Consider the following 72,089-nt stretch of genomic DNA (forward strand, 5'->3'; position numbering starts at 1 on the left):
TCTAAAATTTCTTTCACGATTTCTTCGTATCATTTCACTTCTAGACATAAAGAACTGATGAAGCCTAGTGGCGGCGTAATGCAGTGATGGTGCCATGATTGAATTAAAACTTTTACAATTAAAAAAATTTGAACTGGTTGTCTGATTTTTCCTTTAAGCTTAATTGCTGTGTGCTCTTTAACTTTTCAGTTTCATTTGTTTTGTAAGTGACACAATTAACCAACCAGAAGATTGCAATCGTTACTGTCATGAATAAGCGTTCGTGCTGAGTAGGTGTGGAAAGTTTCGGTCCACAGTGGAGCAGAGGATAGATCGAGATTGGGGAAGACGGTGCTCGAGGCGAGGGGAGGAATGAATTTTTGTTGTTACTTGAAGGACAAGTCTAACTTCATATACATTGTGGATTGAGTGAATGCAACAATATTAGTAGGACACATCAGTGACAGTATGGGGAAAGTCGGACAATCCGTTCAAAAGTTGATTTTTAAAAAAAAAATTAAGTATAATATGCGCATTTACTGCTGGATGAGAAGACTACTAAAGTGTATTGAGTAAATACTCAATCGTGAGTAATACACGCCATTAAAACCAAAACAACAACAACAACAAGTCACATGAACACAACAATGTAAGAAAAATAAAAAGAGGATTTCACAAAACTTTACTTTTTGAATAAAGTGCACATTTCTTCGACTTGTTACTGACATATGTTAAAGGTAATATTATTCTCCCTGCCTTCTGAAAGAGAGAAGGCGAGTGTTCTTTCGTTACGCTAACAAAGTGAAAACGTGTTTATTTCTTTTTATTTTTTCTTTATATCGTTGTACACATGTGACATCACAAGCTGTAGTAGTCTTCTCATCCAGTCTTAACTGAGCAGAACCTTCAAAAATTCATAATTTTTGAACGGATTGTCCGATTTTCCTCAAACTCTCACTGATGTGTTCTACTAATATTGCTGCATTCACAAAACACACATGTCTATGAAGGTGTACCTCTCCTTCAATTCTGAGATGGTGGTGGTTATTTGTTTGTTTGGCCAGGCGTCCACTAGGGTGCGGACAAGACGCGGACAAGAGCCGGAAAGCAAATTTGGTATTCCGCACTCGTTCGGCAACCTGTCCGCACGTTCCGCACTCGTGCGGGGCAGGGACAGCCAGACACATCCAAGTAATTTCTTTGTGGAAAATCCTATAGTCACTTTCCTTAATAGTACCAGGGACGTGGGAAGAGACCAGGGAGGTGGGATACCCCCACCTCCCTGATAGTACATGCCGATTTACGTAGACCTGTGTCATAAAGGCAGATATATAGGCTAAGATGATAATATATCCATGGTATGTATGAGATAGAGATATCTCATTATTATATGAAATATATCTCATTATGCTTATTGTAATACGTGAGATACGAAATTATATTTCATTGTAGTTGGCTTATTACATTATTCACTCTTTTTTTTCCCCTGGCCGTAAAGCATTTTCAAACTTAAAACAACGAATTTGCTCCGCGCACCGCCGCGGCAACGAAGTAAAAGTGCGTTGCACTGTGGACTATCTTGACTTAGTTAAGTGATAGTCAACAGTGCAACGCACTTTTATTTCGCGCGTACTCATCTCGCGTTAGGACTGTAAGGACTGAAGAGATCAGCGAAACAAAAGGGACTATCAACATAGAGTGTAACGAAGTTTTCTTCTCAGGTGATGTGATGGGCAAAAGTACGCTTTATCACGTGATCAGCTCTTGATCAATCCTATAGCAAGATTCTTACTATATGAATATAATATCGAATAGCAGAAACACGCAAGCCACGAAATTTTGACATGTGACTGACTGATGATGTTGGTGTAATGATGATGGAGATTAAAGAGGGTGGGATTGGTATGATAATATCCGGGACCAGTTGAAAAGCATTGCTTAAATAAAAAGATATTGGTACTCGTAATAATCATGCGACGTCACAACTATTCTTTTCATTATCATTATCCTATTCATCAGTGTGATAACTAAGTGGTGATTCGAGCATAGGCCTACCTTTGTCGTATCATATGACAACTATGTCGGTGGTCAGTGCCTTGTCAAGCGTTTGCTTATGACGATAGTCTCCTACATTTCTTTTATATTCAGAGTTACTTAATTTGTCTTTTGGACTGCAGGTACATTATAATTCATTTGGTCATAAGTTTGCATGTACATAAAATAACACATTTTGTTGTCTCATGTAATCATGTACATTTTAGTTAATCACTTATTTTATTATGTGACGACTTTTGGATTCAAACAATACTCGATAACTTTGTTCAAGTGATTTTGTGTTCAACTTACCTATGAAAAAATAATGCAGAAATAAAATCAACCAATAAATCAAATAATCATTGTTGTTGCTATCATTACTATATTTGTTATCAACATCATCTTTGCAATTTCTGTCACATGATCTGGGGCCCGTTGTATAAAAGTTACTATTATGGTAACTTTGCCATCCAATGGTAACTTCCATGGAATTCTTGATTCTGATCATTTGGTTGTTGAGTATTGTTGCCATGGGAGTTACCATTGGATAGCAAAGTTACCATAATAGTAACTTTTATGCAACGGGCCCCTGTAGGTGAGAAACCGCACAAGTGCAAGAAATGTGGGCGTGGCTTCAAACAACTCACCCACCTGACTTACCACATGCGCACGCACTCGGACGTGAAGATGTACACCTGCGTCTACTGCGGCAAAGGGTTTAACCAGAAGGGGAACCTCCAGGCGCACATCTACCGACACACCGGTGAGCACTCGCGCCGCGTTGCTGCAGCCGCGGCTGGGCCAATGTACGTATTTATAACATCAGGCTAGAGATGCATAAAGGCTTTCATTGATAACGTTAAAACAAACATATAAAAACATAAACAAACAACACATGGCAAAAAGGAGGTAAGGGAGCACCGGGTGGACTTGACTGACCAATGCCAATGATTATGATTATGAAATAGATAAAACCACGCTTTAGGGCCTACTTAGATTTGGGAAAGGGAGGTATTCAACACGAAGGTCAAGGCAATGAATAGGATAGATTATTGTAACAGACAGACATTTAGCTTATCTGCGAGGTAATAGTACAGTCACGTTTAGACGATATTAGATATTGGTTGATGTCACGGAATTGTGAAATAGTAGACATTGTACTGAGACAGTCATGTATTGAATAGTTTAATTGTAAAGACAGAAAGAGAGAAAAAAATAAGATACAGTCGAGAAGAAAACGATAAATGAATGAAAACGGAGAAGCAAATATCTTATCAAAACTGTTGCATCTATTGTGCGCCAGTGGTCTTTGTAAACTTTGCATCTAGGCCAACTTGTAACACCGGAAAAATATTGAGCTATCACTAATTTGCAAATACTTGGCATCTTTGAACTTCGTTTCACCCGTTGAAGAAGGTTTCATTTTGCTACAACAAGCATTTCCTATAGACACCTGCCCGAGTATTCGATGCTCGGGACTCTGACTCAACGGGTTAAAGTATGACATGGGTTGCATGGGACTGCATTATATTGACGTCTCTGATTTTTCGTAAAATGACGCGCTGAAAGGGATCGCACATAATGTTTTGACAGTAACCACATATTTTTTTCACTTTCTTTTTTTGAACGCCAACGTTTTTCCTCACCCATTTGAGTATCATAATGCATCTCAGTCAGCAAAGTTCAACTATTTTTTAAAGTATTTTTGTTGTTAAATTAATGTTGTTTCTTGCCTCTCCCGGCCTACGCCTTTCTTCCACTCGTTACAGGTGAACGCCCCTACCGCTGCGAGGTCTGTGATAAGGGATTCATGCTGGCCAGCACGCTCAACACGCACCGCCGCACGCACCCCGAGAAGAAGCCGTTCGCGTGCCGGTACTGTGGCAAGGACTTCTACCAGAAGAACGCGCTCAAGGGCCACCTTCTCGCCTTTCACCCCTACACTGGCGGCGAGAGCCGCAGGCTGCCTCTTGTGAAGCCGGGAAAGTCGGTACTTAAATAGCGCTCCGGGCGACGCGAATGACTGGATGACGCAGCCTGCCCGTTAGCGACAGAACCTCTCAATTAGAACTGCCGTGCTTCGTTGGGTTTTTTGAGCATGAGTAGGCTCTCGTAATCATACAGATATCCTCAGGAACAGGAAGTATTATCATCAATAACCTTTTTTGACTCAGTGGTGAAATTAAGAATTAGTGTGAAATTTGCAAAGTCTTAAACCCCTCAAAAAGAAGTGGAAGGTGAGCATACTGCAAGTAAACAAGACGTACAGAGTGATATAGTTTCATTCTCTTCAATGCCAAACCATGCTGCATTAGCAAAAACATACAAACAAACATTCAAACAAACAAAAAAACTCAGTGGGCAGTATCTGCTGATAATAAATTGATGTCGAGGCTTTTTTTTTTTAAATCTATTGTATTAGTACTGTGCGAAAATGGTCGTTATTTATATGGAAGTGTTTAATCAACTCCAAAGCTTTAAATATTCTGTATGTACGACTGCTCTGAGTGAGTCAAGTTTGACAATCAAGCTGTATGTTATTTATTCTATAAAAGGAACGTATCTTTACGTAATTTGAATAATGTAAATACACTGTGTTTAAAATTTTTACACTTGCTATGAAAAAAAACCCGAAAATGGAACTACTAAACCAAGTCATCTTGAATTTAGCTGTAGACGTGATGTTTTATTCATATATTTTGTTGTAAATGTATTGCACGTCCGAATTCTGTAAAGAACAAAAGGGATTTATTGTTCGAGTGTGCAATAAAAAAGTTTAACATTGCCATGGTAAACTTTAAAATCAGTGACGGATTAAGAGGGGGCGCACCGGTCGCACGTCTCCTCTTTGTGTTTTGTTAAAACAAAAGAAAACAAAGAAAACAAATGGGGGAGGGGGAGGGTGCGCGCGCCCCCATCTAATTTTTATACAGGCGCCTCCCCTTTACCAGTTTACGGAATTCCTGGATCCGCCCTGAAAATGACCGTTTGTTTCTTTTACTTTTCGGTAACGTTTTATGTTTGAAGAAAGTTATTCCTATATCGTTAAGTATATTGCATTGTTTGCTGACTGTAGATGATAATGGAAAGAAAATGCCAATGATTCTCAAACAAGATATATTAAAGATACAAGACACAATTATGCTATAATTCTGAGGAGTTTTCATTTCGCATATTAAACTATACTTATTCAAAAAAAAAACAAGGTTTGGAACAACCGAAAATAGAAGAAAAACGACAAATTAAACATATATACATTTTTCTGTTGGAAATGGGAAAATGAAGGAATGAAATTGCAGATGATCTTCACATGACTCGGTTCAGATTTGAAATAACTACTAATCTTATATTAAAGTCATAGCAACAGTTACTTCGCATAGCTAATGTCGCAATTACTTTGTGTTGATATTGGAATATCATCATCTCATTCCAACTGAAAAAAGCCCCAACAAAAACACTGATAGGAAACCATGGAATGTTACATCAGTCACTTATTGACAAGGGCATACCTTTGTAATTTCAATCAACATACTGTTGCTTCTCAGCGGCAATCCAGACTGAAATAATGATTTCAGTTCTTTATTTCGAAGGTTCGATAATCCGAAAATGATATATCGTTCTATATTCCAAAAGTTCGTTCATCCAAAAAAACGGAATAAGTTTCGCCATTCCGAATGTTCGTTAGTACGGAGTTTTGTTTGTTTATTTTATGTTATTTTTGCATATTGACAAAACTACTTTCACTTTTGGACTGTTGAACCTTCGGATTAACGAACCTTATTTCAATATCGGTCAAGCGAACCTTCGGAATAATGAACCATATTTCCTTTTCGGAGTAATGAACATCTGTAGGTATATACATACAGAATTTGTATGTCTAGGATTACGAACCGTATTTCATTTTTGGATTAACGAAGCATTCGGAATAACGAACATTAACCAAAATAATCGCCAACTCCATTGATTAAATGAACAGCGGGTTCGGGAGTTTCCAAGGGTTATTGACTATGTGTCATGTGGTTTTATGTAAACAACGTACTTGTAAACTCTTGTACTAAATTACACGCTGTGAGAAAAAAAAATGTTATGACATTCACTATGAATATTGTCGATATTCTTCATTAAAGTATCCTGACTTATACCATTATCATAGTAGTGTTGTTTGTCCTTATGTAACGGTGAATTGAATGTCTATCAAATTTGTCTGACCTATGAATCATTCACCAATTTCAGTACTGATTATGATCAACATTCTTCGCTCTCAATCTAGATCACATTATAACATCTTTGCATGTGGTGCTGCCATGGTGCGTTACTATTTGAGATTGTCTTCTTTACTCAATCTGAGATTTGAAGCCGGTGTCAGAATATCTGTCAAGCGATGCATTGATTATTACAAGAGGCCACAGGGACATATGCAATTATTGTATACGGGTTTAAAATAATTACATGGTTGAAGCAGAAAACGGTGAAAATAGATATGCATCGCAAGCAAAAAGAGCAAACAAACAAACAAACAAACAGCCAAACAACCAACCAACCAAACAAACAAACGAACGAACGAAAACACGAATAAGTTCATGGCCAATACAATATTTCACAACCTGCTATCTAACCAAGGCAAATATTGCTACTAACGATCATCGCACTGACAGCTTTTGAATCGTTGCCATAGTATCCGTAATACCCTTAATATCCGTAAGACATCGTTCTGACATAATCTAATGTGTCTCGACTTCAACTGCGCGTGGTCGTCAGGTCGTTGGCAAGTTGGTTCTCCAGGCAGGAGGCTTAATGGCGGTGCGCGTTTCTTGCAAGTCGGCCTTCACTCGGATATCATCCGCCCTCTCTTGTTCAAAGTTGTATGACGAAGTGGTGCTACTTTTTACGCGAAATAGACCATACTGAAATCATAGTTCACCTGCCTCTCAGTCTTCACTCTTACAATAACGAAAAAAGAGAGAAAGAAGAAAGAAAAGACTCAACTCCGGAATGACATCGTTATTAAGAAGTTGATTCATTGTCACGTTCGGCCTTTGCAGTAAACATGGTAAAATGTCTTTGTATAGAATGATAATTTACAGGCTAGATGTTATCGTCAATGCTCTTGGTTGCCATGGAGTTGTTACTCGGGGTCACGCAACCATGACAACCGAGACCGCGACAAGACAAGCAGCAGCGCTGGCAAACGGCAACACAGCAGAAGATGAAGGCGACGTAGGCCGTCAGCGCCTCTATGCACCCGAAAACAGCAAGGAAAATTCCGAACATCATTCGCTGCTCCTGTTTTGGGAGAGGGTGGGGCGATGGTGGCGGGGAATGGGGATGGGGGTGGTTTGAATGAAGAAAGAAAAAAAAATGACAAAGTTTGTGATGAGACAGAGCTCATTAAAACGTGCGTTCTTGAAATGAAGCTTACCTCGGTATAGATATCATAGTCGTAACGTTGTTGATGACAATTATCGTTATCTCCATGAATCTTGTGAAGATTCTCTTCAATTATTCAATAAGTGACCCTCATGTTGTCAGTTGCTGTACCGTATCATGTGTCATAGGCCTACACCAACAGCAATGAGTTTCTGGGGCACCGCTTCCCCACTAATTCCAAAAAACCTAGCTTATCGGCGATAAACTTAGTTTGTTGTCCATAATCTATAAGCCTTTGTTATTCGGTGATAAACTAAGTTTTTCACTTGATAACAAAGTTTATCGATAACATTAGTTATCTGTTCCATAAACAAAGTTTTTCTCCTCAAAGTTAGTTTACCCACTGATAAACTGAGTTTTTCGGCAATAAACTAAGTCTTTCGGAATTATTGGTCAAACGGCACGCCATAGGATTTCGTGGTTGGGTCAAAGGTCAGTATGCATTTTCACTCCCATTCGCCTCCCACCCCTTGGGAAGTCATGATTTGTTTTTCCTTTATTTATTAATATCAATGACTTTGTTAATACCAGTAAGGATAACATCAATAGCAACAATAATAACAATATCATCATCATCAACATCATCAACATCATCATCGTCATCATCATCATCATCATCATCATCATCAATATTACCATTATTACCTTGTCATCCATAGTAAAGTCGCAGGCGCGGTATATGTAGATGATGCCGAGACACAGGCTGGTCGTCCCTTCCCCCAGCAGAGCCCATGTCACACCTATCGCTATCGTGTAGACCATCAACCAGAAGGAGAATAAGGACATGATGGTGTACATCAGCACCTGGAGGAGAAACGACAAACAAACAAACAGATCCATAACACCCAGACGTGAGAATTAACACTAGTAAACCTATGACTTTCATTGCCTCCACAATTCCGCTCCTAAATACTTATCACCGCTTTTGCATTCTCCCCACGGTTCAGTTAATAAACTGCGATCTGCCATGGATAGTACGGTACTCCAGATACCACGAAATAAAACTCAGGCTGGTGAGCGTAGTTTCTCATTTTATGGGCCAAAGGCATGGAATACCTTGCCATATTAAAGGGTTTACCTTGCCAAATTAAAGGGGGTGGCTAGTAACTGATCAGTGGGAATCAGTGGGAATGCTGGGGATAATTGTTCCAATCCTTGTGGGATTCATTTAAGAGTACATTATATATCTACTGTTGTGTGAAAATTATTTGCTTCAGAACGGTCTGATGTTCAAGTAATGTGCAGTTTAATGTTTCCAGGTTGGCATGCCTGTAGAGTGACGGGGCATTAAACTGCACATTACTTGAATATGAGACCGTTCTGAAGCAAATGATTTTCACACGACAATAAATACATAATGTACTCTTAAATGAATCCCACAAGAATTGGAACTATCATCCCCAGCATTCCCACTGATTCCCACTGATCAGTTACTAGCCATCCCCTTTAACTTCGTTTATCACCCTCAGTTTTGATATTCAAAAAGACTTAAATAGATAAGATTATTTTACCTCTCTACACAAGTGATTCAAGAGGGCCAGCGTCGGTAAATCGTCTTGCGCAATGATGTATGAGGCTGAAAGGATTCAAACCCGGGACCTCGTGTTCAAGATTCAAAAGCCATATCCACTATACCATGGTGTCCGGGATTCCTATTCAAGAGACAGATGTTGTGTGATTCTTTGATGTTTATGTTTCGCCGAAACGTGTTCTGTTTTAAGCAGTTTTTGTTTTGTTTTGTTTTGTTTTTGTGTTGTTGTTTTTTAGGGGGAGCTGGGGATCATTATATTATCTCGTTGACATTTTCTGCCAAAGTGAATGCTACTTGTAAAAATGCTACTAGTACTACGAAAGCTGTTAACATTCAGTTTTAGGCTCAGTTACTTACAGGGCCCCGCTTCAGATCGAATGATAGAACGCCTGCTGTACCGCAACCGAACACCTAAAGGAGGAATGAGAATATCGAAATAATGACTATACTTGTATTTACTTTTATATTCTATTCGTCAATAATCCCATGATATCTCTTTCAATGTCTCTCAATCTATGAAGCTACTACCATTGACTACACACATTGATCTATCCACATCTCTCTCTCTCTCTCTCTCTCTCTGTGCCTGTCTCTCTCTCTCTCTACACACACATACAAACACACACACTTGTGTATGCATGTTCATATGCTTTATGTTTTATCTTTAATTTGCCTTTGCACTTATCCTATCTGTCAACATCCATGTATCCCTTTTTCTATTCATCTCACATGCATCTATTTATTTATTCATATATTTATCTATCTATCTATGCATCTATCTATCCATTGTACATTATACAGCGCATTGATATATCCATTTCAGCTTCTTGTCTTCTTTTATATTCCTTCTTTATTATCCCCTAGCTGTTTCAAACAAATATATGGAGAATGTAAAAAAGACAAAAACAAACTCACAAATACTGAGATTGCCATATTGAGACAGAAGGCGTCAATGGCACCGTGGAGAACCAGCATCAAAGAGCTCATGGTTGCTATGGCAACACTCCAGACAATCTGCAGGCATCCCGTCATCCGGCCCGCCGTCCGGCTGAAGTCCTCGTAGACGATTGGAAACCACTTGGACTCGTGTGACGTCACTGTGACGTCAAATTTGTATTGGAAACCGCTCGCGTCTTCGTCGTCGAGCAGGGACAGTTCGCGCGAAGCACTCTCGTGGACGGTCCTTGACGACTCCATGGTCGACCACGCGCTTCGTTGTCTCTCGATGTCCATCATTTCCGGGTCGGGAAATTCGATGATATTTCTGGACTCGTACATCCTCGTGGAGACTGAAATACACAGTAGGCCTATGCATGTAGGCCCTATGTACAATGAATTAGATGTTTCACAAAAATTAAAAAATCATTAGAATCGTATCAAAATTTAGATTACACAATGCACGAGGCGTCATAACACTGTTTTAAAATTCAGCTAAAATAATCAAACCAAACAACATTTTTCTTATGAAGTTAACTGAGATATCATCAAACACTTACCAACTAATGTCAAATTTCCTTCTAACATGTCTAGTCTAACAGACATGCTACTAAATCACAAGGCTGAAAGGCACCGGCACTAAGTTTTCAGTGGTCATAACTTCGTATACCGCGGTCATCTAAACGTCTAAACGTGCAGTATTTCAACAACACTGTCTAGTCTATATCATCAGCATGCACGAAAATTGTCTGAAGGAGGTAAACAACACTACTTACCTTTAGCAATTATGCCATATTTGTGCTAATAATGATCACATATCCTATAACTTAATGAGCTCCTTTGTGGAGACAATATGAGCTCCCTCGTGGAGACTTGGTACATACATATATATATTCAATAATGTTTATATTTTTCTAAGATTTATAATGTCTGTTTTATGTTAAGTGCTGTCTGGGGCAAATTATTTGTATAGGGCCCCATTTTTCTCTCTCGTCTTTCTTTCTATAAAACAACAACAACATATCCTAATTTCAAGAAGACAAAAAATATATAATGGTATGTTTCGTATTTGTCCACTGGAAAAAGTACATCGTGTAAACTCTCTTCTGCAGTATACATTGTAATCATGAAAGTCTCCCTATTGGATGCACAACACAAAACTTACTGCAACGTTAATGATAATAAACCGCTTAGCCATGAAACAAAAAGTAAAACAAAATACCACCGAATTTCTCAGCTCACAGGACCAATGTATACATAATCAATCTAAGAAGGTTTTGCTAATGATTTTTTTTCTTGTCTTCCCCCTTTTAGTCATAACCGTTCAGACCTCTTTAATGTCCTTACAACATATTGTGTTTTCTACGTCACAGCATGGCAGTGTTACAGCGTAGAGCGTCCATGAGTGTTGATAACACTGCTAATGACTTAAAATGATAATGATGTCTATGAAGACCAGAACAAGAATTACTACACTATTATGAATAATGAAGGCCACAATATTTAAAGCAAAATGACTGTCTTTACCGTTAGCTGATGAGAAATGGCGGGAAGACACCAACGAAATCCAGGGAGGTGCTAGAGAAGGAGAGAAAACTACTGCTCTCCTTTGAAGTAATGCGCGGCACTGCCGAGAAGTTATGCGTTCAACTACAGGTGTTACACATGTGCTTTGACAAAAGAGAGCATCAATAATCGGGACTAGCGCTCTCACATCTAGAAATACTTGCCCCTACTGCAATTCGCTCTCTCTTTTAATGTGATGGCAACAATGAATTTGTGTACCTTGAATTGGAGCAGCGAATCAAAATGCAGTGTAAAACTGAAAATTTTAACAGCAAATAGTTTAAAAGCACGCTAGAACACGCTTTATTTTAAAGATCAAAATATACCAGATTAAAAGATAGAAAACTAACATGCGGAAATGTGCGCATTACAGAAAATTATTAGGTTTTTAAAGGGATAGTACAGTTTTGGTTGAGATGAGAATTTGGGCTTTTAAAGTTTTGCAAGATACCAGAAAACACTTATGATATAGCACAGAGCATACCATTTTAAGAGCATTTCAAAGTTTATTTGATGAAAATCGGGTTTGGAATAACTGAAACATCCAAAAACAAAATAAAACAAAGCGATCGTTCCAAAGTGTGGGTCCCACACTTTATTAGAATCGCTCTTTTTGGATATCTCAGCCATTTCCAAACCAATTTTTATCAAATAAACGTTGAATTTCTCATAGAATTGCATGCTCTTTCATATTTCGTATGAGATTTCTTATCATCTCACCTAAAAATGTTAGAAACCTGAAATTAGGTCTCAACCAGTACTGTACAGTCCCTTTAAGAGGGCCTAATTTTCATTTCATTTCTATTTGCGCATTACGAAGAAACTAGAAATACATGCTTATAATATTGAATTCTTTCCTAAACTATTCTAAATCAATTCGAGTATTTCATTTAAAATTTTACGGTGAAATAAAGCTTGTAATTCAACGGAAGGTGAAATGCACTCTTCGTCTCCGAGCTTCGTCTTGCAACTAGAGCGGTGCCGAGCATGACTTCAAAGCGTAGTGGAATGCTAGACATCCTATTGTAACGTCTTGAACCCAAACATGTGTTTGCATGAATTACGAAGAGTTGCCACTCCATCTCTGTAACACCTCCCTGGTAACACATCCCTGCTGAATTGTTATTCACGTACTCAAGCATTTAAAGCCCGGTCACACAGCGCTTTAATACGGCTTAATCACGGCCAAAACACGTCAAAAAGTGATATCCCGTGAAGCAGACGATGTTGTTCGCCTTGATGTCGAGTTTAAGACGAGCTACGGTCGATTTATAGACGTGGCAGGACGCGGGGAAAAATTGGAACGGCGTCGGACGCCGTAAAAAAGTTTTGAACTGCTCAAAATTTTATTTCGCGGACAACCACGGGCGGAACACGTGGTAAAGACGTGCAACACACGTGAAACACACGTGATAATCCGTGTTCCGGCAGTGATTAAAACTTGGAGAGACGCGGTAAGACGCGAAAGTTTAGCGGTCTGTCACGGGCAGAGCACTGTCATCTGACGCGTGTTACGCGTTGGTATCACGGGAAATAGCGTGTGTTTAGCGGCTTATCACTGACAAATGGATTTTTCTGCGTACATACACGTGGCTGTACGTGGTTTGCCGTGCTTAGGCAGTGCTTCAGCAGTGGAACAGCCGCCAACGGCCATACCCCGTACAAAGCACCGCCAAACCAAAATTGACCAAAAAATTACCACTTACGACCACGTCCACCAGATTTTCATAACTTTTTGTACGTGATTTAGACTTGGAGTGCTGTGTGACCGGGGCTTTACACAGGCCTTATTCCAACTGCTCGTGATGTTTGTGCGCCGATAGATTTCTGACCCGCTGTACATGACATCACAGATGTAGGTGCGAAGGAATATATCGATTTTTTTTTTTTCTGAATTTCTTTCGTAAAACAAAAACTCGGATTTCGGGGGTCACGCCTTCATTTCACCACGATTAAATCGACTGTTCGTACGTGGTAATAATGGCAAAAATCACAATTCATGACGAAAACAGAAGTTCCCAACATCTGGGTGTTGAAAAATGGGGTTTCTGGAATGAATGTCTGGAGCACAGTCTGGAAAACACTCCAACAGTAGTGGTATTTTATGATCAGTCTACAATATCATATATTGTGCATACATACACAAAACTCACAACAAAGACACATACATATATATATATATATATATATATATATATATATATATATATATATATATATACATATACCGGGTGTCCCAAAAAAGCGGAACGGTGGATTTTCAGTACCTTGCGGTCTAAAAGTTATATATCTTTTGACATCATTAGAAAGAGCATCTTCCGCAGAAGACTATAATACCAAAATTATCAAATTTGGTTCAGTGCTTTTTATTCTACGCCAATTTCTGAAAATGCAGTCATTGCCAAATTTCGCCGGATTTTTGCGACTTATGAGATAATAATTTGAGTGCGACACGCGATCCATACGGTGAATATTGTGTGAGCTCGGTGATCCATGTCAACAAAAGATACAGCTTTCACATTGGGCACGGGCAAGGAAAAAACCGTGTGTGTCTGTGTGTCTGTGAGTGTGTGTGCGCGCTACCAATATGAAAGCGTTATCTTTTGTTGACATGGATCAACGAGCTTACACAATTCACCGTATGGAACGCGTGTCGTACCCAAATTATTATCTCATAAGTCGCAAAAAATTGATATTGACTGCATTTACAGAAATTGGCGTGGAATAAAAAGTACCAAACCAAATTTAATGATTTTGGCATCATGGTCTTCCGCGGAAAATGCTCTTTCTAATAATGTCAAAAAATATATCACTTTTAGAACGCAAGGTACTGAAAATCCACCGTTCCGCTTTTTTTGGGACACCCGGTATATATATGTATGTATATATATATATATATATATTTATTGGTTAAGCAAGAAAAGCAATAAGCCCTCTTTCCAACCCCACCCTCTATACGAGTAGGGTCTACTATTGAAGTACAGCTTTTGTGTGGGATATTGTTTGTAAGGCATGTACGGCGCATATGGCTACACATTTAGGCCGCCAATCTTTTCCAATTTAAATTTCTTACAAACTTCATAATTTTGACCCCCTTTTTTCGTTTCAGTTGTATATTATACTAGTAATCTAAGGTCTTATGAAAATTGGGAAATGATGTTTCGCGGTGTATGAAGCCTGCTCAACATTTTTTTTTTTTTGTTTCTATTTGAAGGTGTTTTATCAAAACTTGTCTTCGGAATACAGGATCAATTTGACAATGATTTTCTTTATTTCTACAAGTCCCATAGAAGAGTTCACCCGACTGTGTTTAATATCAGAAGTAAGCTATCTACTCAGTCATCAATAGTGGGATTTCACGAAAGAAGACAACTTAATACGTTAGTGTAGGCCTTGTTCCATATCTTTTGACCTTATTTTCATTTCTTTTTATTGCACTGAAAAGTGCGGTAGGTAGATTTTATTTTAAATAACAATTATTTAAAACGTCGTGTATCGGCACGCTGCTAACTTTTATTATCTTATGTCGCTTAGACTGATGCCCCTTAAAAATATCCCCTTCTAAATGTTAATACCAATACCACAAAAATTAATTTCTGATTTTTTTTTTTAAATTAAGATTTAACATAAAAAACCCACTATGGACCTACTCCTTTCAACCGTTTAAATAGAATCCATCCAAAATTTCCATTTCCTCTCTCTTGTAAGATTACAAAAATCAGAAAGAAATTAAGTTTCTTTGTTCGTTTGTTTCATTTTCCATCTGAAAAGATGGCAGGAGAGCCAAAATTATTACATTACGAAAGATTAAAAAAAAAAAAAAATCGGTCAAGCATTTTCTGCTCTCCGTCAGCCCGTCCAGCAGGTAGTCCGTAATTAAGCAAGTTTCCTCTGGTTAAATTCCAAAGCTGACAATCTTTAGTATACGAATTCGATGTAAAATTTATTATTTCATCGGCGAGGTTGTATTGCAGCAAGGGAAAAATAGACTCACTAGATACAACGGACGACAATATATTCATGAAATTTCTGATTGAACTCCCAATGGAGATCTGGCTGAGACAGTGAGGTCCTACGTGATCAACAAAAAAAGAAAAAGAAAAAGAAAACCTAAATCATATTGTAAATATACTTCTAATATAAATAAATAAACAAATATATATATATATATATATATATATATATATATATATATGTATATATATATACATTTATATATATATATATATATATATATATATATATATATATATATATATATTTATTTATTCATTAAATATATAAAAAAATGAGCCCCACCCGTAATCGCACGAAAGCAATCATGTTCGTTACACGCGTCTAGAATTCAGAAGTGTTTTTTTTTTTTTGCTTTTTACAACAATAATGCAACGAGTTTATCAATACACAAAAACATCACCATGTGTCTGACCACGTCCTACACAGGAATTACTACGAAATTCACGATCATATGTAGAAGATATTTTGCTGAACTCAATGGCATTTCTGCACAAGCCTTCACCAAAGTCCTGGTTCAAAGTGATGAAACCAAAACAAGTCTTTTTTTCCCCTCACCAGTCCTTTGCACTAATACTCACTCGCTTCTGATGAGGATATCTTTATTACTAACGGACTATAGATAGTCCAAGCACCACAAGCTGATAATAGGATATTCTAAGACAAACAACGTCATGCATAGTTAAAGTAAAGCCGATTTATGCCAATTCCCATGTCCTCGCGTGAAAGGTATATTGAATGCATTCAATGAATGATTGTGAGTACAATGTTCCAATTATTCCTGAGCTTTAGTATAGATGTGAGATATGCTAAAATAAATTCACCAAACTGATTCCTCCGTGACATCGTACGTGTATGAAACCAGTAAAAAAGACAAAGAAAAACACATTTTCGTAATATATTTTAAATGAGCGTTTATTGTACACTAATAGTTTTCACTGTATACGTGATGTATATGTAGTGGGATCTGTTGAAATGACCTTACTAAAATTATTACATCATCAGAATGACCTTTGTATACACACTGTGCCAAAATCTATCAGCACTCATGCACTAGATGTTACGTTTTGTCTCGATACTTTTTTTTTGTGCACAAAGTCAGAATCAGTGGGTTTTTTTTGTACTGCACAGTGCTGTTTTTCTTTTAAATCACTAAATCTAAAGAGGTCTTTTTGCTATACAAATACAACAACTGCACTACACTACTATATAGCGTGGTCAACGTATAGTACACAATTGACTACATCTACTGCATAGGGCATACTTACATTTGATCTGATACGATTTGATTTAAACCTAATATATTTTCTGTATTTCATCGCTATACAATCCCAATATCATCAAACACTATGATAACATCATATTCATAATAAGGGTACTACACAGCTTAAAGGGGTCTTAAAAGGACCAAACTTTAGGTTTTTGTCAGTTTTGGGAGAGATGACGGGAAACCTCTTATGAAATATGAAAGAGCATGTCATTTCAAGTGGAATCCAAGGTTAATTTGATGAAAATCGGTTTTGAAAAGGCTGAGATACCCCAAAAGAGTGATCCTAATGAAAGATGGGACCCATCTTTTATTAGATCGCTTTGTTTTACATTGTTTTTTTGATGTTTCAGCCGTTCCAAAACCGATTTCCATCAAATAAACTTTAAAGTCCTCTTAGATTGGTATGTTTTATACTATTTCATAGGTGGTTTTTTGGTATCTCACAAAAAATGAAAAGCCCAATCCTCATCTCCACCAATGCTACACTATCTCTTCAATCATGTTAATTGGCTATTTCTTACAAATTCAATGATTTTCATTACACGTAAAGGGCCTACATGTTTTGTAACGATGATATTCAAACTCAACAGTGATTACAAAAGCGACATCATAACTTTGACCATACATTTCACTACATGCATTCCACGTATACTTAACCAATGTTAATATATGTTAATATATAATGTCAATATATTTTTACATAGCTACTGACTATACATTATACGACTACTAGTATTGACATAGATTCCATCGCATGAGGATAATGACTCCGCAAGCACTCTCTTCATCCAAGACCACGGAACTAACCAACCAACCAACAAATAATTCTAACTGTACGTTTTCGTAATTTCTGTAGGAGTACTTAACACTGCACACAATTATATATACAAAATGAGAGAGAGAGAGAGAGAGAGAGAAAGAGAGAGAGAAAGATAGGTGTTTTAACATGTATCAGTTTTTGAACTTTGAATATGACAGCTCAGTAACTATAATACACAGAAAATGGACCAGTATACAAACATCGACTGCTTGCGGCACCCTACACAAAAAAGTGTCACAAGAAACATGGGTTTTGAAAACTTGTGGAACAAGTGAGGTTTCAGAAGATCTTTGAAGCTTTTGTTATTCGAGATTTACAAAAAAGTTTTAAAATTGTATATTTATATACATTGTATTTATTTAAACTATATCATAAAGCCTTTTAGATAATAATATACAGTATAACTGAATTTCGTCTACCTCGCAGGACAGTATTATATCTGTAATGAGAGTACATTCAACAAGATTGCACAACGCCAAATTACGTATTTTCTCCACCTATACTATCAAAACTCCTTGTCATATAAAATGCATGCTGTATCACAACAGTAAAACCATGGAGTGATTCATAAAGCTGTTTTTTTTTTTAAGTTACGATGTGCTATACTTATCAGAATTGAAATAATTTAGCACAAGAACTGATCACCAGTCATTCTTAAGTAGTTCGTAACTTTAAGAACAGCTTTATGAAACACCCCAATTTGGTATATACACTGAACAATATCAACCACAATGGCTATATACAGCAGTCTAGATAAAGTTCTAGATATTTTAAATCGTTAAATCAGAAGCAAAAAACAAATCATAAAATCATAAATTAACTGAACACACTCCCAAATTTTTCTCTTCCCCTTCGTTTTAATCATTCAAAAATAGGATACGACATTGCAACTGTTTGACAAATACACATTGCGTAAATAAACACCGATTATCCAGTGTGTGTATATCGTGGGCATGCAACCATACTCGGGTTGGACTCGAACCAATGATCTCCTGATAAATCGATATGCCGGTATGAGATATGGGCGCCGTATCCATTAAGATCACTGGGTTTCCGCCCGACAGCCTGTCCTGGTTCCAATTTACTTTTGTTTTCATTATATTCTATTCATAATTTCTTTAAAAAAATACAGGGTAGGCGCATTCAGTTTGCTGTAAACTGCTTTACAGTGGCGCCCTGTATATACACAGAATAAAATAACAATACATTTGTAATAACATGATTCACACAATTACAGATCAATGACATAAACAAACAAAAGAAATAAACTTAACTACAATTCCGTTACATAATGTATACTGTATACATGTACATCGAAGATAGGGCCTTGACAATTTGGAAAAGGGGAGAGTAACCGTAAACAAAAAAGAAATGTCTTATGGGTGTGACAATGTAAAAACAAAAAAGGTCTTGTTGAATTCATGGGGAAAAATTAAAGCATGTGGATAAATCTTAAACAATTTGTTTTGAATATATTCAAAGACGACGACAGTTGTACTGCAATGGGGGGTTTGTTGAAAAGAGAGCTACCGGTGTACGAAAAAGGAACCTTTCTTTAATTCGGTTTTCGGGTAAGGTATTGATAAAGTGCAATGCTGAGAATATCGTTTTTGTATTAATCGGCCTAAAAAGAAGTAATTTAGTAACCCCCATAGTACATATCTGTAACTTATCATTATCTACTGGGATCTTCCCAAATTCTTTAAAGATTGCGAAAGTAATCCCTATTCACAAAAAAGATGATGCGTCCCAAATAAAGAATTATCGTCCAATTTCATTATTGCCCGTCATTTCCAAAATCCTTGAAAAGATTGCACATGAACGTTTGTATAAGTTTCTGGTTGATAACCACATTTTAAATCCTAACCAATTTGGTTTTCGAAAAGGTTTTTCTACAGATTTTGCAATCATTCAAAGTTGTGACAAAATTATCGATTCTATTGCGAACAAACAGCACGTGATAGGAGTTTTTATGGACCTGAGCAAGGCCTTTGATACAATAGACCATGGAATTTTATTAAAAAAGCTACATAATTATGGCATAAGAGGAATAGTTCTTTCCTGGTTCCGAGATTATTTATCCCAACGTCAGCAATACGTAGCATTTCATTCAAGTACCTCGTTTAAGTCATATATTACTTGCGGTGTACCACAGGGATCCATTTTAGGACCGCTACTTTTTCTTATATATATTAATGATATTATAAATTCCTCAACCCTTCTCACCTATGTATTATTCGCGGACGATACCAGTGTCTTCTACTCTCACAACTGTTTAAACACACTAGTGGATATACTTAATTCTGAGCTTGCAAAAATTTCTACATGGTTTAAATGCAATAAATTATCATTAAATATAGATAAAACGTGTTTTATAAACTTCAATACTTCACATTTGCAACCGATAATGCCTAATAACATTATTATTGATGGTATGCCCATTATTGGAAAAAAATCAACCAAGTTCTTAGGGGTAACCCTTGACTCCAACTTAAATTGGAATAACCACATTGATAATATAACCACATTAATATCTAAAGTCATTGGAATACTTCGGAGATTAAAATATTTTGTAACGGAAAAAGTACTCACTATGTTATACAATGCATTAATCTTACCGTATATTAATTATTGTAATGTTGTCTGGGGAAACTGTAATAAAACCAAAGTAAATGTTATTTTTCTTTTACAGAAAAAGGCAATAAGAATATGTACTAACTCACATTATTTAGAACATACTGATCCATTATTCCGTAGACTAAAAGTTCTTAAAGTTGACGATATACACAAATTTCAAACAGCAATATTTATGTTCAAATACACGCAAAATCTACTCCCACTCTTCCACAACGCATTTTCCCTTAACAGGGATGTCCATGCTTACCCCACGCGCCATCGTAATGATTTCCATTTGAATAACCCTAAACTCCTATTAGCTCAAAAATCAATTCGGCATAACGGGCCTGATATTTGGAATTCACTCCCTCTCCACATAAAACAGTGCACATCTCTCTATTCCTTTAAGGCAAATACAAAGAAATATTTCTTGGCACAATATCATACGGTACAGTAATCATTAAACATGTACCTCTTATACTCAACAACAAGGCAATATTTTGGTCCACCCCCTTTTCCCTTTCTTTTACTTTGCTGCTTGACCCTTCGCCCATATTATAACATATTCAATCATTTTCTTAGAAGTGCTGACCATCAACACTTTCGCGCTTCATCACCTGCACACGCACTCACAGGCACCACTCCTGTTTACCAAGTAATTGTATAAAACTGGATTTACACGCATTTTAACATGGCCCATCCGTATTAGTGTTCAAGTACTACAATAAAAAATGGTAATTTAACTCTGGCTGTCCGTCTGTTCAAGCACGGCTTATAACGGCGGCCCTCTGCATTATATGTATATATTATATATTGTACTGTGAATCAAGTCATTATTGGCCATATAAACATTTTGTATGTTATTTAACGTTTCATTTGTCTTTATATACAAAATATGACTTACTATGTAATATGTCAATAATTTTCAGAATTGTATTTGTGTAATTGAACCTGCCTTTGTTATTTTTGTATTCTGAAAGAAAATATGAAATGCAGAAAATAAAATCTTTTCAAACAAACAAAAAAACAAAATTAATAGTGTTTAGATAAGTATCATAGGTACCAGATGGATGAAGGATTTTGAAGGTGAATATGCAACTTTGTAACTTGATTCTTTCCTCAACAGAGAGCCAGATTGAATCTATGATTTTTCATTAAAATGAATGCTATTACCATGGTAACGCCATCATGTTCAACATTAGCAAAAGACTTTTTTTTTTTCCAAACTGCATTTCATAGCGGTCACATGTGCCGAATGTCAAACCAAGTACTCAACAAAAGTTGAGGGAGTTAGCTGAATCCGCAATATTTTTTGTGAGTTTTGCATTCAAAATATGCTGTTACCATGGCAACACATTGTTTGTCAAAGATTAAAGATAAAGTTTGCTTATCTACATACTATAGCGGAATTAAATCATAACTTTCAAGCTAATTGCTCAAAAACTGAGGGAGTAAGCTGTATGCAGAATACTTTTTTTTTTTTGTATGATATTCATTCAAAATACAATGTTACCATCACAACACATTGTTCGAAAATAACGAAAGATAAAGTTTGCATCTCTTACTCCAGTGGACACATGTGCCATATTTCAAGCCAACTAATTCAAAATTTACAAAGCTACCTGAATTTCCTGTAGTAAGCTGTTCAATACATTACGGCAAACAATGTTCAACAATGGCGAAAGATAAAGTTGAGTATCTATGTACTAAACTGGTCACATGTGCCAAATTTCAAGCGAAATTCTCAAAGACCGAGGGAATTATTAAACAAAATCCACAATGTTTATGTGAGATTTTTGGTAGAAAATATCGTTTCAATGGCAACGCATTGTTCGGCATCGATTTTTTTTTGTGCACATCTACATAATATATACTGTAGCGGTCACATGTGCCAAAATTCCACAAATAGCTCCATACTCGTGGAAAGGCAAGTCTTCTACACTACCTATCATAGCGGTCACACAATGCCAAGTTTGAGGCCAGTTACTCAATAAATGAGACAGTCGTTCGAGCACAAGTTTTGCAACCAACTAACCGCCCGACTGCCCGACCGTCCACCCATCCGACGGCCCGACCGCCCGACTGCCCTGACACCCGACCTGAGAAGTGATTTCTATAGACCGATTCAATTTCGAGGTCCTATTAACCTACTGCCGGTAGCGGCGCTACAACGGTCGCCACAGAGCGGGTTGTATCAACCCGCTCTGGGTCGCCATAACTGGGGGCCAACGGGGGCTTCCAGCGAGCTAGCTACCCAGCGAGTTGCACTTGCAGCAGCTCAGCGGCCTAGCGTACCCATCGCTCATAGTTAGCCGGCCGGCCCCCGTGGCCGCTGCGCCGGCGGCCACCGCTCTAATATTGTGATTGTTTACCTACTGTGCGAAAGTCTTTCAGCGGCTTTTCCTGCATTTCTTTTGAACAAATTCAAAGATTTAGACATATTGATACACAATGAAAACTTCAAAGGATCAGGAAAATATATTGTGATGTTGTTGAGTGCACAAATAACAGAAAAAACGGAAATTGAAGGTGCATGGCAGTGTGTGAAATTCATTCACCATTGACGCATGATAAATAGACCCATAGGTACAGCCTACATGAGAGGGAAGTGAAATACAACGGTATAAAAATGCACAGATTTCGAAACAGAGTTAGGCCTATACCTACTAGATTTTTTTTTTTAATTTTATCAATGCTATCAATGCATATTCGTAAAGTATGTTGTTCATTTTAGAAGACACGTTAAGATCAATGCTTGGTGCACTACTTTCCAAAGTTTAAAGACACTTCCAGGCTATCCTAATGACAAGCACTTTACAGTTAGCGACAACCGAAAATGATAAAGGATGTAGGGCCCAGGGATCTAGAAGTCAATAGGTCTAAGTTGTTTGTCTGGACTCTTGCCTGGAATTCTAGACAAGATCTAACGTTAGACAGATTTTACCCCGCTGAGTAAGAGCCTAGAATTAGTAGAAATGTTTAGTTAACTGAAAAGTTGCAATCTAGATAGCGGCATATCTAGCTAAAAATTCTGATTCATCATAGAGTGTCTATGTATCTAATTATATCATTTAACTTCTCAACAGTCTAGGCTTACTCGCAAGACGTCTGCCTACGCCTAGCCATATTTCTCCCCAGCGGTTTTCCTTCTCTTACACTAATGTGAATAAGCCTAGGCCTATACCGGGTGTCCCCAAAAAAGCGGAACGGTGGATTTTCAGTACCTTGCGTTCTAAAAGTGATTTTTTTTTGACATCATTAGAAAAAGCATCTTCCGTAAAAGACCATGATACCAAAATCATTAAATTTGGTTCAGTACTTTTTATTCTACGCCAATTTCTGTAAATGCAGTCATTTTCAATTTTTTGCGACTTATGAGATAATAATTTGGGTGCGACACGCGTTCCATACGGTGAATTGTGTAAGCTCGTTGATCCATGTCAACGAAAGATACAACTTTCATATTGGGAGCGCACACACACACAGACACACACACACACACACTGTTTTTTTCCTGGCCCGTGCCCAATGTGAAAACTGTATCTTTTGTTGACATGGATCACCGAGCTTATACAATATTCACCGTATGGATCGCGTGTCGCACTCAAATTATTATCTCGTAAGTCGCAAAAATCCGGCGAAATTTGACAATGACTGCATTTTCAGAAATTGGCGTAGAATAAAAAGTGCTGAACCAAATTTAATAATTTAGGTATCAATGTTTTCTGCGGAAGATGTTCTTTCTAATAATGTCAAAATATATATCATTTTTAGAACGCAAGGTACTGAAAATCCACCGTTCCGCTTTTTTTGGACACCCGGTATAAGGGGTTTTTATAATACACGCGAGTAGGCCCTACCCATGTCATCGCCAAGAAGAGTCTACAAACACTCACGGATTGTACCGATATTTACCTTGAAATTCAAGTTTTGGCTACAGCCGTATGTCACCTACCAATACGCTCATACCCGGTATAGGTTGTTTAATTTTCAGGAATTTCACTTATCACTGTTGGACCGCAGATTTTACAATAAGCGAGCGAAAAAAATGCGGTTGTAACAGAGCCAGACACGTCGACCGCTTCCAGAGATACAGTAGCTGGCCGGCTGCGCTGGCGCCGGGTGGTAAAAGCACTGGTTGCCGCTGGCACCCTTGCCACGCACGCAGGGCGCTTGCCGACCCGGCCTGGTTGGACCCCAGTTATGGCGTCGCCTTAAGAGGGCGCACTTCCATGAACAGTTGCTTGAATCGGTCTATACTCCCATACTCCCATACACACTATGGGTGGATCGGGGCTAAAGTTATAGTCTGATATGCTTTATGATCAATCGATGTTCTGTCTCCCTTCGCAAATGTGACCATCCTGCCGGAGCTAATGACTGAAGTAATGACAATGAAAACGAAGATCTTTTAACGACGACTTTTCGCAAATCATTGACTACGACTCCAAATCTATCCGCAGAATACCTCCATTTAGAGAGGTGTGAATATAAGATTGATGGGAACGGTTATCATTCAAACGCCTCAAATAATTGGGGCGAGCTTATAGTGAGCAATGCCTTCAAAAGTTCGGGAGTTTTGTTTTGTTTTATTTTATTTTGTTTTTTGTTTTTACTGCAATATATCAGGCCACGTTCTAATAATTATACATACACTATTCACTTACCTATTTACTTTGTACATTGATAATAGTAGCTCTAATCGAATCTTTTACCCTTTCTGGGAGGGACTAGTCGATTGTACCTCCTTGGTCATACTATAACAAGTTTCGCCTTTAGTATTTCTTAGATATATATATGGATGAAATGTGTCTCTTATCTGTACGTCGACGTCAAGGGAATGCTTTGACGTGTTGACTTATACTGATCTCAGTTTGAATCTCAGTTGCTTATGGATTCGCCCATTTTACTGTGCATCGTCATTTTACAGATAGAGGCTCTCCTACGACAGAGCAAAATATCAGAATGAAATGAAAAAAAAAAATGCAAAAACCAATGTTTATCTGTCTTTGCATTCAGCCTGTTGCAGTGTAAAGCTCCATGCGCATGCTCGGGTGATAGTTCCACGACACTGGATACACCCTTACGAAGCGACAAACGTGCGGCTCAGGAAGGCCGTTGTACACCACCGTGTCTTGATCCTCATTGCCAGAAAAGACCTGCAAGAAAAACAAAGCGTCGTCACATATGTAGCAACTTTTATGAAGCTAAAAACAATCACAACATATATCAATTCAATACTTCCTCGGCGTTGCCGTTGCTGTTGTGCATTGCGTTTGATATCTTGGGGGGGGGGGGGAAGGGAGGGTTAAGGTACCCATTTGAACAAATTGAGATCCTATTCCCCCAAAGCCCCCGTCACACTTTGCCGCATAGGCCCACCGTAATAGAAACGGGCGAGATTTTGCTCATCCGTTGTTGAATTCGTCAATCCGGTAGACAAAGTGTAAATTTTCCGTGTTAGTAGAGCGTGCATACACGGTCTAGCGGCCGGACAAAACGCACCTTTGACAACTGTGTACAGTGGAACGCGCTCAAAGATAATATGATAATATGAAGATAAATGTCCATCCAAAGGATAAAAAGGACATGAAACGCATTTTAACTGATATCAACGGATACCAAAATCCGACATTCGTCTTTAATGCGTTTGCCATATCCGGCAAAGTGTCACAGGGGCATAAGGGATGCAACCTGCTGAGCTTGGTGAAAATCCGTCATTGGGCATTCAAGGAGAACATGAAAGTTTAAAAAAACTTACACACGACGGACGACACACGACGAACGACACATGACGCACGACGAACGTCGGACGATGAATGACCGCAAGAGCTCCCTTTAGCCTTTGGCTCAGGCGAGCTAGAATTAAAAAGCCCCCAAATTGTCATCCCCTCCCCCCTCCCCCCCCCCACCTAAAAAAAAAAAAAAAAAAAAAAAGATATTTCACCTTCTCTGAGACGCCACTGGATGAATTTTCTGTCACCATAACAATGCCCTCTGCCTGCAATCCGCATCCAACCTTGTACTCTGTCACCCACTGTGGATTGTTCCGTCGACCTTGCGTTGCGAGTCCAACTATGCAGGTCGGATGCTCGAGATCAACCTGTGTTTAGAGTGACGGAGACATAAAACGAAATGTAACGTCAGGTCACAAGGGCCGGGGCGTACTCAAAACAAATACCACTAGTTTTATGATAACTTGTTTCTGCTTTAATTCTCTTATATGATTTATCCGGTCAACATGAAACTGTAACTTTTCTTTTACTTACTCTTAGGTCAGCGTGGAATCTCAGTGAAGTTTTCGCAATGTCGAAACTTAACGTGTGGTTTTTTACTTTTTATTGTTTAGGATTGGGGAAGCTTTGCCACTAACTACTGTGTCGATCGTCCCATTTTATGTTAGCATTATGATCATGTCATACCCAAACCGGTCAATCTAATTATCATCGCAATCTAGATTACGTCAGTTAAATATTCTGTTCCTTAGAAAAAAAATGCCCTTGCGAACAAAACTTACCATTTTCATAACTCTTGGGTACTGATTTCGATAAAATTGTACAGAGGATAGAGTTATACATAAAGAAAACAAACACTAACGAGAAAACATAGCTGAGACACAAGCAATTTATTCCTTCTATTGTTTTGCTTTGTTTTATTCTATCTATTCCAATCATATGATTTTCTTTACTTTGTTTTGTTTACTTGCCTTTTTGAGGGAATCTTTATTTATTTATTCTTTTGTTTGTTGTTCGTGTGTTTTGGTCAATTGACCAATATCAGTATTTCTCAACTTCTAACCTGGATCCATTGACCATAGCGTGTTGCACTTGTTACCCACGCAGTACTGCCGTTTAGTCTTCCTTTCTCAGGTCCAAAATTATTGTCAAACTTGCTAGACGCCGTGATGCTAGCATCCGGTATGGTTTTGCTTTCCATACCTAGTGCCTTTGCAAACACGGGTATCTCTGCAAGAAAAAAAATAAAAGGAACGCATCTGATTACCGTAAAGACTGTTAACGGCAACCTATAGACTCTGTACCAAGCAAAACACTCTGGGAAGGGATAAAGGAACAAATGGGTGAGATCAAGGAAGTCTGTGCCGATCGACATAATTATACACAGAAATATAATACGTATACAGTATGTCCCCCCCCCCCCCAAAAAAAAAAAAGAAGAAGAAGATACAAATGAATTTTCGCAATCATTACCTTCATAATGACCAAAAAAATTAGAATGCTATTTCAGGGTATGAACTATAACTTCTTCCCTACATCTTCCAGAATATCCCATTCATTTTGGTGAAGTGTGTGAAATGTGTATCGATGTGTATCCATTTGAATGAAAAAAATGCTCACAACTGACACAACTGACAGGACAACTAAGAAATGAATTCATGTGCATGATGTTACATCATTGTGTAAATAAGGTGAATACTGTATGTAAATAATTATGATACTTAATGATTATCTTAATGAAAGAAAGAATGAACAAGAAAAAGGAAACAGAAAAAAAAGAATATACGGAGAGAGCCAAAAATGAGAAGGAAATTAATGCAGCCTTCCAAAATATACTAGAAATAATCTTATATCTTGCCTTAATCATGCATTTTCACACCTTACCGATTCTTGCAAACTAAACAAAAAAGCTTCCTTTTTGATAAACTATTAATATCGTTGATTGAAAATGAAAAGAAACACGCAGTCACTCTTTCAAAAGATATACTATTGGGAAAAGGAAGCAAGTGACATCGAGTACAAATGCTACAAATGAAGAAAATATGTTTTTTTTTTTTTTTTTTTTTTGGGGGGGGGGGGCCTTTCAACACGGAAATTTGTGATGAGAAAAATGTCGGTATTCGTGCAAATCATATGGTGATGCATTTATGACAATTTCACAATTTTGATATTCCCATAGAAACTCATTATTACGTAACTTGCTTCCTCTTGCCAAATTATTATAGATTTGTACCAAACATGAAAAATCTGGCAAAAGGAAGCATGTGACAATCATATCATGACTATGTTACTTGCTTCGTTTTGCCAAAGTATTATAGATTTGCAACAAACTTAAAAAATTGGCAAAAGGAAACAAGTGACAATCATATCATGAGAATGTTATACTTGCTTCCTTTTGCCAAAGTATCATAGATTTCTAACAAACATGAAAAATGGCAAAAGGAAGCAAGTGACAATCATATCATGAGGATCTTGCTTGCTCCCTTTTGCCAAGGCATTTTAGATTGTGTGTGAATATAAAGATTTGGCAAAGGGAAACAAGTGACAATCATATCATGAGGTTTTAACTTGCTTCCTTTTGCCAATCTTTTTTTCATGCAATTTTGTGTGACTTGCTTCTTTTTGCCAACCGAATATCTCAGAAATGGGCCAAAATTGTAACTTTTGGATTTTCAGCTAAATAGAACATGCCTCAAATATGCCAAATAAATAAAAAGTCAATATCCATGATAATGTCACTTGCTTCCTTTTGCCAAAGTATAGAGGGCAGTATTGTGCGAGAACAGAATGAACGACTGCGTATTTTTTGTAGGGTGCTGTTCGTTATTCCGAAGGTTCGATATTCCGAGGGTTCGTTATTCCGAAGGTTCGTTAATCCGAAACACACAAACTCCCTATACCTAGAGATTCGTTAATCCGAACATTTGTGGCGTTATTCCAAAGGTTCGTTATTCCGAAGATTTGTTCATCCGAAAATGAAAGGACTGAAGAGCTTCCGGAATAACGAACCTTCGGAATAACGAGCTGTAACCATTTTGTAGACGTGAACACATGCAATGGACAAACTGGAAGGGAAGGGATTCCTAATAATTGTTATGCTCTACAAATATCCCTCATTTATTTGATACCACTTCAGCAAATTGGATGAGGTTTAAGGTACGGTGTAGGTAATAAGTTGCAGTTTCACACCTTGCAAATTGCATTTTGATTGATTGAATATCATTATAGCTATTATTGCAAAAAAGTCCTATTGTGTATGCAAGTTAAGATATAAGTTGTGTAATCATAATGTTACAGATGCATTGGATAATGGATGAAAATGGTGATAATTGTTGAAAACATTTATACTGTTATTTTTGTATAATGTTAATGAAATTAAATAAAAGTTGATGTACATTAAGGAATGGCATACACAGCATAAATGAAATCATTCTTTTTTTGTTTTTGTTTAGGGGAGCTTATGATTTACTGTACATGGCTCGACATTGTCATTTTCTCTAGTTGCCCGCTTGGACCACCAAATTTATTAGATACTTTACCATGGCTGGTATCCATTGCAGCTGAGGGTGATGTTGGATCTTGGTTGGGGGTGGAGGGAGGGGAGGAAGAGGGGTAAGAGGGGGGGAGAAAGGGTGGAGAAGCAGAGGAGGGGGCGAAGGGAGAGGCGGTGGGAGAAAGAGAAGAGGAGGAGGAGGGGGAAGAGGAGGGGGAGGAGGAGAGGCAGGAGGAGGGGGAGGAGGAGGGGGAGGAGGAGGGGGAGGAGGAGGGGGAGGAGGAGGGGGAGGAGGAGGGGGAGGAGGAGGGGGAGGAGGAGGGGGAGGAGGAGGGGGAGGAGGAGGGGGAGGAGGGGGAGGAGGAGGGGGAGGAGGAGGGGGAGGAGGGGACGGGGAAAGGATGAGGAGAGGGAAAAGGAGAAGAGAAAGGTGCTGAGGATGACTGTTTAAAATCGAAGGGTGTGTTTTCTTCCGTCAAGCTCGACGTGGTAGGATAGTCTTCAACCTCTTCTGTAGCGGGCCTCACGGTCATCTCTGCCAACGGGGCTGCTGTTCAGTAGGAAACACTAACCATAATAGGGTCATGACAGTTGAGAACGATGTCTACATAGGTTCACTGAAGTCATACACGATGAACAACAAACGGATATCACCATGCTAGCAAAGCGTTTACTGCATACAATTATAGTAACACTACCCTCCATGGGAAATAGTGATTACTATCAGTGCATTGACATAATTATTCTTTAAGCATTATAATCCCGTATTTACAGTCATATCTTTTTCTTCTGAGCAACAGGACCATGGTACAGTGTTAGTATTTCAATGCATTGTGAAGATTAATTGCACGCATTATTCTTTCACGAATTATCTCCTCGCGAAATTTCCTACATTTTCATACCAGCAAAAATCAACATTATCTTATACCATAAAAAAGAAAATCAGAGGTCTCTTACCCTAATATCAAGGAGTATAGGTCTTGAGGGATCATCTCCCCAAAATTTTGGTGCTTTTATCCGCCCTGACGTTAAGTAACCTGAACAGAGGGAGCATGTATTGTTGTAATGGTGATTAAGAGTCATCTTTTGACCCTGCTACTTTTATAGAAAGTCAACTCACGAACTTCGCAGCGGTGTCCGGTGAACTCCGGGGGACAGTGACAGATGGAGCCCCTAATGGTCTCTTCGCACAGTCCATGTTTGCAAGGATTCACCAGGCAGTCTCCATGTGTAGAAAAAAAATAGTAAATGAAGGGGAGAAGATGATCGAAATAACTGTTTTTTTTTTCTCGTGTCAGTCAGCCCAAGACCTTACTAAACCAAACGATTTGACTATTCATTGCCATTCTCATTATTATGTTAGTCACGACTATCTTTTATCACTATCATTACTATCAATATCATCATAATTTTATAAAAAGCTTTATCCAATGAAAATATAGCTCGCTCAGGCTCGTACTTGGAGGGGGCATGGCTTTGTCTTTGCCCGTGTGTAAGGGAGAGAGAGAGAGGGGGGGGGGGTGTGCATGATATGGAGATGGGGGCATTGTTTCCCTTTTGATTTGAGGAACTATTTTGAAACCGTCATCGATGAAAATGTGACGAGAGGGATTTTTTTTTTCATATATCTATGAAGTGACATCGATCCACAGTAGGTATCCAATGCAATTTTCTACGATGTCAACAAGGCTGTTCCTTGAACTATGGGATCAGCAGCTACCAAAGGAATACTGCCTTGTGATTCTAGTCACTACTCTCGTTCGTTTTACTATTACAATTGACATTGATTAAATCCTTTTAGTCGCTACCACTGTCATTGTATCGATTATCCATCAGTATCATTTTGCTTTCATGCATCACAGTAACGCTCCACTTTGTAGCTATTACCAGGAAAGCGGCAGATGTGGTTGGAGGATATCTTTTGAGCCCCGGCTGTGATGCTAACACCGGGGATCTCCTTCGGAAGGAGCTGCACCTGCAAGCCGTTGTACTCCTTCACTGGGCATTGCTTGATCAACGACGACGAGTGGTAGGTCAGATCATGACCAACACCACAGTGACCTTGGTCATGTTGGTCTGGGTTTGAGAAGTAAAGCATACAAGACAGATGGAGACACCCACCAAGCACGTGTAAACGCATGGAAGGTATAGACCTTTGTCACATCCACTAGTACACCATCTATGTGTAATATTATGTTTATACATATTATATTCATACAGACTGTAAATGTGAAGAGCCAATGGGTCTGCCTTTTCTTGTCAAGCAGGAAGGGAGGCTCTACCGCAACCACAATAAATGAATTATCAGATTAAGCTGAAAATCTGCACACTTACAGAAGACTTCCGGAGGATTTTCAACAAATGTAAATTATTCTAATTGATAAACAGTTTAAAAATTTATAATGATTGAAATGTGGAATAAGAATGTTTTCAAAATTAATAACAAATTGCAATGAAAATAGGATGATGACATGGCAGCCTCATCATACGAATGCATTATGAGTTGGGGCTTAAGGAAACAGAACAAAAGAAGATGACATGCAAAGATTCGACACATGTGAACTTGTCAATCAAGCGGTATTAGTTACGTTCAGACGACAAGCCCTAACCCCGCTGTTAGGAAACCTCGAGGTTAAGCTCTGTCTCCTAACTTCGACGTGCGTCCACACGACGAAGCTTAACCTCGAGGTAAGTAAACGTCGAGGTTAAACTCCGGCCCCTTTGAGTGCGTTAATTTTTGTGTCCACACGGTGCTTAACTTCGAGTGGGGACCCCCGCTTACCATAAGATATCTCATTTCATTTTATTTTGTCACGGTACCGGGCTCAGCCGGAGGCTGTTTTTCAGCCAGTCCGTGAATTAAAAATACACGTTACACAATGAATTGTACAATACAAAAGTTACATAACTGAAAATGAGTAAGAAAACAAAACAAAACGTTGCTCTTAACATCGAACTAACCTCGAGGTTAGCTAACTAAAAGTGCGTCTACACGGTCCCTAACTACAAGCTCAACCTCGTCGTCTGAACAATTGCTAGATTTCTGAAATGTTCTTATGTGAGGCTCTTATGTCTTCAACATTGTTCAGTGTAATTAGTTTAAGATTTTTCCGAGTTTTGGGTTCTCTAATCAAGAACCACAATATAATCCACAAATCTACACATGGAGATGTCGGTATAACGTACAACATGATGTGAAATTATGAAAATTGTCTGGCATGCCTCTTTAATAGCTCGTTGTATTCATCAAATTAAATTAAATTAAATTCAGTTTATTGATTTCATAAAAGCAATACAGCCAAAAAACTGTACAATAGTCAAATGCCCAGGAAACCACGAAAAAGCCAGTGGCTTGAAGATTGTGATTCCCTATACAGAAGTACTTTAAAAACAGATTGGCGTAAAAATACAAAAATGTTACATAATAACACTAGATAATGAATTAAAGACAAAGATACACGTAAAACAAACAGATTATACACAAGTACAGCACAAACAGAACGTCTTGAATGTATAATGCTCCAATATCTTGAAAAAACATAATTAATCATAAAATTCAAAAAGAAATTGTTTCAATTTCAACTTAAAAAGATTTAAACTCATAACGTACTTAGGTTAGATTGCAATGAAATCCATATTTTTCCCCTTTACTTTGCATTGAGTTCCTACATTTCATCCTAAATCGGCATAATGACAAAAAAAAAAAAAAAAAATTATGACGGGTATTAAGATTTAGACTCGTAGAATGCGTTTTGAAATAATCATGAGAAATACACAGCAATATCAAATGTACATATTTAAACATAAAAAAAATCTCCAAATTTATGAAGTTCTTCCATCGAGATGTTTTCATTGCAACTGATTGACAAATTGCCCTACATCGACGTAAATAAGCACTGAATTGATCAGTGTTTTAGTAGTAGCCATGATAAAAAATCATGGGCGTACATACTCGAGCAGGATTCGAACCCACGACCTCCTGATCACCGGACAGGCGTCATCTCCACTAGACCACCGAGCTTTCGCCCGACAGCAAGTGTTGGTTCTTAAATCCTTACAGCATGCAGCGGGTACTGCTTTGTTATTCAAATTTATGAAGTTCTTCCATCGAGATGTTTTCATTGCAACTGATTGACAAATTGCCCTACATCAACGTAAATAAGCACTGAATTGATCAGTGTTTTAGTATTAGCCATGATAAAAAATCATGGCTGCATGCTATAAGGATTTAAGAACCAACACTTGCTGTCGGGCGAAAGCTCGGTGGTCTAGTGGAGATGACGCCTGTCCGGTGATCAGGAGGTCGTGGGTTCGAATCCTGCTCGAGTATGTACGCCCATGATTTTTTTATCATGGCTACTACTAAAACACTGATCAATTCAGTGCTTATTTACGTCGATGTAGGGCAATTTGTTAATCAGTTGCAATGAAAACATCTCGATGGAAGAACTTCATAAATTTGAATAACAAAGCAGTACCCGCTGCATGCTATAAGGATTTAAGAACCAACACTTGCTGTCGGCCGAAAGCTCGGTGGTCTAGTGGAGATGACGCCTGTCCGGTGATCAGGAGGTCGTGGGTTCGAATCCGGCTCGAGTATATACGCCCATGATTTTTTATCATGGCTACTACTAAAACACTGATCAATTCAGTGCTTATTTACGTCGATGTAGGGCAATTTGTCAATCAGTTGCAAAAAAATTCTCGTTCTATAAAAGATCCTGTCTTTGAGGGATTAAGAGCCTACGTCCTTGAAAAGAGGAGTATGAGCGAAATAATGAGAGTTTGTACACGGTTGAATAGCTTTTTTCTGAAGAAAAATAAGACGATTAATGTCATGCTCAGTGTAGCTCCAGACCATACCAAGTTACAGTAAACAGTTACAGTACTAGGAAAGGCAAGACAAGGGCGTTGTGTCACATAAATATCGTTTTCCTTGGTAAAAATATCACGCAAAGCTTATAAATCATCCCAGGAGGTAGTAATGAGGTACACTGATCTTGCCATGAATGTAATTGATGTGATTTATCCAGGGTTATCTCTCATCTACAATAACCCCAAGAAAATTAATTGAATCAACTCTGGAAATAACATTACCAACTGCGTATATCATCATATCATTGTGTGGCAGCTTCATTCCGGAGGACTAAAATATCATATATTTTGTTTTACTTGCATTCATTTGTGGTCTGTTACTTTTAAACCTATCACAAACCTTTCGCAGTTCATCATTCGTCATTTTGTTCAATATTGTTTTGTAAGAATGAGAAGCAAATAGGTTTACGTCGTCCGCATACGGTATATATGCTCCCTTGTGGTACCCTACACGTTACGGGTAGAATGTCTGAGTTGGTGCCCTTAAAACTAGTATATTGACTTCGCCCACTGAGATAGCTTTCAAACCAGCGAAGGAGTACCCCTCGAATGCCGTAGTGTTCTAATTTGTGTAGAAGTAAAGTGAAAGGTTGAAAACATGGCACAATGGTTGAGCCTTGAAGTGAATAATTCTCTTAATAAATCTATAACTTAATCTATCATGTCCCAAGGAAGCTGAACATTTCAAACTTTCCGTGTTCTCAATTTCTTTGTCATCTTCAATGTCTTTTTTTTTTACGAGCACATCAACAGCATTTGGGAGCTTGAACACATCTCCCCAAAATTTCATTAACAATCTTCCAAGTTTTACAAAGGTTGGTTTCATTTCTAATGATTAAGTTTGTAAAATATGTTCGCCTTGAATCACGCATTATGCTATCTAACGTATTTCTATACTGCTGATATATCACCTAATTTTTACTAGAAGGCGCGTTGATATATAAACGAGATAATCTCTGTTTCCTGTTCATAAATTTCAGAATATCTTTCGTTAAACAAGGGTTTCTTGCAATTGTTTTCTTACATTTCACTTTTGGGACTGATTTCAACGTATAATTGTTACAAATTTTAACCACAAGTTTCGAGAAAAGCGTTATATGACATAATCATTTACATCATCACAAGAATCAACACTGTCTTGACCAGCTAGCAGAACAAAGGTCTTGGATAAGATCTGAGTAATTCAGATTATTTGCAAAGCTTTGACATTCAAAGTATCGACAGTTCTTGTCCAGTTTTATATCAGGCAAATCAAAAGTTGTGACTTGAAAAATAGGCAGGTGATCAGATATATCTGAAAATATGATACCAGGAGTAATGGACTTGTCCAAGACATTTGTAAATATGTAATCAATACATGAAAATGATGAGGATGTCACTCGGGTAGGCTTTGTTATTAAGGGGAACAGGTTATGTATATACAAACTGCTAAGAGAATCATTTGTACATGAATTAATGGAGTGCTTCGAAATATCAAAGTTAAAATCACCTGCAACGTAACACAACTTATCTCTCGCAATAGTTAATGTAGAATTCTCCAACATTCCATTGAAAGCTTGTGCATTCGAGTTGGGCGCCTTGTAAACTCTTATACACCTAGTATGATATTATTGTTTTCCATTTCGAACTCAACGAACATTGTATCTACAGATTCGTTTAAAAACGACAAGTCATCTCTCACTTGAAAAGAGGATCTCTCATCAACAAACAAGCTCCCCCACCTCTCCGATGTTCACGTGGTTTATCCACAAAGGAGCAGCCCTTCATATTATACACAGACGGTATATTGGAATTAAACCATGTTTCAGAAAAGGCATAAATTGAAAACTTGTACAGAACATTTAGACAGAAATGCACGTTTGTCTCCACATTGATTGAACTTTCTATCGAAAGTATCATTAAAGTTATAATTACAGGGATTTTCCAAACTACTGGCAGACCAACCTTCCTCTTGATTAATGCCAAATACATCAAAAGCATGAAAATCGAGTCATGAAGATCAATAATGACTCGAGTAATTGACAAACGTGTAAATTGTCCATTGAAATTTATCATCATCGAGAATTTGATTGAAAAGGTAGCTAGTTTGCAGTGAATTGGAAACAAATCAAGGAATTATAAGGTAAGGGCGAATGCATACTAGATGTACAGCAAGTTTCATGACGACGCGATCTACATATTACACAGGTAAGTTTCTTGTGAAAGGTTCTCACATAGGGTTGAGACAGATGTAACATTTCATGATAAACTACATTACACACATACACATGCACACACATTACGTAACACAAGTAATGACGGCAATGTCAATGAATAGTAACACAATCGAGCAGAGTACAGGGCACAAGAAAGACGAACGTTCGAGTTCAAAAGTTGACAAGTTCGAATAACATACATACGGGCCATGTTTGTTTAAATCATGAAGGCTGGAGAGCGGTCTCTAATTCTAACTGTAAGTTCAGAAGCATCATCCTTTCAAAAGTTATTAGAGCCGAAACATTACAGTGGGTAAAGGCTTTTGATGAATGAAAAGGGGCCTTATATAAACCATATGTTTGTTTGTTTGTTTGTTTGCTTTTATTTCTGCATTCAATCAGATGCAATTTGAATGCAAACTTCAAAAAGTACAAAGACAAAGAATAACAAGTGCAGTGAAATAAATCGATAACAATATACATAAATAGATTCACATATGTGATTGCATTGAGCAATGTAGATACACAGAAATATGAAATAAAATATACAGTATTTTTCAGTAAACAACAGAGATAATTGAATGCAGGAGACCACCATCATAAGCGATTAAGCTTGAAATGGATGGAGGCCTCGTAATTACACTTTTTTGCAAAAAGGGTAAGCAAAAACAACTGCGAAATGTCATTTCCTTTATAGGCACAATCATCAAAATCATTTAAGAGGAATTCCTCTTTTCGGAAATACGCAAAACTAAACGTTAACTAGTTAGACTCATTTAACCATATTTGGAGCCCTTTTGTAAAATCTGAAGTGCGACTTTTTTTAAAAAATTTTGCTTATAAGAATTGCTTTCCTGAATGTGGCATTGACAAATGTTTCAGACTTAAAATAAATGAATAGAGCTACGACTAAAGAGCCTTCTTCGAAGCTCAACAAAAAGGAGACACTGCATCATCAAATCAAACTCATTCCAACGACATGTCAATCTAAGTAATCTGAAACATTATAAAACGACTATACTCACTTCCACTCCTCCTCCGTGCCTGAGCAGAACCTGATGTCATTAAAAGTAATGAAAAAAAAAACCCCAAAGAAACAAGTAAGTAAACAACAATGAAGGCATTTTTGAACAAAAATGATAAAAGACATTAGTAGATCTAGTCTGGTAGAGCATGCATTTTTTTTTCTCGGAAAAATGCATAACCAGTAAGCTCACAATGATGAATGCCTGCTGTCCTTTGACTTTGAAGGGGAAAATGTAAAAAATTCGGGTCAAAGAATATCATTTTGTTCTTCGGCGTCAATTTGAGGGCGTTTCACATCGTTTCATAGAGATTTTCAAGACTTGTCATTCAGAATATTCTGTGATTGTTGTTCATAATTATGTAGGCTCATTGCTTGGGTAATACCACCAGAGCCCTGTTTCATTAAGCTGTTCACAAAGTTACGCATGATTTTACGAACGACTGGAACTTTGAATGCCAATATGTTTGTGTGCCCTTCCCCCTTTAGTTTTTAACAAAGTAACTATTTCATCTGCATCAGGGCAAAAATACACTCTCAACCGAAAACGTGTGTAAACATGTAAAAATAACCGTAATTATCTGCAAATTTAAACGTCAGTTATTACAATTATTATCAATTCTTAGAAACCCACTTAAAGACGTTCGTAAAGTCTTGCGTGATTACAAGCAGCTAAATGAAACAGAGCCCAGGTGTCTTCATAAAAAAAAAACCGCCTTCTTAAGCTTGTTGCATTCTTTACGATAGAATTTTCTCGTCACTTTCAAAATTTCTCCAATCAAATTTGATTGATGTACCAGCAATCAATTTCGGGAGACATAAAACCGCAGTACAAACAGAATTCCATTCGTATAGGCAGTTCAAAAAAAAAAAGAAAAGAAAAAAAAGTTGATTGTGAAATTAGCCCGTCAACATGACAAGTTGAGTAACAGTTAATTGTATCAAGTCGAATTCGTTCATTGTTAACATTGTCTGTCTTTTTTCAGCCTTTCAAATTCGGTTATGAGCATGCATAATTGAAATAAATGTACTTGTGTTTAGAATGTGAGGTTCATGTCAAGCATAAAATCAAAATATAGGTAGAGCGGGGCTTTGTAGTGGGAACCAGGCGGGGTCGCATCGAACGCGCCCCCCTTTAATTTTTGTTAAAACAAAAGAAATAAAAAAAAAGGGGGAGGGGGCGCCCCTTTTAACTTTGTAAAGCCCCATTCCCTTACGGCATTCTTGGACACGCCCCTGGTTTTTGAAACGCCTTTTCTTGTCAATTCTAGGCTCCGGTGCTGTTATGCTCATTTGGCAAATAACAATATGACTTTGTGAAATCTGAGAATAGATATCGTCATCTTTATTGTGAAAATGGTGTTTTGCCATCGACTCCCCTAGTCCACTGGCGTAAAGATGACAAATGTGGAACGATGAACGTTAAAATGAACACAAGAAAATAAAAGTAACTAATGATAACGCATGTTAATAAAAACACATGTTAAGGAAAGAATAATGCGAAAATAAAGAAAGCAAACTTGAAAAGGAGAGAAAATTTTGAAAAAAAAAGAAAGTAAACATGAAAAAGAAAACGAGTACAAGATTAGAAACAAAGTGGGTATTGAGCTCATCTGAGTATTGCAAATTCACCTTTCATGTTTTCTTGTAGAAGATATGAACTAGGGAGAGGGGGTGCGGGGGGAAGAGGATTTCGGCGGCATGGTGTCCGTTTGTATGTTTCATCAACCAAGCGTCAATATGTGCTAGGTTTGGTGAGGAATATGATGCGCTCTCAAGAAGGAGAAAATGTGACCCCCCACTACTTTGGGCTGCAAAGAGGCATAATCACTGTATTCACTATTATAATACAAGCAATTTCAGTCATTAGTATATTATACAGTCATTGGTGATTACTTAGTCATAACACTAACTTTGTTTTGTCCCTTCTGGATTATGGATTCCTTAATTTCGGATTATGGATTCCTTAATATCGGGGATTTCGGGCTCGATAACCCCCTCCCCCACCCCTTACAGGGAAGTGGGGAGAGGGTTTTTCCACCTTTGAATGCAATGGAGAATCCTCTTACCCCCCCCCCCCCCCCCATAAAGAAGGAGGAATTTTATTTGCTTAGTTTGGTGAAGATTCGTCATATGCTGGGGTTTCGAAGAAGAAGTTTAAAATGCATAAAAAATGCACATACGATGAATTATAACAATACGCTTATGTAGTTCCACTCTGCGCAAGAAGTGAAATAAGATCATTTTCCATAAGAGGCATGATGGTTTGGAAGTTCGTTGATACATTTATCTGAGAGGAAATGGTTATTCATGTAATCCTAGTTTATAGAGTTTGCAACATCTACACGCCAGCAACAAAGTGCAAATGAATTCACTGAGTTCAAAAGATGTCCCCCCAGTTTGATTTATTTTTCTCTCGAATACTTTTAATTCCTCTAATATGAAATCGCTCAGGTTTTTTTTTTCTCATTAAGTTGAACAAGCAAGAGACATGTTGCGACACGGATTGTCGCCCCTACACGGATTGTCGCCTCCTGCTCGGGGCGACAATCCGTGACGGGCGCTGGCGGCACGGATTGTCGCCTGGCGACAATCCGTGACGCTTGTGCAGTTCCCAGTTTTTGACCTCGAAGGCGACAATCCGTGTTGGCAAAAAAAAATTGTTGCAACACGGATTGTCGCCCCGTCACAGATTGTCGCCCCGGGCTCGGGGTGGTTCCTCCCGTGTTAAGCTTTGGTGGGATGGGTATGACTGGTAAGTTATGCGTGTGTGTGTGTGTGTGTGTGTGTGTGTGTGTGTGTGCGTGTGTGTGTGCGTGTGTGTGTGTGTGTGTGTGTATTGTGAGCTGCATGATATGTGATGTGTATGATTTGTTGTGTGTGTGTGTCTGTGTGTGTGTGTCTGTGTGTGTGTGTGTGTGTGTGTGTGTGTGTAAATGTGTGTATGTGTGTGTGTTTGGAGTATAATAATACAATATGTAGAAACTGTGCATGTGTGGTGGTCATAGTGGTAGTGGTTTGTTTGTCTGTGTGTATATGTGTGCCTGTATGCTTACGTGTGCATGTGGAATATAGCGGCGCTACTGTGGCAATACAAACGCCTTCAGAGTGTATGAGCACGTGTTTAAAAAATTCACACCAGCGTTGATCTAAAAATAGTATGGGTGTGTGAACCAATATCAGCGGTGAGGCAGGCTAGGCGAGAGAGAGACCGAGAGAAAATACATACGAGGGAGGTACCCTCCCCAAATGTTATTTGTCTTTGTTCATTTTTCACTGCAGTCATTTTCTTCCATCAGTCTTACAAACTAGAACGTCCATACCACTATCCTTTGTCCCAGAATAGGTTTGGCATGCTTTATGCATGAGCGAATAATTTCCACACGCCATAAAAAATTTGTCAATCGTTAGTTGATTTTAGCACAAACGAACTGCCATTGCACACCGCTAATACATACGTAATACAAACAAACACCAACAAACACTCAAACAAATCCTCATAATGCAAATAAACCAACTCAACACTTTTTTCCTTGATATTCATTGATTTCATTCAAATCATTCATAAATCGACTCATTCTGGGTGTAACATGAAAAAAAAAAGTTACAAATGGCAATTCGAAACAGAAACAAATCCATTTGTCAATTTATATACCACAAATAATCTCACTTCAACATAGATAACTCGATTATAGACCAACCCTACTAACAATTTCTTCACGAGAAAGTTTTGACATGTAGGGCCCTACCAAACCTATATTCCTTGAAAACATTGGTTTGGATCATGTAACACCTTCTTACTTACAAGGGCATATACATAAAAAAACACACAAATACATTACACGAATCTAGAATGAAATCAGTCATAAAATACCCGACCACCCCCTCCCCTCCCCATCCGAAACAAATCTAGGGCCTACATCTATCCTAAATATTAAAAGGAAGATAAACCCAAAGAACAATGTGGATTGAGTGAAAGCAGCAACATTAGTAGAACACATCAGTGAAAGTTTGAAGAAAATCGGACAATCGATGCAAAAGTTATGAATTTTTAAAGTCTTGGTGTTGGAACCGCTGGATGAGGAGACTACTAGAGGTTATGACGTATGAGTGGACTACAATATCAAGAAAATATAAAGAAAATACTACAAAAATCCATTTTTCATGAAAATTACAAATTCCATCAACTTGATATTGACATAAGTTAAGGGTAGCAATTATTCCCCCTGCTTTCTGAAAGCGGTTGGTCCACTGCTCTTTCATAATTCTAGAAAAGTGAATTTTTGTTGAATATCCTTTATATTTTCTTTGTATTGTTGTCCACTCATACGTCATATCCTCTAGTAGTCTCCTCATCCAGCGGTTCCAACACCAAAATTTTAAAAATTCATAACTTTTGCATCGATTGTCCGATTTTTCTCAAACTTTCACTGATGTGTTCTACTAATGTTGCTGCTTTCACTCAATCCACATTGCTCTTTGGGTTTACCTTCCCTTTAATTTATCCTACCAACATCTGTCATACCATTTATAACTATCCTTCTTCAAATCCAATCCCAAACCCACCAACCCCTGATTAAACAAAACCTAAATCATCCCAAACCCACATTCACGAACCCAAATACACACACACACACACACACACACACACACACACACACACACGAACGTTCCATTATTCCGAAGTTTCGTTTTTTCCGAGGCTTCATTTTAATATCCGAAACACACAATTCCCTATACCTAGAGGTTCATTGATCCAAAAATGAAATTCGGAATAACGAACCTTCGGAATAATGAGCCTTCGGACGAATGAGCCTTCGGACGAATGAGCCTTCAGAATAACAAACTTTTGCAATAACGAAATGTAACCCCCTTCCCACATACCGACGCACACCCGAACCGATACCACATTCCTTCCTGATGAAACGATTTCCCAATGTTGATAAATAAGACATAATGGACCGTATGCAGAAAAGCAGCATCTGCCCGCACGCAAGCTCCACTCCGAATTCATAATTATACAAATCTGCCAAACAAACTCATCAAATTCAAAGCTGCTGATAAAATCAATATCAACGTTTATGCCAGCAACAGCTTACTAGGTATCCCTCCCCACGCTCAGCTAAAAAACACATACGCAAAAAACTGACATAATAAACACATTCTTCCATCACACACACACACACACACACACACACACACACACACACACACACACACACAACGGACACTAAATTATCATGTGCACGCGCACATACACACTTCCTTGAAACCTCACCATGACTTTTTACATGACATATTTGCATGGATGTAGCCATGTAAGTTATGTGTTAGTATTTCAATGATTATGTCCAGAACGATATTACCCAGCAAAATGTGCTTCGAGGGCGGGCGACAATCCGTGTAGGGGTGACAATCCGTGTCGCAACAAGACACGTCAAGACTGGTATCGTTTAAATTGCACGAACATTGTACGAACTATCTAGATTGGCAAAATTTTTTGTCTGACAGAGAAATCCATGTGTGTGTAGGATTATGTAAAAAAAAAACAAAACAAAACAAAAACAAACGTTTTCTGTACGTTCAGAAAATTAATTTTTCATGACTTGAAAACGACATTGCCACGTAATATATGGTTGCTAGTGGCAATTAATGTAATGACAGTCAGAGCGTAAGATATTCATGATGCTGCTATACGATTGAGATGCTTGTAGCTGATTTAGTTGCTTACTAACTGTATAATGGTGAGGTATCGTCATCTTTCCCTGTTTATGAAATTTCGAGCGTTTGTCATGATAATGTATAGTGACTATTTCTGCATCTGATGGGGATTAAAAGTACATGAAGGACCCACTCTGATCTTTTTGGACCGTTGGAACCGCAATATGACCTTTAGCTGCCAATCAGCCAAATCAGTACTTTACCACGTATGGCCATTGTGTTTTTATAATCGTGATCGTTATCATTTTAGGCATTGTATTTCTGTTCTGTTGTAACTTCGTGTTCTATTTTTCATACCATCACCTCTGCCATTGTGACTACTTAAAGATATTTTGTTCCCGCAATATCATTAACTTTCAGTCATTTTAGTCATACAAAAAGATCAGGCACATGTCATCATTCTAGTGTTTTGAGGAAAAAAAAAACACATCGTGGATGTATAAGAACTGATGTCAGCCATTTGGTGCTCTGGTTGTATCCAAACCAACGGTTTGACAAGGCTTGAATTATACATATAAAAAAAAAAAGAAGTAGGTCTAACCGATCTCCAAAGTTGTTGAATATTAAATTTGTTTATTTTTTAGTCTAAACTAGAAGACATATTCAGTACAGGCCTTTAAAGTACGTTATAATAGTAAAATGACACCACTAGGAGGTGCGCATTCATAGATATTGCGTCATCCGTTTCCATGCTTACCTGTCAGCATGCAGACCAAAATTGTCACAACGAGAGTCATGTGATACACCTTTCTGGTCTCACCCTGGATAGGAGAGGAAACAATGGACGCTTTATGAGGTCATGGGCAGGGGGAAATGGTTTTGATATTTCTCATTAAATGTGTAAACTGAATTATAGAACTCATCATAAGGCGTTTTTCATACTGGTCTTACTTAGTGGAATAACGACGTGAAAGGGTTAGTACAGTTTCGGTTGAATTTCGTGTGTTGATGATGATTTCTTTTTAATAGATATTTCTTAAGAAATAAAAAGAGCATATAAATTCTAAAAAAGGAATTCAAAGTTTATTTGATGGAAATTGGTTTGAAATAATGGCTGATATGTCCAAACAAAGCAACCCTAATAAAAGGAGGTACCCAACTTTTATTAGGGTTGCTTTGTTTTTTGAAATCTCTGTCATTGTAAACCTGATTTTCATCAAAGAAACTTTGAGTTTCTCCTAAAATAGCATGCACTTTAACATTTCATAAAATGGTTTCTAAGAATCTTACAAAGAGTCAAAAGATTAATCACAATCTCTACCAATATTATCCCTTCCCATTAACGACATTCACACAGTGTAATAGACAAAAGATTTATCAACATTGCACGTAACAAAAGAGCTGTGTGGAATGTACAATTTCCACATAAGAATGACAATCTACGAAAAAGGGACATAGGCTGCAAACACACTGAATGGAAGTACATGACTCTATTATGTCTGATCTCACATCAATACTTACCCTTATATTACCTTGTACAACTGTCGGTACACACACGTGAAAGAAAAAAAAATGGATATCATTTGAACATATAACAATTACGACCACGTTTTCTGTAAGAGTGATCACTGTCGCTCAATATTCAAAAACAACGACAAAAAATGTGAAAAGAATAAAAGTGCTTTCATGTTGATATTGTGATCAAAAGCGATATAGATTTGTGACAATTCGTTTGCAGGTCATCGTATGAGTATGAGTGATGGAATCATCACATCTTATGACGTAGTATTTCGCTAATTACATTTCTTGGAGATGTGCTAAATCTTGAACTGCAATAGCTTACTTTTTATTTCTGATAAAGATGAGGCTCTTCCGTTTCTACGCAGTAACGTTGATGTGTAAATCTATTCTACATTAGTAGCGTCGAAGTATGACATTTTGTGCTTCGCTATTTTTTATCAGCATGTGGAACTATAAGTACCAGTGAAAAATCACAGGAGATCTTAGTGGTGATTTTAATGTTTCCATAGCAAGCGTTTATCTGTGTGAATACACATAAAGTACATTAATTATAATGATATATAGCTGTACACCTACGTGCATCTGTGAAATAGATTATATCATCGTACACTATCATAAACACATTAATATGTATTGATTTTTAATCATTTCTGAATATGTATGCACACAAAATATATTTGTGTTCGTGTGTTCGTAGCATAGGGAAAAAGAAAGGTGGACATGTAATAAAAAAAAAAAAATGATTTGTATCACTTTCCCGATAGAATGTATGCTAGTAATAAATTATTATCATTTTTATTAGTGGTGAAACTGGGGTTTTAAAGTTAGAATAAGAAAGAAAGACAGTTCTTTACTGAAGTACCCCCCAAAAAACAAAACAAAACAAAACAAAACAAAAAACAAAACAAAACAAAACAAAACCCAGAATATGAAATGTGTGATTACGTAGACAGAAAGGTTGCTAGTCTTAACATCATTCAAAATGCTGTCCAGAAGAAAAAATATAATTGGCATTGTATTTCCCCAGGCAAAATTACCTACTGCATTCAGTAAGTACGTTATACATATTCTTACCCCCGCCCCCCCCCCCAAAAAAAAAAAGTGAAATGAAAAAAAAAAAAAATAAATGGGAGAGGGGTGGGCAGGTCCAAGTGAGGTATGGCTCAAACAGTATTTGAAATGAACGTGACCGCAAAACTCTGTAGACATTGAGATAACTCTCCAAATATCCACATGTACATGTAGAACATAACATTGAAAGTTCTTCTCTCATTCACTATTTTTATAGGTTAATATTTTACCATGCATACGAACAATCATATTCCTATAATATTTATGGTATGATTAAAACTATATGAAGGTCCAAGCAGAAATCCACACAATAAATCCAGTTAGACAATTAAAACACATTCCAGGTCATTTACTAACAGAAATGTTGCATTTCCCATTATACTTGTTAATCCAGTGTCTTGTTGCCACAGTAACAGTCATTGACAGTGCTATATTTTTTTTTTTTCACACAACAAATTCACGGCAAAAGTAATACATTTTAGTCGCAGCTGAAAACCAGAGTTACCTCGAATGTTTTGTTATGTGTTATGCAACTGTTGCTCTAATCATCTCAAAGTCAAAAAGACTTTTAAATCACAGGAGATAAAGTGAAATACTCGCTTACAAAAAAGCAGCCGATTTAATGAAGCATAAGCTAATAGGCTCCCCAAGAGAATTTGCATGAATTTGTCATGAGATATGAGATGCTATCAGGACATATACACTTTGAAAAAGCTTGAAATAGGTTTACAACAATTGTCATTTTCTGGTGATCAGCTACTCTCCGTACGACTTCACTTGTTACCCAACCAAGCCGTGCATGATGATGTCGAGTAAAACACAACGTAAATACTTGTTGAAGTTGTATTCAGGCTAATATTCATTTTTCTTTAGATTAGATTGCTTGGGAAATAGGTCAATCTTTTTTATATTTATCTAATTCTATTTGGTCAGGTGCAAATCATCCGTTCCCCTAAAAACCAACCTCAAATAATTTGCTTCTTTTATTTTTTAATATTTTTTTTTTTTGCATTTTGAAGAAATATGTGTTGGATTGAGTGTGTGTGTGTGTGTGTGTGTGTGTTTGCCAGCATTACTATCATGTTTCTCTTTATCTTTCTTGGGGGAAAATATAGAATTCACCCCCCCCCCAAAAAAAAATCAATTTCAGATAATATAAACACTCATTGAATGTGATCAAATGATCATATTATTTCTTTTTCATCCTGAGACAATGTGATAGCCTTGATATCATATGACAAATTTTCAAATTATGCTTGTACTGGTCACAAGAGGTTACGTATCAATTTATAATAATGTTTAACTGTATTAAAGATATCTTCTCGCTTTTTGTGTTTTTAATCATGATAATGATATTCAAGGTAAATATGATGAAATAGATTTAAATTGAAATCATCTATGTCTGGTTTCGTATTTCTGCTGGTATCATAGATTGGTGGTCATCACCATCCTTGCCGCAAATCTCTCGTTTGAAGAGGCTACACCCCCGTAAATAATGCCAGTGTACGGCCGTCAGATGGTAAAACGGTCTAACTCAAAAATTTGACTTTTTGAGGTAAATTCACTTTCCGGGACATGTGAGGGTGCTCTTTCCAATGGTGCTATCGAGAAAATCCCATCATGTCTTGTTTTAGAGATAATTTCCGCTATCTTGGTACTTTTTTGTATTTTTCCTTCAGATTTGATGGTAAAACAGTCTATCTTTGAGTTAGCCCATTGTCGATAATATCGTTTGGAGGTAAAACGAGCTATCTTTTACATAAACCATATAACCTTCTTAACTGAGATTTTTTTAATCATCGCTGTCAGATGGTAAAATGGTCTATCTTCGAGTTAGACCAGTTTACATAGTGTTTGTGGTCTATATCTAAAAGATAGACCATTTTACCATCTTATGATGTGTAGCGGGAGTGTATACATGTGCTGTGGTTAAACAGTCTATCTGCACAAAAATCTCATCTATTTTATAATTAAAACCCCAAATAAGCACAAAATTCTTCAGTTATCAGTGTTTAATATGCTTCTTCTTGTCCCATTGCTAAAAATGCATTATACCCATCTCCTAAAAAAGCTCAAACCTCTAAACTTTAAAGTCATTTTTCTCAGAACAGCAATTTTCGAGATAGACCGTTTTACCATCTGACGGCCGTGTATATCTTGGCAATCAATGACTTAAAATCAAAGATATAAAACACCTGTTTCTTGACCCTGGCCTAATCTAAGCATCAGTCATCGCCACTGCGCCACAGGGGGGGGGGGGGGGGGAGCATGCCTGTACTGCAGTGACCGGAATGTCATTCCATTTTGTCTCTCCCCCATCTCCCCCCCCCCCTCTCTCTCTCTCTCTCCCTCTCTCCCTCCCTCTCTCTCTCTCTCTCTCTCTCTCCCCCTCTCTCTCTTTCTCAACGATCCAGTCATTTGTAACCAGGGAGGTAGTCTCACCTCCCTGTTGTAACTCACTGCCAAATAGCACATTGTCAGCACCGGCAAACTGGCAATGCTCTCCTTCTCATTCCTGCATTTTCGTTATTTACGGGTCAATTTTTTTCGTTCGAAATGTAAAATGGATGACCATAGAATTTCTCAATAGAATATAAAATTGAAAACTTTAGAAAGGATAGAGAAAATTGAGTTCACTTTGAATGGTCTGCCACACGCAGATATCCTTATCATGCTCTTACGTAATACGACAGCTGCTGGAGTCATCAAACCCTGGCTTGGCCTCCAGGTTTGTCACGCCGAGCAGAAAGTTTATTTGCAATGGACAAATACTTCGACTCCCAACTCCCAAACGAAAAATCTTGAAAGCGGTATAGAACCCCACTTTGGGAACCCCCAGTTGGAGACTCGCCTCAAACGAGGGATTGACGGCACGTCTTTCATCTTTGTTTGTTTGCTATTTGAATTAAGTGTTTTTTTTGGGGGGGTGGGTATTGTTTGATTTCTCATCATTTGAAACATTGTCTCCCATCTTTGAACATGATACGAGAAGCTATATGCTATGTACACATTTTATCATCGCCATCAACTTTGCATAAGTTTTTTTTTTTTATATTAAACTCTGTAAAGATGATCTGAATATCTTATGTGAGAAGAAAACTTTCTATGGCATGGTTAATAGATCTAGAGCAAATTGGATCGAAAATGGTGAAAAGAACACAAATATTTCTCAATTTTGAAAAGAGAAATCAAAAGCAAAAAAAAAAGAAAAGAAGATGAAGAATATATTTTCAATACAGTTATACATTATCATAAATTGATACATAACATCTTGTGACCCGTACAAGCAGAATTTGAAAATTTGTCATATGATATCAAGGCTATCAAATTGTCTCAGGATGAAAAAGAAAAAAATGTCAACATTTGATCATATTCAATGAGTGTATATTTCATCTAAAATTTATGTGTTTTATGTAAATTCTATATTTTCCCCAAATAGCTTAGGGAAAAGTGCTGCTGAAATGCTTTGTCTTCTCTTTTCGTGGGGGTCAATTACCCTCGCACCAAACAAAAGTAATATTTCTTTTGTTTCAAAGAAAAATCAGAACATATTACTGTACAGGAATTTGCGACCGATCTCTATTCTGAACACTTAATTAAAGCCTTTGGCAGAAAAATTTCACTGAGACGATTAGATCTGATTAGACCGGTTTCGTGAAGGGGCATTTCATTGGTAAAAGGATTACATTGGCAGTAATGATTCACTGTGAGGCCACGGGTTTTCTGCTTCTAGCAGACATATAAAAGAACCTTCCTTTGTTGAACTGGCACGGTCCTGTATTCTTCAGACTTTAAGATATTTCAATTTCGGGGATATTTGATTTAATAATACAGATTTGGTAAATCAAAACCTTTAAAAAAAATGTCATGATTCTGAGCTTTTTATTTTTACGCGAGATGTGCGCGAGGGATGCTCCGACAGCTAGTTGCTGTTTATAACATGTATAAACTGTAATGAAATAATGAGTATGTGGATCAAGTGAGATGATAATGTTTAACAGCTGTTACCACAATCGATAATGACGAAATTAAGATAAACATGTAAACATAACCTTTTACGTTAACGATTCAGACTCTCTTGTCAGAATCATTTATATTATTGATCAACTGAAAGTATTTAATCTTGTATGAATTAACCGCAACAAGTGAGATATCATAGCCGTAAAGTATGACAAAGTCCGTCCACCAGATGTACGTTTCATTAGCTTTGTTAGATTTACATATGTCATAAAGCCCTCGCTTATTAGGAAACAGTTTTCTGCACATTCTAATGGTTCATTTGAGTTAAAATTGAAGTCTAAATTGGAAGCACTTTTCATACCTCAATACATATTCTTTTTCCCGGTGCTTCTTAAACCATGAGATGCTTTCATAAAAGAAATTGATTCTGTGATGTGTTTTCTCATACTGGGCGAGAAGTCTGTTACAATTGGAAGTATTAAATACAATTGTTGAGGATATAGTGAAGGAGTACCATATTTTATATTGAATTATATAATCATTAATCTAACTCAGGTCTGAAAATTGCACGGTTAAATGAGTATTGAATATCGATAGCAGTGGCGGATCGAAAGGGGGGGGGGGGGGGGCGCACCGGGCGTGTGTCTCCTCTTAATTTTTTTTTTTCTAACAAAAGAAATAATAAAAAAATGGGGGGGGGGGGTGCGCCCCCTTTAATTTTGTAAAGGCTCCTCCCCATTACGGAATTCCTAGATCCGTCACTGTATAGTACAGGCAGCTGGAAATGTTTGTTTGATTTTGCTATGAAAGTTTTGGAGAGATTTATTTTGGATTTGTAACTTACATCACACAGAAAAATATGAAATATCAGTAATGTATTAAATACAATATGCATTCTCGTATAAATTTTGTGCGACAAATTCTTGTCTCCTAGAGCAACTTATTTTTCTCCCAGAACCCTCCACCCCACGCACACACACACGCTATCCACTACTAGATTATTTTGAATAATTCCTGTAATGGAAATATTATTATCAAACATTAAGGGATCGATAAAGATGTTAGAATTCGTTATTTGATAAATGAAGAGGGTGGTTTTTATCACATTATCAATTCACAAATGAAATTCAACGTAAATTTCTAGATTATATTTTTATTTCTATCTGCAATCCCTTTTCAATGCAAAATAGTATACGAAATGCATAAACTCAAAACAAAATTATCAAGAAGACCTTCTTTCTGATACCAACTAAGTTCCTAATATGACTAAAGTGTGTAGATTTATTCATAAAATATTTGCTGATATTTTTTCAGGTTCCACAATCACAAAAGAAATGGAATTCAATTTTATCACAGCCAGTCACTGACTGGCAAAAAAAATATAGAATTCCTTTTTTAAAAGGAATTATATTATTCCTTTTTTTTAAAAAAAAAAAAAGCTCAATATCTACAGAACTCGGTTATTTCAGGCTTTACAACACATTCTCGGTATTAATACGCTATTGAAAAAATGGTTTGTCTGAATCTCATCTATGTATTTTTTGTTAAGGTTTTAAAGATACTGTTTCGCATATATCAGTATATGCCCCTCCTACTTGGCATTTTTTTTCCCAAGATTGTCAAAGACTTGAAAGGATAGGACATGAAATGAAGGTCCCGTGTATGAGAGAGTAACAACTCATGCACGTAAAAGATCCCGCTTATTTCATTCAGCGTAAAGAGCAGGGTGTTTAACCTGGTGAAGTGGTCCCACCTCACATACAACTGGACCCCATGGAAGACCAGCTTAACGTAGCTGAATATGGGCTATCCAGCCATCTTCTCAGATGGAAAATGAACAAACGAACAAACAAACAACAAACAAAGGAGGAGGTTTCTCTAACACATAGCAAATTTAGACCTGTGTATTTTTATAAGTCATATACTGTTGATTACCAGATGAAAGGATTGAAAATTATCTCTCATAGGGTCGTTTCAGAAAGGTTTGTAATATCATTATCTAATTGAACAACAACAAAAAAAAAAAAATGGTACATTCAATCCTAATCTGTCATATTCTGCTCTCCGGGTTTCATCTAAGTGGGCCGTCCTCTTCGTAGCTCATAGAGACTGTAAGAGGTGATATTGTAGAAACTTCTAAACAGGTTGCAGAAGCATCCTCTTCCTCCAAGAGACAAAAGCACAATGGGAGCTTATTTCCATTTATGGCAATAAAGTATAACTCATCCTTTTTCAAAAGAAAAAAATATTATATTCATATCACCAGTGCTCATCAATGAAGCCGGTTAGGAATTATTTTGTAACAGGTAAAGTAAAGTAAATATGTTAAAAAAGGAAATATGGCAAATGCACAATCTGTTCAGCAAAACTTTGAAAAAATTCGTTGAAAGCTTTGTGTAGTATTGCTGCCACATAGAGATAGCTCCAATCTATCTGGCTGAGCTGACATTTCCACTTGATTTGGCTTATCCAAAAAGTTGTGTGACTTTCATTTCAAAGTCTTGCAATTGCAGAAAAATTCATTGCATCTCGCGCAGCATAACCAAGGTGAACAGATGTACAAATGACTATATACCATTGTCTTGAAGTGAGGGTATAATGATATACTACAGATAGCATATTCCATATAATGTATCAGCATTATGCAACTCAATGGATCCATATGAATGGGTATGTAGCAATTAAGTTGTGGCGATTTACATCACCGAAATAAATTTAAATCTTATATCTTATGCAACATAATCTAATGTGGCATATGAAGAGAAACGTTTTCAAATACATTACGTAGAAGGATAGTATCGTTTTAATTGGCATCATTCACTTTCATGTAAACGTCATAAGGCCTTATTGACTATCCACAACTCACCATTTTCCCGTTTATTTTGCTCCTGACAAGATACCTCAGAATTATTTTGACTGTCGTAAATCCAGCTCGTCGGATGTCGTTCTTCTGCTTAATTTTTCACTGTAGTTTTAGCGAAAGGAAAAAAGTGAAATATAAATCTTACTGTATTGACGTGTAATCGGTATGTTAGGATTTGAAAAAGCACCAAATGTTCCAGGTGGGCCTTCCTCAAAGCTTGGATAAGCTACCAAATGGCAATTGTTTACACTTCGTCTGAGCTCATCACAGGCTTAATGTGTTGTCCAAGATGAGAATGCCCTCTGCTTGCAGTAAAGAGGGAGAAATCCTTCCCGCAACACTGGCTGCCTCCAAAGAGGTATTGACGCTTCGGGTGTGATTCTGGGCAGCGTTTCATGAAACTTGTCAGTCACTGGCAAGTTTTCTTAGCTACTGCAATCCGTGAATCCGATTGGCTGAACTGAGCTGCGTCATTGACAACGCGGCAACAGTTGCGCAGGAGGTGAAGTATGCCATTCCAAAAGGCATATGCAACTGAACTTTTTCCTGAGTAACCTTTACCTCTGATGCAATTTTCTCTACGTTTTGTTTTTCTGTTTTTGTCGCCACGACCCCAGAATTTGAAAGACCGACCACTAAAAGGATACTGAACACATTCTTTGCACGCAGACTAATGTTGTTGTTGTTTTTGTTTTTTTTTTGGGGGGGGGGTATCACTGTAAGGGAAATTATTTGATGTTGACTATCAAGCGAGCCATTACATCGTCATGACAACAGTAAAACAGTGCCGCCATTGGGCAAAATTAAGGCAAAAATACGTTGTTGTTGTTTTGTTAACTCTGCACGCTTTATTAAAGTCCTTGAAAGTTCAATTCGCCTGTGAATCATATTTCATTCATGATAGCTGATTTGAGAGCTACTGCTTTTAAGTAGATTACCCTGCTCGTACATGGATGATCTCTCCGAAACGAAATGTTTGGGTATGTCGATTGTATTCCATAATATATCATTCATCAATGACTGAACGAGTGATCATCATATAAATGGAAAGATTAAAAAAAAAAATCATATTTTCAAGGGTGCTGGAGATGTCACATCGAAGGTGAATCATTGTATTATTGAACATCAATGCCTGCTCAGACACTATTAGCCCTATATTAACTTGTTAAAACGCTGGAGCTCAGAGAATACTTTCATAACTGTCCCTCATATCAAGGTACGAATTAGGCGATCACGACTTGTCATCAATTAGTAGGCCGGATGCATAAACGCCAGCAATATTGCTTGTGCTAGCCTTTTACTCGAATCCGTATGCATAAAAACAAGCAATTGCTTGCGAACAGAAGCTTTTGCTAGCAAGCACAAGCAATGCGGCCGTAATAAGGCAAAACAACGTAACTCAGAATATCATGTTCTGAGAAACACGAGTTTGAAAATTCAATTGGTTCCCATTTTTCCGTCATAGGAGTAAAACACTTTTGAAGCAGCGAAGTTTCTTAGGCATTAATAAGGAATATCTCGATAAAATTTCAGTAAAATAGGACTTCCCGTTTTAGAGTAATTGCCATGTTTAGAATAGATACAGCATTTTACCGAATCATAGCACTGTGCTGATGAGTAATTCTAGTTTGCCAAAAGAGCGTATCCCTACTTACGTTGTGCGAGAATCCTCACGCGGCAACATATCAATTAGGCAAAAGAACGTATCCTGACTTACGGTGCGTAAGCATTCTCCCGCGAAGCCACTTCAGTATGCCAAAAGAACGTATCTTGACTTACAAATATCTGCGCCTTAACCCTTTCATCAATGTAATTAGGCAGAATGACGTATCCCGACTCAATGGCAACAACCTCTATCATTTATTTATTTGACAATTTTCTTATCTGGATAATAAAAGTCCCGTTATATGTTTTTAAATATATATTAAGAATAGTAAAACACAGTAGCTTGCAAAATTATCGATGCAAGTGAACATTTTCATTTTTTTTTTCTGAAAACTTACCGAGTATGTGCTAAAATGTAATTAGTTGTTATCTACCAATCACCGTAAATTTTTGTTTTTCTTTATTTGCATATACAGTTTATAGTTTATTGAGATGTCCATTGTTTTTTTTATTACCTTTAAATGTATGCTTTTTATCCCTTGATGTAAGATTTTTCATTGGGAACATAATTATACATTGTATTTGGTTTATCATTCATGTTGTTTTAACAAAAACATGGATTTGGATTAATATTGACAACTAAAGTACGAGTTTGGGTAAAGTCTGTAAAATGGATTTCATGACATTTCTTATACCATGTGCTACAATTAAGATGAACTTGAAATACGTATAATTTTTAGTATGACAATGCATGAGTGGCAAATATTATGACTGTATGAGAACTGGCAAAAGAAAAAATAAAATCAAATGGGTATTGAAAAAATTGTATAGACATCTGCACATACACTTCGTTTCAAAGACACATACACGCAATTTAATGTGTTGCTATTGAGACTCCTATTTTAATTTCTATCTTTTCTTTGATTTATTTAACGATTTCCATTAAGTTGAAAGGATTTGAACAGAAAGAATGATATTTTGTACTCTGTTTATCGTTATAAGTTGTTAATGTTTGGTTGATGGCATGAATTGTATCCGTAAGGTTAAAACTTCTAATGATAATATGCCTCAATTCTTTGAACAGCAACAATAATAACAATGATTTATCAGGTAATCATGAATCCAGGTTTTAATGTTTTTAGGTGTAACTTGACCACTCACACACACACACACACACACACACGCACACACACACAACCAAGCAAGTACAAAAACACACAAAACACACACACACACATACACACATACACATCTCAGACTTGTCAGAGTTGCAAACATTCTCTCAGTAGAATAACTTTGAGAAAGACATGACAGAAATGTAGATGCAGAGACTGATTTACATCTTCTAAAAGGTTTATAGGGAAAAATGTGTGTACATCTGTTTCTCAAAGACAACAGCATTACAAAAATCATTCGATTATTTGCAAGTCTTAAAAATATGACATAGATATCTACGCTTTCTTATTAAAATCTAAGAGAGAGTTTGACATGCCATTATGCTTTTATCACATTGAAAGCAAATCAGCAGAAACTAAACGTTATCATGATGGTTAATAAAAAAAAAAAAAATGTAATTTACTTCCCGAGTAAAGTAGCTTACATACGTACCACAGTTGAACAAAACCCTGGGAACAAAATTTTCGACAGAACATAATTGTTTTGTTTTTTTCTGGAGATTAGTTATACTATTACCATATCAGACCTTCGCATCAATTTTTACCTTGGAAGATCAGAACATCTACAAATTAAAAATTATAAATAGCACACATAACATTTTTAATCCTTACTGTTGTTGAAGATCAAGTGTAGTAAGAAGTAAATACTGGGGTAAAGAACAATTATTAGGCAGCTTAAACGAAGGGAAAATTTGCAACAGCATTCACTTTAAACACATTTCAATAAACGTCTTATCACAACAGCGATTTGCTGTGCTGCAATACATTTGCGTTGTCTGAGAGCTCCCGGAGGGATTAAGCTCAAAATGAAATATGAAAATTTTGCAGGAAATAAGGTTACCATTTCCCTGGTTTTCTGAAATATGTTGACATGTTTCAATCGACATGATATTGATTTTGAGGGCAAGCATTTACAACAGTATTTGATATGAACAAGTGATAGTTTTACCTAAAGTTGTTAGTCTTCATTTCAAAGGGCAATATGCCCTCATCATATATTTTTTTTCGAAATAGAACCTTTAGTTTCATATTAATATAAAAACAAAATCTTTCTTGTGCCTTCATAACGTGAGAATAGTCATTAACAATTCACAGTTGAGTGAAAAATTTGCCTGATCATATATAAACAATCCGAGTGTTATTATTTTTCTTCTAGTGTTGACTGATCTAGTGCACAATCCACTCCATCTTTCATGAGATTCTGACGGGCGTGCACAGCTGTTTTGAAATTTGTATAGTTGCTCTTTTCTCTGCTTTCGAACTGCTCGGTAAACCACTGCAGGAAAATGTAAAAGAAATGGAAAAGAATATTTAACACAAAATAAGGCACTCTGTATTTTCCATAAAAGACAGGTAGTGAATGTCAACTCTGCTCTAGTTATATTATGTGATTAAATTCTTCATTAGACATGGTTGTGTGTAACAAATCCTCTCTCACAGACCCCCTCCCACTGCCAAAAAAAGCAAAGGAAATGAGAATGAGTATTCAATATCGAAAAACACTCACAATATCTATTATTCAACATCATACAAATAACCCTTGAAGATATACAAGGCTGTGTGTTTGTTTTTGAGAGAGAATGGTGACTATTTCGTCAGTTTTCATTTAATATTATTTTTTTTTATCGCTAAGGAATTAACTGTGAAATGTGGTATTCTCAAATTATCAAAGAGTCATCATCATGGATTCTGCCTTCTTTTATTTTTTCTTTTATAATTCTTCCAAATGCCAGCTTGTGTCGCCAGTGATAATGACAAAGGTGGGATTCATTTCTTCCCCCTTCTTCTACTTTTGTTGTATGAATTAATAGGTGATTATTCAACTTGTACCTTTTATTGTACTTGATACACTGCATTCTTTTTCTGTGCTGGTCTAGGCTGGCGGTTGGTGTGGACACTGAAAAGAGAGACATGGAAATATGTATTTCAACACGAATGTTAATATCATCTAAAGTACACGATTGGGTCTGAATATTTGAACTTTCCATAGTATTTAAAACCACCTAACTTAAGAATAGATATTTGAATTCTATGAGCTTTTGCCCTCAACACTTTTATGGGGAGGGGTGGAACGTATAACATGAATAGGATCTACCATGGCTACAATGCATTTTTGTGTATCGAAATGAAAAAAAAAAATGTTTTAAAGAATATGTACAGCTGCCTAAAACTGCACAAAGAATACCCCCCCCCCAAAAAAAAAAAAAAATGAAAAGATAAATCAGGCTTCCATAGTTAGCAGGTACAGAGTACCATTAAATATGACTTTATTTTTGTAGGCTAATTTTAAGTGGATAGTATTCCTGTATGTATAAAAACACCACAATCATATTCTTCATCCTTTCAAGAAATAACAAACAAGATCTAAGACTACTTGTGTTTAACCAAAGATGTAGACCAAACATTATTTGTTGTCCTTGCTTTTCTTGCCAAAGTAATGATGTTAATGTCATTATTAGAACATATCGTCTTCCATCAGTTCATGTTGCCACTGAAGACTAAATGGAATTCATCAGTATCAAGCTTTGTTGTCATTAGCTTGAAGTCGAGTCTACTGTTTACTATAAAGCTGTTACTTTTTTAGACTTTTAGACCAAAACTGAATTTGAGGTAGAAGACGTCAAGTCGATGATCATTACAGTATATTGGGGTCCACTTAATTTATTTGCGCATAGGTAAATTTCTTTTGAGAGTCACTACTTGATCTACTAGACCACCAGTAGTAGTACAAGTATCCTACATTTACATAGTCCTTATTACATTAGTAGAACCACAACCACAACCATACCAATGAGCCACGTTTTGCCAAGCTCACCGAAAGGAAAGGCTGTCATACTCATAGCTGTAAGTTTGCTCTTTATTTTCATAGCTTGCTGAGTTTTTTGTTTACTTTTTTTACTCATAGATTTCTTAAATCTAAGTGAAAACTATTACCGAAAGTGCTGGACCCTACTAGCAAAGCGTACTGCCGTCCAGTCTGTAAACGTAAAACTTACCGGTGTTACCGCTGATTTTCTTTGTGGTAGCATTAACTGGTCAGGAGAATATCCATTCCATGACTGCAAAACAGAACAATGGGCATGACTTCATGGTTCACACTGCAGCAAAGCTTGCCTGCCAGTCAACCAGTCGGTGTAACTCTGCTTTTTCAAAAGTCGTTGTCGCAAGCGGCGCGGCAGCAGCGGCAGCACTACATACACTCACTGCCGCGGCTGAAATGGATCTGCAGCACGTAGCCGTAGGTCTAATAATAGAGTTATGCAGTGTAGCGTGTGTTGTGATGGCCACGATGTTGATACGTTGTTTTGCCGTGCTGACTGTAGCGCGCATGGCCCTGATTTTATACAGCAAAGCGTTGTATGATGACATACGTTCGTTTGGCGTCGCAATTTCCTTCTTTTTTCTTGAGAAACCACCATGAAAAAAACAGTGTATGTAAAGATACGTTCATTTGCCGTAACAGCGAAAATGCTTTCTTTGTCATTTCTATACGTATCTCAGGTTACGTTGTTTTGCCTAGCTGGAAACGGCAAAGTTGTGAAAAAGGTGTGTAAGATACGCTTTTTATCTCTGAAAGGGTCAACATTTTAGAATTGAGACATTCATCATTAAAAAGAGCGCATTTTATTTAGGAGCCATATGCTCATAGCTCAAAATGCCCAAATTTTGAGTTACGTTCCTTTGCCTTATCACGGCCGACGGTGTTAATGGTCACATTCGTAAATTCAGGCCGACATTTCTCTCTTTGTCTTTAACCGACAATAGTCGGCAAGGTCTCCTTCAAAATACCCACTACTTGCAGGCAAGTTCCCATTATTGGGGCATCGCTTAAAGACGGAGAGAAAAAAAAGGAAAAAAAAAAAACATGGCAATGCTGTCCAAGCTTCATTATGAGTATTATATCAACCATTTTCAGAGAGAGAGAGAGAGAGAAAAAAAAAACACCTCTCCTACACCAGATACAGACTTATTGAATTGAATATTGACAGTCACAAAGGTATAAATGACATAACATATAGATACAACACTGTATGGTTGAAAGCGAATAGGTGAATGCCAGCAATCGTATGGTCATAGTGCGAACGGTTAATAGGCTGAAGCATGGCGTCTCCTGCCACGCCCCGCCGATCAGGCAATGGAACGCAAGCAGTACCTCAACAGGGCGCCGATCAACAACCACGTGACAGGGAGGCGCCACGCTCCAGACTGCATTATACAATGAAACAATAGAACACAGTCATCACCTGTGTATTACACCAGGCCTGGGTGTCACAAGTAGCATTTACAGCTGTGTGTCCCCAGTATAAACACGGTCATGGGCAGTTCAATACATGGAGAAATTACAGACTGACATCACGAGGAATTTACACAGTATAACACAGTCATGGTCTTTTCAATCTATGGGGAAATTACAGACTGTAAATCATAGGGAATTTACACAGTATTACACAGTCATTATTCATGCATAGGGGAATAAATAATCAAATATGTAAAACAATAACCCTGTAGTATATCAACATGAACACTTATAAAATCTTATCTTGGCTAAACTTTTTTTTCTAAAATTTGTTAATCAATATTCTACAATCATATGTTTCACATAAAGATGAAGGAATGAAGAAAAAGAAAAACGAATTGTGTGCGGGGAAATAAGGGCCACCCAATCTTTGGCAGACAATCATAATAAATCATTATTATGTCATCCTTACAAAGCGGTCGTTGCGTTCATCACACATCTGAGTAGGAAATTAGTCTCAATGTGAGTGTATGTATATATATATATATATATATATATATATATATATATAATAGAAATAAGGAGACATCATAACATGGGATATTGAGGGAGACTCGTTTAGTTTGAATGAACAACAACAACAAGCTTCATCTTAGCAAGCGAGCATTGTTTGAATTCGAGTATGTGCACACACCTGGAAATGATATTCTAACAGGAAAAAAAAAATAACGATGATATAAACTCTTTGTAATCGACTGTCTTTAAAATCAAAATGAATCCTGGCCAGCATGGCTAAAGAATTATTCTTCTTCGCCGTCGATCCATGGCTATTTCATACAGCGAAGGTGATTATGTCCTCTTTCTTTTTTTTTTTAATAAAATGCACTTTACAAAACAAATTATATGACGATACAAGTTAACCGATGAAGATACTAGTACAGATATATCACAAACCTGCAAAAATTACAAATAGGTAGCATTTCAAAGTTCTGAATTATTATGTTAAATAATAATATGAACTCAAAGCGAATAATCATATGTTGTGTCTGTAAATGATTAAAGAGTTTCTGTTTGAAATTGTCAATAGGCATCTGACTATCCAGTAGGTCTGGTAGAGATTCCCAGAGTGCTGTGTAGAGGAAGAAAAAAAAAAAACACCTTTTTCCAAGACCTTATCTTTATCTTTATCAAGACTTGGAGGATACCACGAGTATGTTTTGAGAAGAGGACCGGGGACATCTAAAAGGATTGTACGGGATTAGGAGTTCTGAGATATTGAGACATAATGCGGATCGCTGTACCATGTTCATATATATATATTATATATATATATATATATATATATATATATATATATATATATATACATATATATATACATATATATATGTGTGTGTGTGTGTGTGTGTGTGACCGTGCACCTCAAAACGAACATAAAGTCGCACACACTGACTTTGCCTGAGGACTGAAAATAAGTGAAATGGGTCAACCTAGCCTAACTTGACTTTTTCATATTTTCTGAAAGAGCGGGTCTTCTTTTACATTATGCTAAAATATCATGGTATGGTATTATAAATTGGGCAGGAAAGTGTGTTTTTTTAGCAGTTTATCTCGAACATTTTTGGTAGAATAGTGTGATTAGGTGTGTCTTTAGAATCTCTTTTTCATTTCTCAAAAACCTTTCCACACTCTTTACTTTCAACTCTAATAACTTTTGAAAGGATGAGACTACTGCTTTGAAAGTTGGCATTACTTATGGATAGAATGTGTTAATGAGGCATGCTTAATTTCAGTTTAATCTGATAATCCCTTCATTGTTGTTACTCTGGTGGTTTACTTCCTGTTTTTTGTCCCATTCATCGCACAGCCAATACGGTTTGGTAAAGATTAAGCGCTTGAATAGACACTGTACTTCAGGGCCTCTTTTCTTAGTTTACACTTTTCCTGAGTTTGTGCTTTCTTTCCAATATTTAGATATAGTAGAGCAGATAAGCCCTCAAAATCACGTGAATTGTGCAAAATTTGACTAAAGCATGAAACTTTCACCAGTGTTAGTACATACCATAAGATTTATTTTAAGATCGGGAGGTAAGTCTGATTTGACCTCTGATGACCTCCAGAGGTCAATGTACTTTAGATATCAGAAAATCGATGTTTTTAGACATTTGCGAATGATATATGTGGTTATGTTGCACTAAACATGCATTTATACCACAGAGAAATCATTTCCAGATTCAACAGAGCACTGACAGGTTTTTACCTTTGACCTCTGATGACCTCCAGAGGTCAATGAACTTTAAATATAAAAATATCGATGTTTTTAGACATTTGTGAATGATATATGTGGTTATGATTCACTAAACATGCATCTATACTTCAGGGAAACCATTTTCTGATTCCACAGAGCATTGACAGGTTTCTACCTTTGACCTCTGATGACCTTGAGAGGTCAATGACCTCAGAATATCAGAATATTGAAGTATGACATCATTGGTGAAAGGTCAAACATGGTAAAGATGTACAAAACAAGCATATCTGTGTACAATGACATCGTCTTCATATTCCAAGGCACACAGACGAGTTTCTGCCTTTGACCTCTGATGATCTCGAGAGGTCAATGACCTCAAAATATGAGAATAGTTTGGCATCATCAATGGTAAACATGATGATGTTGTAGGGAGCACTCGTAGGCCCTGCTTATTAACGAGCCATTACCGTTCACCTATGAAAATCACACAAGGTCAAATACCTCGAATGAAATGTGAGGATGTTAATATTGATATTGCGATAGTTAATAGTTAATAATTGTTTATAATGTAGGGCTTTACAAACCATGCATTTCTTTTACCAAAAAAGTGGCTACTCATTCCGCAGAACTTTTCAGGTAATTATCTAAGTCGGGTATGTACACAGAGCAAGGGGTGTCGATCTGTTTTCACGTGGGGGGGGGGGGACTTGGAAAATATGTAAAAGCATAAAGTTCATGGTGCAAAGGAATGAAGCGGAGGGGGAGGGGGAGGATGTGGGTGGGGGATTGGATTTTTGCAGGTTTAGACCTGAAATCAATGATTCAGTGTAGCTCTTGTTTAATGTGTGCGTCATAACTTATACGGCAGTTGATGGGGTGTGGGCGCATCTCACCTACCCTCCTCCCAAAGACGAAGTTTTTTTTTTTTTTTTTTTTTTTTTTTAAGAATCTGATGCATACGTTTTGGGGAATATTTAGAAAATTATGGATCACCAAGGTGTACCAAGTCTATATGGATGGGAACCCAGCAAGTGCAGCGTTGGCGAGGGTAGGGTATTCCACTCCCATTCGAGAGAGCTCTTGTATTTTGAGAAATGAGATTCAACGACCTGGCACACAGGCACTTTTGAAGGAATACCTCGAAATTTGTATCAAAAAGGTGTAGTAAGTCAGCCATCTATGGAGGGAGACCAATCGACAGAAGGATGTGGGTGGAGGTATCCCCCTCCCACATTATGGAGCTTTTGCATTCTTTTGTTTGCAATTCAATGATCTCGTGCCACTCTTGGTTGAACTACCATTTTGAAAAAAAAAAAGTCCATACCCAAATATGTAGCCATAATCAATGCATGGCGGAGAGGTTGATACAGCGAGAGGAGGGTATGAAAGGGGCTGTCCCCCAATCCTTCCCATGCGAGGGAGCCTTTGCAGTAAGAATAGAAATGTAAAAAAAAAAAAAATCTAGTATACACATTTATGATGGAATATTTGGGAAATTATCAGTAAAAGGAGTGTACCAAATCTAAGGATAGAAACCGAGGAGGGATTGTTAATTGAAAGATACACTACCCCCTCCAACAAGAGGGATTTTCTTTAATATGTCGAAACTGAAATTAAAGATCTAGTACACACTTTGTGATGATCCATAGAACAAAAATGTGACAAAAGCACTGAGCGTATATGGAAGGGGACATAACGAAAGATAGTGTGGGGGAGGGGGTATGCAAAGGAGATTCTGCCTTTTAATCTGGTGCATACTATAGCTGAAATGTTCAGTGACAATTCATTTTCTGTCAAAAAAGTGAAGAAAAAAAAATCCCCATCTCAGGAAATACTTGGAGGCAAAGTTTTATGTCCCCACCATTCCCCCTCCCATATTTTCTCGGGAGGCGGGGCAAATGCCTCTTGCCCTCCAAAATGAACAATCGTGCATACATAGGAAAGCCTTTTCATCTTTGGAATTCAAATAAAAATATCTCTTAAAAACATTTTTCATAGAATAAGGGAAATTATCATTCCCCAAAGTATGTTATATCTGTGGAAAGAACCAAGCAGGTGGAAGGAGTCTATCGAAAGGAGATATCCCCTCTCACAGAAGGGAGATTTTGCATTTCAGAATTAAATTTTAACAATCCGATGCACACTAAAAGTGAAAAACTTGGGCAGTTTTCTGTCTAAAAAGCAAAAAGCAAAAAACAACAACAAAAACTAACAACAACAAAACATAGTCCACATCTCAGAATTTAATGGGGTTGGGGTCAACTATCCCTGCCACCACCCCACCCCTCCTCCAAACTGATGCCCCGGTATGTGCATGTGTTTTATTCCACTTGTTGAAAAGAAGAGAGAGTTTTAAGAAACAATATTGTTCAGTGGTCGCTATCCCAGTCAAGTAAATTGTTTATCAATAAGGTGATTTCCTTCACCTGTATACCTTAAGATGATTTAGGCCTGGTATTTTTTTGATTTTGATTTGATTTATTGGTTCCTGCATTATATCACTGCTTATGCAGATACATACACATATATCATAATACACTGTTGGTACCATACACATAAATGGATATACATAAACATTAAGTGCTAACAAGGTAAGTTTCTTCATTACCTTTAGAATGTACAGCAATACAGTTTCTTCGTTGCCTTTACAATGTACAACAGAACATATCAGTGATGCAATGAATAACGCAGAAGGGCTACAGCTTAAGCATTGCTTGATTTGCATGCAGCCCTCGTACATAATACATAACATATAGGAAAATAAGGGGAGGGATGACTTGCATAGAGATAGGATAGGAGAAAGGAGAGAGGAGAGGTCTGTCTGCTTTCACTATACACAAAGTTAGATCACCTGGATCACTGAATAGTAAAGCATAGCAAAGTATTTTCTCACCGAGGTACAGGTGAACACTTACAGGTCATGGTCGGTTACATAACATTACGCAATAACTTCTGAACGGCGATAATGCAACAAGGGAATTTCACATACGATACAATTGCAATGACATTATAAGATCACTGATATCCAGAAAGCAGCATTGTCTTTACAGCTTTCTTGAAAGAATACATAGACTTTAAAATTCGAATTTCTGAAGGAAGAGAGTTCCAAATATCAGGTCCAGTGTGTCTGATAGATTTCAGAGCCATCACCGTTTTAGGATTTTGTAGATGAAATTTATCAGATTGCCTTGTGGGATAAGAATGTATATCCTTGTTTAACTGAAATAATGGGAGGAAAGAAGATGGCAACTGACCGTTGTACAAACGAAACATAAAAAGTGAATTTTGCAGAAAATTAATATCATTTACCTTTAGTGTTTTTAATTCTACGAACAAAGGATCCGAATGGTCCCGATGGCCTGAATTGGTACATATACGTATAGCTTTCTTTTGTAGAAGCAATATACTGTCAATGTGACTTTTCGCAGTTGCCCAAACAATGTTACAATATGAGATAGTTGACAATATCAACGAATTATAAAGCATAAATAAAATATTCTTTGGGACATAATACTTAAGCTTACAGAGTAAACCAACGTTACGAGACACTTTATCTGAGATGTATTGCACATGAGCATTCCATTTCATATTTTCACTGATATATATTCCAAGGAATTTGACACTTTCTTTTTGCTCCAATGATATACCATCCACCATTATATTCAAGTGGCGCATTTCATTTTTATTCTTCTTATTATGAAAATAAATAAAATTTGTCTTTTTTAAGTTGAGTGACAATTTATTGCTCTTAAACCATGTAGATAATTTCGGCAATTCAGTATTAAGAGTTCTTAAAAGCGACTGAAAATCAGAATTGGAACAAAATACGTTGGTGTCATCGGCGAACAGTATATATTGCAGTAACTTAGAGGAATTTGTAATATCATTTATATACACTAGAAATAGTAGTGGTCCCAATATGGATCCTTGTGGGACTCCACAATGTATGGGTAAAACTTCAGAGTTTACCGATTCATAGTATACGTATTGCTGTCTATTTGATAAATAATCTTCAAACCATTCCAGTGGAATGCCACGAACTCCATAACAATGTAATTTGCGTAAAAGGATAGTGTGGTCAAGAGTGTCGAATGCCTTGCTTAGGTCCATGAATACACCAATGACATGTTTTTGTTCAGCTAGGGCAGTCGACACTCTGTCATACAACTGGGCTAGTGCCATATCAGTAGAGTGAAATTTCCTGAAACCATATTGGTCTTGGTTCAGTATATCATTTTGTAACAAAAAATCATACAGTCTGTTATAAACAAGTCTTTCTATGACTTTAGAAAGACTAGGAAGAATAGAGATAGGTCGGTAATTCGAAACAAAAGAAGAGTCATCTTTTTTTGTATATTGGAATAACTTTTGCAATTTTACATGCGTTCGGAAATACACCAGTTGACAACGACAAATTACAAATATGTACTAAAGGTGTCAATATACTCCCAACAATCTGTTTCAAAAAAGACGTGCTCATTTCATCATGACCGCATGTATGACTAAATTTTATAGAATGCACAATATCAAGGATCTCTTTAAAATCTGTTGGTTTGAAGAATAATGAATTATCGTTTGACGTGCCCAAGTACTGCGAGAAATCTGTCTGTGTATGATCAATCTTAGAAGCTTGACTAGGACCTACATTAACAAAATATTCATTAAAACAGCATGCTACATCTTTAGGATCACAAAACGTTTGTCCATTATTCGTAATTTGAGATGTTGACACCTTCTTTTGCTTACCAATGACGTCATTAATAACCTTCTAAGTGGCTGACATATCTCCAGTAGCATTTTCAAAAGCTTCCGTATAATACATCCTGCGGGAAAGCCTGATAATCTGTGTAAGTTTATTTCTGTATATTTTATATCGATTAACATTATCATTATCAGGATGGCGTAAACTATTTCTAAATAAAACATTTCTTTTCTTAATGGAGCGAAAAATTCCCTTTGTTATCCACGGATTTTTGATTTTTTTATTGTTTTTCTTTTCAATTGTGGGGATATGTTTGTTAAAATAAGAAAGGAATATATTCCAGAAGGTGTCATAAGCAATGTTTGGGTCTGCAGAAATTAATACATCATCCCATGTTTCCGTGATTAAATCATCGTTGAGTAATGATATATTTTCTAGTGTGAATTTCCGCTTCTTCTTACATTCTTTCTGCTTAACATGAGAATTCTGTGTGTCGCCACAAATGAAAAATATGGGTAAATGGTCAGAGATTTCACTATACAAAAGACCAGATTTCGAATAATCTGTGTCAATATTCGTAAAAATATTATCGATCAACGTTGATGAAGTGACAGTAATTCTCGAAGGCTTATCAATTGTAATATTACAAAAATTTGCTTGCAGAATATTGCAAAATTTATTTCTAAGAATGTGCTCTTCTTTCAAGAGATCAATGTTAAAATCACCCATAATATATACATCTTTGTTTTCTTGATTAATCAACTCTAATAAGACATCAAAATTATCCAAAAATGAATTACTATCTGTATGAGGGGGCCTGTACATTACACAAAGTATTATATTTTTTCTATTATACATATTAATTTCAACACATGTGCAATCAAATTCATTTCCATTGTACATCAAATCAGGCCTTTCTTTATACGATAATATGTGTGATAGGAACAGGGCGACTCCGCCTCCTCGTCCGCATTTTCTATCAGAACGGACAACAGAATACCCATCAATGTCATATAAAGGGGGAGATTTGTCGTTAAGCCATGTTTCTGTGATGCCAATAGCAGAAAATTTCATATTTATCGTAGACAATAATAATTGCATATTTTCAAAATTTCTTAACAGACTGCGGGCATTGACATGTAGTAAACTGAAAGAATGCTCATTATTAATAAATTCTGAATTGAACTCGTCAGGCAAATAATATCGACACTGGACATTTTTATCTAAACATGGATTAAATTCATCCATATTTCAAAGGAGGACAACATATTATGGACCATGACGTTACCATCAGCATTTGTTTAAAAGTTGCCGAAAGCAGACAAGAAGAGAAGGAAGGAATATAGCAAGTCATACAGAGTGTAAATTGTTTACGAAGTATACTCTCAAGAGTAGTGGCCGCATCGGACAGGTGAGATGTCACAGTAAAGATCATTGCTACATCAACTCTCCCTGTACATTATATAAAATAAAGTCAAAATATATTTGGAAATATTCTATTTACATTGGTAAGCCTGTACACAGCATGATATTTGATTACACAAGAACACATGGATATTCATATTTGCCGTGGTGCAGACTTAGAGGTCGTCAGAGAAAGAAAGGCAGAGAGGAGGATGATCGGTATTTGCCTTGCACGTTATTACATCTATTTCTTTTTTAGTATTCTCGTTTATATTTTGATGTGAAAGTTGTTTACTTTGCCAAGATTTTATTTGTACATAGAAAAAATAATCCAAGACTGAAAATGAAACTGATACAATACCTAATGATTGACATGATGCACATATTGTGTATTTCTATAGCAATAAAAGTGAGCAATTCAAAAGGCGTGTACTCATTTCACATGAACATTAGCGATGATCCTCTGACCTCTGGAGGATATTGAAGGATATGCATCAAAATGTAAGAATATTGATGTCTGGTCTCATTGGTTTGTAATGGCCAGCTGCTTATGAAATAATAATTATATTTTAAAAAAAAATGCATTTTGTGTGTCTGTGTGTGTGTGTGTGTGTGTGTCCAAAATTGTATGCAGAGTATTCAACACACAATTCAATTTTGACTTCCATCTAGGACAATGAGCGGTTACTTTTTTCTCAACTACACTGTAATATCAAAATCTATTGAAAAAAAAAAAACACGGTGGCGGCTGGGTCTAACACATTATCATTCCTTTTCGTTGGAGATCCATGCGGGATGGTCAAAACAAACATAAAAACAGATATCTCAGACCTAATTGTTATAACAAAGCATCATATCCTCACATACCCAACCCAATCCTCTATGCCCAGACAATGTAAACCACCCCATGGACTTACTTGGAGCTTTAGTATATCCTTTGTCAACAGAGAGAGACATCCAAACCTTTGCAGTGCCGACTAAGATCTGCCATGGAACTGATTGGTATTGGCTCTGCATCATTGACAGCAGATCTCGTTTCCTATTCTCCTTCTTCTTCTTCTTCTTCTTCTTCTTCTTCTTATTCATTATACTGTGTAATCTTGTGATATTCTGCCATGCAGCCTTTTCTTAATTGGTTAAAGAAGGTATCCAAAGAGCTATATGAAGCAAAAGACAACAAACAAATGCAAAAACAAAAAGAGAGACATATGTATCTTTAATAACAGAGCTGAATATTGAGTATCTATCTCCTGAAGTGTTTCAAAGAGATACAAGAGACAGTGGCCGAGAGTAGCCGCCACCCTTTTTTCGGAGTAGGCCTACTTTTTGTTCTTGCAAATGATGCCTGACATTTTTGGTCATTTGCCCTTTTTGAAGAATGCAGCAATAGAGCCACAACTTCCTGCGGAGTGGATATTGTGGGGTTCTTGATGCAGAACATCATCGCTGAATTTGCCTGTGCTGTACGTTCTTACAGGGATTGCCATTGTAGTTTTGTTTTGTTTTGCTTTGTTTTGTTTTTCAAGTGTGGCTGTAACACTGCTTGTTTTGCATATGATGGTCATTGCAGCTAAAGAGTGCATATCTTCTCTGGATCATTCCAAACTTCATGATGTTTCACCTGGGTGAATGGATCCCAGATGATGCATGCATATTCCAGGACAGTCCTGAGCGGCATGGAGTAGCAAAACACCTGAACTTTATGATACTCGTATCTTCGTCTGGAGAGAGTCTTTGGTTGAAGTATAACCTTTTTAAGCTGCTGTGGTGATTTGATTCCAGCTGAGCCTCCTATTGGAACTCCAAAATATTTTGCACAATCCGCTTTCTCCATGGTTTGCCATGAAGGCTTTCTATTCCCTGGGTAGGTCTCGGATGGCAATAGCTAGTTGCAATACACAGGATTGCTTCATGTGGAATGCATGTTGGGCCTCACAGTATGTCGAAGTTTTCAAGATGGTCCATGATGTCGCAGCTGTGGACTGTATACTCCAGGACCATGAGTCATTCATCGCAGTCATACTGTAACAACCCACCAGCTTTACACTGGCCAATACAGGCCCACCAGCTGGAAACTATGCAAATATTGCCCATGAGCTTGACACTTAGGCAAACCAGTCCCATAATGAGTCCGACAAATGGGGGAAAAAATCTATGAGACTTACACTGAATAGATTAAACACTCTGTATATCAGTCTCGTGGGCCTTGTTTTCCTCGAGTGTCGAGATAATGGCCATATTTACCTATATCTGCTAGTCTTCATAACTAACCCAAACATAACAGTTATATTTGAGGTCACTGCCATCACTCAAGAAACTTAAGCTTTATTTCTGAAGTAATTGACCTCTCACATTTCAGAGACCTGTTACTATAAACCAATGCTCTGTGGAATATGCATACATACTTTGATCAAAACGTCAATGCGTGATTTGTTCATGATTAAGCATTTACGATTACACCAATGAAGCCAAACATCAATACAGGTAAGCCTACACATGTGACCTCAGTGACCTCTCATTGTCCTGAGAGGTCAAAGTTGGATATAATGCACAGGCTAATGACCAATGTTCCATGGAATGACAAGATTCTTCTATTACAGCATAAATGATTGTACATCGGGTATTACAAAGTTGACCATTGACTATCGATAGAATATCAATATTCTGATATTTTGAGGTCATTGACCTGCCACCTTCCTCAGAGGTCAAAGGTAGAGACACGTGAGTAATTTCTCTTGCTCTGTGGAATAGGAAAACAATTCAATTGTAAAACAAATGAATATAACATCTAAATCATGTTTGTCATCAACCAATTGCACCAAATATCAATGTTCTGACATTTTGAGGTCATTGGCCTCATCATAGGTCATCTGAGGTCATAAGAGGTCAAAGGTAGAAATCTGACTCGAAAGGCTCAGTGGAACATTGAGGCAATTCCTCTTACAAAAATTAGTTTTTAGTACATAATTATCGTGTTTCAGTTATGAGTGACGCGTTAAAATATCTATTTTCTGACATTTTGAGGTCATTGACCTCTGGAGGTCATCAGAGGTCAAAGATAGAAGCCTGTCAGGGCTCTGTGGAATATAAAGACAATTTCACTGTGACAAAAATTAAGTTTTAGTACATCATTACTGTGTTTATCATTAACCAATGATGCAAAATATCAATTTTCTGACATTTTGAGGTCATTGACCTCTGGAGGTCATCAGAGGTCAAAGGTAGAAACCTGTCAGGGCTCTGTGGAACATAAAGACAATTTCACTGTGACAAAAATTAAGTTTTAGTACATCATTACTGTGTTTATCATTAACCAATGACGCAAAATATCAATTTTCTTAGATTTTGAGGTCATTGACCTCTAGAGGTCATCAGAGGTCAATTCAGACTTACCTCCCGATCTTAAAATTAATCTTATAGCATGTACTAACAATGGTGAAAGTTTCATGCTTTAGTCAAATTTTGCACAATTCTTCGGCTTATCTGCTCTACTAATAGGTTAGGAGAGTCCATTTGATTTGAGTTATACATCATGTTAAAGCTTAAAGTCTGCTTTTTCAGAATATGGTCCTAACAAAAAAAAATAATGTCTGGCGACTTTTTGTTTGTTTTGAGGTGCAGGGTCACATATATATATATATATATATATATATATATATATGTGTGTGTGTGTGTGTGTGTGTGTGCGTGTGTGTGTGTTTCTATTTTAGCGAGGACACACAAACAAGGTAGGCAGCGGAATTTTGAATTTCTTATGAAGCTGGAAGACTTGCCTTTCGGGGCAAAGTTTGGAATTGAGCTCGACATCCTTCTGTTGAGGATGGTTTTATCAAAATTGTTGTTGTTGTTTTTTGTTCGTCAAGCGAAGATTTCCTTTTTAATGTGTCGCTTGGAAAATTTTGGAGTGACCTCAGGGATCACAATAAATACAATCAACTCAGAATTAGAAAACGTTTCCCAGTGGATAAAAGCAAATAAGTTATCTCTTAATCTTCAAAAAACAAAATATATTCTTTTTAGATATTCTACTGAGGCATTACCTGTTGACATTGTTTTAGATGGTACTCCACTCGAAAATGTTTCCCATGTAAAATTTCTTGGAATTACAGTTGATAATAAGTTTTCAT

General features: G+C 37.1%; 1 protein-coding gene across 1 annotated transcript; it reads right to left on the reverse strand.

Annotated features, from left to right (window-relative positions):
• Nucleotides 1-25,208: 25,208 nt before the first annotated feature.
• Nucleotides 25,209-36,702, reverse strand: LOC140239723 (adipocyte enhancer-binding protein 1-like). The gene is made up of 6 exons (XM_072319546.1): nt 36,696-36,702; nt 31,309-31,497; nt 30,542-30,643; nt 26,992-27,158; nt 26,141-26,296; nt 25,209-25,352 (listed from the first exon to the last, which is right to left on the reverse strand). Exons 1-6 carry the CDS (start codon nt 36,700-36,702, stop codon nt 25,209-25,211), a joined length of 765 nt encoding a protein of 254 aa, XP_072175647.1.
• Between the last annotated feature and the right edge of the window lie 35,387 nt (nt 36,703-72,089).

This window comes from Diadema setosum, chromosome 16 (genome assembly GCF_964275005.1).
Source record: "Diadema setosum chromosome 16, eeDiaSeto1, whole genome shotgun sequence".
Lineage (NCBI taxonomy): Eukaryota > Metazoa > Echinodermata > Echinoidea > Diadematoida > Diadematidae > Diadema > Diadema setosum.

Excerpts from the sequence above, each read along its gene's own strand:
- LOC140239723 (XM_072319546.1), bottom strand. Across the intron at positions 26,297-26,991 it reads GCTATGGTCAATGGATCCAG|GTTGATCTCGAGCATCCGAC; the intron begins GTTAGAAGTTGA and ends CTCTAAACACAG. Across the intron at positions 25,353-26,140 it reads CCAGTGGCGTCTCAGAGAAG|GTCTTTTCTGGCAATGAGGA; the intron begins GTGAAATATCTT and ends TTTTTCTTGCAG.